This window comes from Mustela nivalis (genome assembly GCF_964662115.1).
Source record: "Mustela nivalis genome assembly, chromosome: 12".
Classification (NCBI taxonomy): Eukaryota; Metazoa; Chordata; class Mammalia; order Carnivora; family Mustelidae; genus Mustela; species Mustela nivalis.
Genome location: NC_139031.1, coordinates 104,403,063 through 104,475,151, shown reverse-complemented (window position 1 = coordinate 104,475,151; position 72,089 = coordinate 104,403,063). Strand labels below are relative to the sequence as shown.

The 72,089-nt window shown below is 44.5% G+C and overlaps 1 protein-coding gene across 1 annotated transcript; it reads left to right on the top strand.

Moving 5' to 3' along the window:
* Positions 1-16,366: 16,366 nt before the first annotated feature.
* On the top strand, positions 16,367-48,098 carry LOC309845811 (uncharacterized protein; the record flags this gene model as incomplete). Its single annotated transcript, XM_082694142.1, has 3 exons — positions 16,367-16,388; positions 24,517-24,873; positions 47,969-48,098. The coding sequence occupies 3 exons, from the start codon at positions 16,367-16,369 to the stop codon at positions 48,085-48,087; spliced, it is 498 nt and encodes a 165-aa protein (XP_082550268.1). The 3' UTR covers positions 48,088-48,098.
* Between the last annotated feature and the right edge of the window lie 23,991 nt (positions 48,099-72,089).

Here is a 72,089-nt window from a genome sequence, read left to right as displayed (position 1 = left end):
ATTTAGTGCTTCGTGTGTATGCATGTGTAAAATAAGCGGACAGTCATAAATCTTTAAGATTGTGCATAATAACCGTGAAATAAGAATTCTTGATACACAAGGTCTCGTCTGGGGAAAACAGCTGGAGAACAGTATGCAGTTTTCAAATGACGAAGGGGAAATACACATTCGGTTATGAGAAAGGGAAGGAGAACAAGACCAAATATTAATAAAAGGGAAAAAAGATTTTTCTGCCATCTTTCCGTGCCGCAGTAACAGTGTGAACAAATGTCCCACAGATGCCCTCAAGAACATTAACACTGCTGAAAGGGGGGGCGAAGGCCAGGTTTTTAGGAGGCCCTGCACCAAAGTCATCGTCCCGTTTCCTCACTGTGATGACGAAGCATGAGTACATTGGCAAATTTGAAATTATTGATGACCACAGAGCTGGGAAATCTGCTGTGAACCTCACGAGCAAGTTAAACAAGTGTGGCATGACCAGCCCTAGACTTGTATAATTGAAAGATCTAGAAAAGTGGCAGAATATTTCCATCCCCTCAGTTTGGTTTCACTGCATGGAAAAATTCTTCTGGCATCATGCACCATGAAGGAGGAAGAATCCAGGCAGGAGGGAAAATCCTGGGATTCCTTTTTCCTAGAAATATAATATACATGGCACGTGAAATGCCTCAATGGGAAAAAAAAAAAAGGAAAATAAATTACAGTCAACTAATGTTTGACAAGGGTGCCAAACAATTCAATGGGGGTAAGAACAGTATTTTACTCCCAAGCAGCCACATGCAAATAATGAAACAGGAGTCCTGCCTCACACCATACAGAGAAAATAACCCAAATGCATCAAAGACATAAGTGTAAGCATTAAAATGATAAAGTTCGGGATGCCTGGGTAGCTCAGTTGGTTGGACGGCTGCCTTCTGCTCAGGTCATGATCCCGGAGTTCCCGGATTGAGTTCTGCATCAGGCTCCAAGCTCCACAGAGCTTGCTTCTCCCTCTGACCTTCTCCTCGCTCATGCTCTCTCTCATTGTCTCTTTCTCAAATAAATAAAATCTTTTAAAAAATAAAAATAAAGTAAAATGATAAAGTTTTCAGAAGAAAACACAAAGGTAAATGTTAGTGGTCTTGAATCTAACAACGGCTCCTCAGCCAAACACCAAAGTACAAGCAACTTAAAAAAAATAATAAACAAATAAATGGGACTCAACCAAAATATCCCAGTTTTGTGCTTCCAAGGACCCCATTGACAACGTCAAAAGACAAGCCACTAAATGGGAGAAAATACTTGCAGGTCATATATAAGGAACATGCATTCAGACTGTGTGAAGAATTCTTACAACTCAAATAAAAAGACAACCAAGTTAATAAATGAGCAAAGAGGGGCGCCTGGGTGGCTCAGCGGGTTAAGCTGCTGCCTTCCGCTCAGGTCTTGAACTCGGAGTCCTGGGATCCAGCCCCGTGCTTTCTGCTCAGCAGGGAGCCTGCTTCTTCCTCTCTCTCTGCCTGCCTCTCTGCCTGCTTGTGATCTCTCTCAATAAATCTCTCTCAAATAAATAAATAAAATCTCTTAAAAAATGAGCAAAGAACTTGAATATACATTTCTCTAATATTCAAATGTATACATTAATATATAAATGTATATATAAATATATTTTACATGATCATATATTTATATAAACCTATTTATGTAAATGTATTTACATTCTTAAATATGTATTTAAATATAAATATATGAACTATATAATATATATTTAAAGATACATATAAGGTATATATAAAATATATGGGACAATAAGCACGTGAAAATATGCTCAACATCACTAATCATTCGGGAAATGCAAATCAAAACCATGGTGAGATACCACCTCCAACCCACGTGGATGGCTACTATCAAAAACCCCAAAAGCAGGTGTTGGAAGGATGTGAAGAGCTGGAACCTGTAAATTGCTGGTGGGCTTGGAAAATGGCGCAGCCACATTAGAAATGGTTTAGTAGCTCCTCAAAATGCAGAACACAGAGTTGCCATATGACACACCAATATCACTCCTGTGTATAGAGCCAAGAAAAAAAACTATGCCCACACAAAAACTTGTGCATGAAGGTTTAGGGTTTATTTGTAATAGCGAAAAGGTGAGAACAACCCTGATGTTCATCAGCTGATGAAGAGATAAATAAAATGTGATCCATCCAGCCTATGGAATATTATTCAGCCTTGAAAAGAAATAGAATTTTGATATGTGCCACGACACAGAGGAGCCTTGAAAACATTCTGCTGATTGAGAGAAGTCAGTCACAGAAGACCACGTATTGCATAATTTGATTTATATGGAATTTCCAGAATAGCTAAATCTACAGAGACCAAAAGTAGATTAGCGGTTGCCTAAGACTGGTGGTGATGGCTAAAGTTTTCTTTTGAGGATGATGAAAATGTGTAGGTAGTTCAGTATAGTATAGTTAAATATAGTGAAAGCCATTAAATTGTCCACATTAGATGGTGAGTGGTATGGCCTGTGAATTAAATCAAAATTAAGCTGTCATCGAAAAATGCAAAGAACTTCTCTATTTATCAAGTACAAAAAGAATGAACTTGATTAAAAACATCAAAAATGGGGAAAATAAAAACAAAATAAGATGGGAGGAATAAAATTATGACTGTTTATCATTAATTTAAATGTGTACAGACTGACTTTTTCTATTAAAGCGCCTATCAGGAGGTTACAGATCCACGCTGTTCAAGAAACATACTTAAAATGCAAAAGGGATTGAGAATGTATCAGGTGAGGAGATACCATGCAAAAGAGAAAGCCGGAATGGCAAAATTCATCGCAGACAAGTTGGGTCTAAAGTTATAGGTACTAAGATGAAGAGGGACATTTTTAAAGGCAGAGTTTGGAAAGAAGATGTAAAAGGTATAAGCAGGTATACATCTAACAACATAATACCTGAAGACTCTAAAAATGCAATAACAAGGTAAAATTTTAGCTTTTCAAATGGGAGTATCTACTAGAAGGAGGGAAAAACAAGGACACACAGAAAATAGACATCCTGGGGCGCCTGAGTGGCTCAGTGGGTTAAAGCCTCTACCTTCGGCTCAGGTCATGATCCCAGGGTCCTAGGATCGAGCCCCACATCGGTCTCTCTGCTCCGCGGGGAGCCTGCTTCCTCCTCTCTCTCACTCTCTGCCTGCCTCTCTGCCTACTTGTGATCTCTGTCTGTCAAATAAATAAATAAAATCTTTAAAAAAAAAAAAAAAGAAAATAGATATCCTTATTTCCCTCGGAAAACATTTCTTTCTTACACCTAAGGAAAGCCATATTTGTAAAGATTAATTGCATACTAGGCAACAAAGGAAACCTTTACAAGCCTTCCAAATTAAAGATTTAAAGAACAGTTCTTTGAACACAATCCGGTAGAATCAGAATTAGATAACCTGGTAACAAAAAATTGAAACTACATACAAGTTAAGAAATACAGTCTTCAGTCAAAGAAGAAATCATAAGACGACTGAAGAAAATCTTAAAAGCAATGGAAAGGAGACTATTTCATACCAAAACTTACAGAAGACACCAGAAGTTATACTCTAAGGAGACTTTAGTGTCAAATGTCTTCAATTTCAAACATTTTTTTAAATAAAAGAAAGTACTCATTTAAACCCATCAGAAAAGGGCAGCTCAATCCAAAGAAAGGAAGTAGTTATAATAAAGATAAATTTTTAAACTAATAAAAAATATCAGGGGCAAATAAACTCAAAGTTGTTTCTATGAAAGACTAATGAAATAATAATAATTAAAAAAAAACTTCACATGCCCTATTAAGGATAAGAGAGGGGGGAGATGGGGTGTGGGAGGAGGTGGGGAGAGGGAAGGGGAATGGGGAAAGGGGGTTTTCAGGGAGGAGGGGACAGAGAGAGGGAGAGAGTTGCAAAAGAGATAAGGATTGGGAACAGAGATATAAAAGCAAATGCATAATATAAAAGAATCACTAAACTGCAAGGCACTTTATACTAATCAATTTGATAACCTAGAAGAAACGATGATTTCCTAGGAAAACAAAATCATCCAAATGATTCAAGAATGGAAAATTAAGAAGATGAGTTCCAAGATCAGACAGGTTTGCAGCTGGATAACTGTCATTCTACTGTTAAATGGCAACAGGCAATTAAACAATAATAAGTCAATTCACTTGATGAAGCTGAGCAAAATTTTAATACCCAAACCTGAGAGGGAGGAACGGGGAAGCTATTAACAAATCTGGCTTAGGACAGATTAGTTAACAGAAACTGAACTAATGTTAGCAAATAACAGAAGTCAGGCATCTATCAAAGGACTATATCCTGAGACCAACTTGGATTCATTCCAGGAAAATAAAGGGAGCTCAAGACCAGAAAATCAATAAGATTTACCTCATCACTAAATTAACTGTGAAAAAACTCTTTAAGACCATAGCAATAAATGCATTTGATAAAAAAATAAAGGCACCTGATAAAAGGTGAGCAGCCATTCTTTATAAAAATGAAGATAAAAACAGAAGGACGTTATGCAGGAGGGATTATTAACTGGGAAGCACTAGATCAAGAGGTAGATAAAATGAGCCCATATTTGTTAAACAGTGACAGAGCCCCATGCGTGCGTGGATAGAGGCGAATGAGCTCATGGATGAGCACCAGGCTGTCAACAGGTATTATAGGGACAAAGGCAGCGGTGAGGAGAGAAGAGTCTTAACAACAGGGAAGAAGGTAAAAGGAGGATTGAAGTTAAAAATTGTGCATGATACAAACACATGCAAATAAGACCGGATATTTTCCGGTATATACTTTTTTAAAACCCTGCACACATTACTGGAACTACCAACTCTTGCTTTCAGCTCCGCAGCCCTCGCGTGCTTTCCCAGTACCAGGATGCAGGGGTAGATCCTCCGTTGGTGACATCCTATGTCATTGTACTCCTAAAGGGACAGGTGAAACAGCGCAGGGGCTTGAGGTCGGAACGTAGGCATCGCTGCGCCCACCCCAGCTCCCTGCTCGCCCAGCCCCCACTCTGAAGCGGCGGGCACTTGGAGCTGTTAAGAAGCAGGGATCTGAGCAGTTCTCTGGTTTCCCCTGGAGCCATCTGCATCCATCATATTTCCCACAGCTCTCCCCGAGTGTTGGTGCTGGCTCTCCCCGAGTGTTCCCTTAACTCCAGGCATACCCTTCTTATGACAGCACCTAGTACTCCCCGTCACAGTGCTCTGTCTGTCACATGCATCCATTGATCAACTTTGTGCTGGTTGAGGGCTGGAGCCCCCTCCTGTTAACTTCTCAAGTCCGTTTCTAATGCAGCAGCACCTGGCACTTAAGCACCCTGTCAGTACCTGCCAAATGAATGAAATGTACTCAAAACATAGTATGAAGTCTGCGTTCTGAAACTCCTTTTTGGAGCTGTTTGCTATCATTTTCCCAGGCAATTAAAAAAATTTCCAGCCTTGCTGCCAATAACCTGAAGGGGTAAAGGAATGCCGGCATGCCCCATGGGACATGTCACTCTGGATGGTCCTTCGGCAGCAGGGACTTAGATAGCGCTCTTCCAAACCCAGCAGGATGGTGGAATGGGTACGTGGCTGAGTGACTCCCGGGTCTGACCCTGTGTGACGCCACCCGGTGCCTGCAGCTGCCCGCTGGAAGGTGTTGCTTTTGCGGCAGAGCCGGAGGGCACCAAGCATGTGTCTGTTTCCAAAGTCCTGGGCACCACATCACAATGCCTTCCTGAGAAGCAGAATCAAGGACAGTTGCTGATCTTCATTCCTTCCCACCAAAGGTATCTCATACACCATCTTTGGAAGTTGGAGCCAGGGGGTGCCTGTGTGGCTCAGTCGGTTAAGTGTCTGCCTTCAGCTCAGGTCATGATCCCAGGGTCCTGGGATCGAGTCCCACACATTTGCCTCCCTGCTCAGCGGGGAGCCTGCTTCTCCTTCTCCCTCTGCCATCCCCCCCACTTGTGCTTTCTGGCTCTCTGTGTGTCAAATAAGTGAATAAAATTTTTTTTAAAAGTTTGGGCCATACTCTTTAGCCATTCTACTTTCCCTGGGGTAATTTGCCACCTCCCTGAATTTACCTGAATCTTTCCCAAAATCTACTTATCTTCCAGCCTTCTTGACCATAATGAGTCTATAAATTTTCAATAGACAGTGTGAACTTACACTTGCTAATATTTGCATAACATGCACCTCTTTCGATCTCAAAGAAAAGCTTCGCACCGCAATGGTCTCTAAACTCCAATTAGGTTCTGTTCCGGGATCCCACTGGAATTCTACGCGCCTGTCCCCTAAGATCCCAAAAATTGTGGTCCAGTTTCCCAGCCAGCCAAGGAAAGCACATGGGAAATCTTGCTGAAGTATGAGTAAGAGCCAACGAAAGGGAACATATTTATCTGCCTCGAATGCTGGGACCTGAGGAAAGCAAGTTTCATTACAGACAAATCAGGAAGGAGGTGCAGATTGCTTTTTATGTCACTCTGGAGTGGAGGTCTGCCATTGATCATTAAGGCCATTTCCTGCAATTCACTCACCAAAGTGATACTCACTTCGGAGTGGACAAAACTTAGGAAATGGCCAAGGGGAGCTCTGCTTACACTTTACACTCTCAGCATTTATTTGTATTATTTTCTTTATAGGGCAGTTTAGAGACTTGAGACCACATTGAAAAAGCAAAGCTTGTCATCCTGTGGCCTTGGGTCAAGAATAGAGATAGTGCTGCTCATGTCAGTTTCAACCCCCAGTGGCCAAGGGTTTGATCTGATGCTTTTTCAAGTTTTCACCATAGCCTTTCTCAAGCTCAATGGCCAATAATCCCACAGGAGGAGATTTTAGGGCCCTCTCAAACTTCTGTTTTGCTATCTCTCCCCAGCCTGCTTCCTCTGCAAAAGTCACCACTTTGCCTGTGCATCTACCACCTCTTAGAGCCTTTGGAATCAGCCACGAATTGCAGTGCTGATTCCTTCCATGACCACATATTGTTTACAGGAAAACTCTTCTTCGTTATGCCTTGCCAGTCAGAGTGACGGTTTCATCCGCAACCTGGACCAGGTTCGGGAATGTTCTACACATAAATGTGAGCAAATGTCTTCTGTATTGAGAGACATGTACAATCTGTAAATGGAATCTATTGAAAAACCAATACATAGGGTACACTTATGTCCTGACCCAGCTGGAAGGAGGCAATTCATTTCTATCTTTCAGAAAATTGGTGTAACACATTGATTTTCATAACAAAGAAAGCAGTTTTGTGTCCTCTACCAAAAGACTGTCATAGTAAGCAATAAATTGCCTCTTTGGGGTGAACAAATTAATAAGATATTTTCTAAATTTCAAAATAACAAAGACAGAACGATGTCTGTAATGCTAAGTGCATCCCCTTAGTTGCAGGGCACTGTGTCATGGACCACCTGAGCAATGGCCCATGGCGGCCGGTAGTCTGATTTGTACATCAATTCACCTGGCAACCTGTTAAAAGAAAGTTTTGCACATGACAAGCTTTCAATAAGACACTGACAAGATGGCCAGGAAGCCCCCTTAGCTGGCTTTTTCAGGTGTCCAGACATCTAGTCAACCTACCTCACCAACTCATCACCATGCTTACTGGAGTAAACCCAATCTCTTCCTTCCCCCCTGGAGATGGGAGAAGAGCCACTCACACGTTTGTATGGAATTCTCATTCCCCCTCGCTCTGTCCCCACATGGTGCTGTCCGTGTAATAAATAAACAAATCTTTATGTCACCCGGAAGTTCCTGGGTCAAATTACACAACTCGGACAATTTTGGGTCACTACAGCCTTTTGTTTTTCTCTCCACCTTAAGCCTTCTGGGTGACCAACAACTATCTAAAACTCATGTTGCTGCCATATGCTGTTGTTCTGCTTCATCTTCCCAGTAAAGTTCAGTATTTTTCCCTAAAGTTTGGTTTATCAGTATCTCCAGCGTCTATCTCCAGCTAGGGTCATGTTCCCAGGTCCTGGGATCAAGTCCCACTCTGGACTTCCTGCTCTGCGGGAAGCCTGCTTCTGCCTCTGCCTCCCATCTCTTATGAATAAATAAGGAAAATCTTTAAAAAATTTTAAAAAAACCATTTCTATCTTCCCACTTTTAAAGATTAATTCTAGGAATTATTGCTATAAATCCAGTGTCCTATCTCTTTCTTAAAAAGTCTTCTCCAGGGCACCTGGGTGTCTCAGTTGATTAAATGTCTGACTCAAAATTTTGGCTCAAGTCATGATCTCATGGTCATGGGATTGAGCCCTTAGTGAGGCCTCTGTGCTCAATGGGGAGTCTGCTTCTCTCCTTTTCCCTTTTCCCCACCCCCCTACTCACATGTGCACACACGTGTTGTCTCTCCCTCTCTCAATAAATAAATAAACAAATCTTTAAAAAGTCTTCTCCAAAGGGAGTTTGACAAATAGTCCAGTAAGAGGCTGGAAGAAAATATTATAAGTTTTATTCATATTTCATGTCATCCATTTAACTGTTTAGCTTTTGCATGCCTTTTATAATAATTTAGTAGAGTAGTAGAGTTTATAATTTATCAAAAATTTGCTTAAATTTGTGCTATGTCCGCAAATATTTTTTGTATGTATGTATGTATGTATGTATGTATGTATGTATGTATGTATTTATTTATTTTTGTGAAAGAGAGGTGCACAGTAATAAAAGGAGATCACTGCTCCAGGGACCCAGATATTTCCCCAAGTCCTGTTTCCTTCCATTCCCTCTGGGCTTCATTAGACCCCCTTAACACCAATCGTGTCCCTAAAACACGCCCTCTGCAGCACCAAGTTCAAATGCTTAACTCGGGCCATCACTGCAGGCTGTACCGGGATGACCTTAGGGAAAAGGGTGGTGGGTCTCACGGGTTAGCTGTGTCACCTCCATGAACAGTCCTTTGTTCTGAACAGCTAGTGCAGCCCACGTTTGCAATCACAGGCTCTGGCACCAGAGTGGGCGTAGATCCCAGCTGGCCCCTCAGTAGCAATATGGCTTTGGGAAAGTTGTGTCATTTCTGGCCCAGACTTAAGGCTCATCCATAACGTGGAGGAGAAGACAGTGTGACCCTCAGTGGGCTGTTGAAAGGATCACGAGATGGTTCGACTCAGGTGCTCCGAGGTACCCAGCACACAGTAGGCCCACAGTAGAACAAAAAGTTGTTCTATTGATCTTATAGTTACTATTACTCATACTAACAAAACTAACTGATCATTTGAGATGATTTTCAAGCGAAGTGTCTTTGCCTGGATTTCTAAGATTAACCTACTTCAAAATGAATTCTGCTCTACTGTGAAAAACGAGCTAACCAGCAGGTTTCTTCTGCATCTTTTCTGAACTTTTTAGGATCCTCTCTAGAGAAAGGTTCTAAAGGAAGGCAAAGTGCAGAAATACTCTTGCTTCAAAGGATGTGTAGGAAATGATTAATTTTGCCAAAAAACAGTGCCTTGAACATAAAAGATGTTTGACGAAGCTCACTGTAGACAGTGTATCCCTCCAGGATTCATAAGTTGAAAACTCAATGTCCAAAGGGACATAACTAGGAGATGGGGTCCTTGGGAGATGTTTAGGTCATGAGGGTGGAGTCCTCATGGGCGAGATTAGTGTCTCCATAAAAGAGACCCCACAGAGATCCCTCGCCTCCTCCACCTTGGAGGTTATAGGGAGAAGATGGTCATCTGTGACCCAGGAAGTGGGCACTTGAACAGACACGGAATCTTCCAGGGTCTTGATTGTAGACTTTCCAGCATCCAGAACTGAGAGAAATAAGTATGTCTTTAAAGCACCTAGTTTATGGTGCTCTTGTTACATCAGCCCAAACTAAGATAAAGCTTGTCTCTTGTACTGAAAAATAACACAAATGTTAACAACAATTTAAAAAAGGAACATTGTGGCCAATGACATGTAATGAACATCATCTCTCCTCTACAGAGCCAAGAGCTTAATTAGTTTCGGGCAACTCAGTAGAGTATGATTAAACCAAAGAGCAGCAAGATGTCTAAATGCTCAAGTCCTCTGCCTCCTACTTTTCTGCCAAAACAAAAGAAAAGCCCTAGGCTGGTTTTGGTTACCACCAAGCACAAAACAGCCAAATTCCAAATTAAAAAGCTCTGGGGTTTAATTGTGGATGTATGGAATTACATAGAAGCTCTCTTTGATCATTCCAAAGGATGTTTCCCTCAAAGGTTACAAATACATCTCAGCCTACCAACCATCTCAGGCCTACCACAAAAATTATATATATACACTTTTAGCATTTTAAAATGTGTCTAAATTTCAGTTTCGGATCCAGTTTTGACTATTGTTATGGGCTTAGTTGGATGCCCCCAGATTCCTACGTTGACGTCCTAACACCCAGCATCTCAGAATGTGGCAGTATTCAGAGACAGGATTTTTAAAGAGGTGATAAAGGGAAAACGAGCTCACTGGGGGTGGGCACCAAGCCAACAGGACTGGTGTGCTTACAGGAAGAAGAGATTAGGACACAGACAGTACAGACTGAAGGACAATCGTTTGAAGACAGAGTGGAGAACACAGCTATCTGCAAGCCAAGGAGAGACGTTTGAAGAATCGAACCCTACTGCCACCTTGATCTTGGACTTCCAGCGCCCAGAACCATGAGAAAATAAATTGTATGTTGCCTAAGCCACCCGGCTGTTATTTTGTTTACGACAGCCCATGACTCAGAAATTTGAGGACCTCCCCCCCAGACTTTATCCTGAAGTTCTGCTTCAGCTTCAGGGGCTTGTGTAATACTACTGTATCAAGGAGGGAGGCTCCTGCCATTCCCTGCACTGGGTCATTGAGAAACTGCACAGCTGTCCCCAGGGCTGGCTACATAATTTACAAGCCCCATGCAAAATGAAGATATAGGGCCCTTTGGGCAAAACCAGGGAGGAAGTGTTTGTTAAAGGTACTAAAATAGAAAGCTCATTTCCTCCATCATCTGTCTTCTGAAGGGGCATGGCTGCTCTTTTCTATTTGCATTTAATGTCATTCCAAGCAAATAAAAATTTTATAATGTGATTATGGGCATGATTTATGCCATTCATCTTCGCAGGGTGCAATGTCAGTGTTAAATAATTCACGCAGGGATTCCACAGCTGGGGCACACCCACGTGCCCTCTTCTTAACAGAACCGTAGAAATCCTGCACAAGACCAGCTCTGCCATCTTTACCTCACCTGGGGACTCACACCTGTTCCACCAACCCTGCTGCCCTCGGCTTCCTGATGAGTACGGAACTTGACAGGATCAGGAGCCAGGGGCTGCCTTTCTTTCCCTTCCCTCCTAAGTCACCACTTCCAAGGCTTGGCTAACACAGGGAGGTGACATGAGTGAGAAAGGACAAGACAGGGTTCTGGGCTGCTCACAAGAGGCCACCGCCTCCTGCCGGTACTCAGAGCAAGCTCTGGTCTGTAGGGAAGGCGAGCTCCGGTTGACTCGGTCATAGACATCACGTGGTCAGCGAGTCTCGTTGACCATCACTCACGAGGTGTCCATTTCCATGCTGCGCTCACCGGGCAGGGCGAGCAGTACATGCAAATGAGCAGTACAGGCAAGGAATGGTGGATACCCACAGTGGGCTGTTCCCTCCACTATGTACGTGCTCCACTATCCCACCTGTTATGCCCCAATAATGGGTCCATGATTAAAAGAGCGAGACTGATACAAAGCGAAGGTCAAACAAAGCTTTATTTTGCACCAAGCATCAAGAATCAAACTGACCAGCCAGGGCCGCTTTTCTTACAGAGAAGTCAACCCCTCTCTCCTTTACAGACTAGCTTTTAAGGACATAGGCCATGCGGTTGGGCCTGGTCATGCACAGGTGGCCAATGAAATTGTAACACACAGAGAAAGCTGCACAGTGATGCTAGGTGACCAATTGAATTACAACTTACCTTTTAGTAGATATTTGACCTAGCCTATCACCTTGGTTAGGATTTTCGCCCAAAAGACTCACAAAGGGCGGGACCCATACTCCTTGGTAGCTAGGGAGACAGTATGCAGCCCTCCACTGATCAGATGTCTTACCTGGCCTGACCCACCCTTGTATTTGGGCTTTGTTACCTGAGGTTGATTTCCGGGACTTGTTTTTAAGTAAGTCCCCTGGGAGAAGGGGAGCAGGGACAGCTTAAGGGTTAAACAACAAGGTTATTGTGTAACATCAATGGAAGCCTCTGGCTAAAATATAAAAATATAAAGTAGGTCCTTACACCACCCACTTCGCTCAAAAAACACAAAGTCAAAAATAAAACTGAGTAATTCCTAGACATTGAGAGAGAAGCACACTGACTTCACCTTAGAACCCTTCTGAGGACGGGGCTTGGCAGGGTAGGGGGGGTGTGAGGGGGTTGGGGGTGGATAATGGGACCTCTGAGGGTGTGGCCAAAGGTCAGGGCCCTTTGGGAAGGGGCTTTCTGGGGGAGGGGCCCTTCTGGGAGCAAAGCCCTGGGTGGGGGCATTCCCTCTGGGGGCAGGGCTGGGAGCAACCCCAGAAACCTGGCCCACAGAGAAGCTGGTCCTTTCTCTCCCTCTGCCCCCTTTCCCCAGGGACCCCTAGGCTTTGGAGACTAAAGTCAAAATTAAAGCCATATGTCTAAATGGTTCATACTGTGGTTGGGTAGTGTTTTTAGCATATTAATTGACTGGTTTTTCTCAGTATTTGTCAAACCTTTCCCAACTCAAGGCTTTCTCTTAAGCAGCAGCGCAAGGCAGGCCATTCAGTTGGGTCAAGCTGTTTGGTGATTCTTTGTAAAAACCCACCCTCTTGTGCTGCTCAGGAGGGCAGTGTTGCGTCCTAGGATAAATATAAATATATATCAAATGTGTTTACAAGTTATATTTATATGTATACATTCAATACTCTGTTTACATATATATGTATAAAATAAAAATAAAAATATTGTTTAAAAGGCTGTTTTCCGGGGTGCCTGGTGGCTCGGTGGGTTAAAGCCTCTGCCTTCAGCTCAGGTCATGATCCCAGGGTCCTGGGATGGAGCCCCTCATCGGGATCTCTGCTCAGCGGGGAGCCTGCTTCTCCCTCTCTCTCTGCCTGCTTCTCTGCCTACTTGTGATCTCTGTCGGTCAAATTAATAAATAAAATCTTTAAAAAAATGCTGTTTTGCAGGGAACCTGAGTGGCTCAGTCCTTAAAGTGTCGTTTTTCCGCTCAGATCATGATCTTAGGGTCTTGGGATGGAGGCCCACATTGGGCTCCCTGCTCAGCAGGAAGACTTCTTCTCCCTCTCCCACTCCCCTGCTTTTATTCCTGCTCTGTCTCTCTGTCAAATAAATAATTTTTTAAAAAGAAATACTTTATAAAAAAATATATGTAAAATGCTATTTTGCCCTCTATCCTGGTAAGATTGAACACATTCCTAACAAGAGATCTTTCTTGACTCCGTGATAAAAATTTAACATTGTCTTAATGAATCCTCACAACATCCGCCTCCCCAACCCTTCTCAGATGTTACAATTAAGGTTCAGTGAAGTCCAAACACTGGGCCTGAGGTAATATATCCAGTATGTGGCCTCTTGGCATAGTCTAGCAGCCCAAATTGGGGGTGTGGGTGTTTGAGTGTCGTTGGCCAGGATGAAAAAGCTGAAAGATGAAAAGAAGGGTAGTCTTGCTTTTTGGCCCAAAAAAAGAAGATTTAGAAAGAAAGAGACCTGTCGCCCAAAGGAGGAGGCTCCCCACTGATCCCGGCTGGGCAGGAGTCAGAGCAGAAGGAAAACTCCCATCACCAAGGAGAATGGGCTTCTCCTTCATACAAAAGCATAGGATCCCTCTCACCTGATATGTTTCTGTCCCATAGTCATCCCCCTGTGCCTGCCCCATAATAGCATTCACAGGAAATGGCTGAGAGATACATTCAACTTGCGGAATTATAGCAAATAAAGTAATCTTTGACCCATCCTGGGAGCTTCTGATTACTGGGAGGGGCCAAGCCATCCTAGGGCAAGTGCACTCATTTCAAGAACCAGTAAAATGACTCCAAGAGTATCATAAGGGCTAGTGATCATGACTGGTCCAGAAATATTTCTGGGAGTCCCTTTTAACATCCCTCCCATCATTTCTTCTCATCTCCAAGGGAATGGTACTTAGGTATTCTGAAAGAAATATGCATGACTAGTAAACTGTGTGTGACCCCTGCCGCCTAATTCATCCCTCACCAGCAATTAACACTGATGGTTTGAAGGATGGCTACTCCCCTGGCAGGGCAAGTGCTGAAGCAGAACGTATGGGGCGAGGCGGCTCTTCCCCCTGGATATAAATAATTAAACCCAGTAGCCACCCTTCCTGCCTGGCTACTGTCATTTAGGTATGGCTGATTATCCCTAAATGGGAATGAGATGGGGGCGGGGGTGGGGGAGGGAAGCAGGTGACGGTCAAAAAAACTACAGTAGCTGCCACTGAGGGTCCAACCTGGCATTAGACTGAGCTCAAGTCCTGATTCCATCATATACGAGCTGTATGAACTTGGAAAACTGAGTTCAACTCTCGAAGCATCTGCTTTGCCCCCCCTTGGAGTGAGAATAGTCAGTAGTATTGACTTCACAGGGCGTGTTAGGAGGATTAAATTAGATACTGTTCATTTAGCACAGTTCCTGGCCTATAGAAGGCACACATAAAAGTTGATTATCGTTTTTATGGACCTCCAACTTTAAGCCTTCTATAAAGAACCAAATGATATCTCTGAAAAATACCAACTGCCTACAAGGTTGTAGGGAAAGTGGTATCTATGTTGACCTGATTAGAAAAAAGTAGAAAATCTCTCTTGTTTAAGCCTTGTTGAAAATTTTCTAAACTCTGTCCACTCTTCTGCTTTAGTAATTAGAACAAACGTTGGAGACTCGTGATTTTCTGATAATTGAGTTGCTCGTTGTAACGCAGGGCAATTCGACATTAGTGTTTATTTAAAAAATTACCGCAAATGAAGATAAATGGTGAGACGTGCACTAAATTTGATGAAAATCCTGACGTGAGTGTTTCTTCTTGGGATTCTCTCTCTCTCTTTTTTCTCCTATGATCTGAGAGCGGATTACATTCTACTTGGGTGATGGCTCAGGTCAAATGTGTGGTTTTGCAGGTGCCTAGCCTTTCACAGACAATCTTGGAAGAACCATCATTGTCTCTGTAAGAAAACGGAGGGAAAGATGTGATTTTAACACTCAGCCTACAACAGTTCAACAATCTACCAATGTGAATTTAGAAACGCTGAGCAAGTCCCCCTTCTAGTAACGAATATCTCTCCCGTTTTCTTATAATACCTGAGTTTCTACAACTGAGCAATCTACTCTTTTGTGTAAAACAGCTTCCCAGGATTGTTTCTCCTTTAAACGCAAGTGAACTTTGGGGATGGCACTCAGATCCCTTTCTTTTACTGGACAACTGTGGAGCAGGGGTTGGGTGTGTTTCAAGAGGGAAAATATCCACAAGGGGACAGAAAAAGGACATAAATGTACAAAATCCCATTTTCCAAGAATGTAAAAAGCTAACTTCCAGGGGAGCCTGGGTAGCTCAATTGCTAAGCATCTGCCCTTCAGCTCAGGTCAGGATCCCAGGGGCCTGAGAATCCAGCCCCGCGTCGGGCTCCCTTCTCAGAGGAAAAACCTGCTTCTCCCTCTCCCACTCCCCCTGCTTGTATTCCCTATCTCATTGTGTCTCTGTCAAAGAAATAAATAAAATCTTAAAAAAATGCGAACTTCCAATATTTATTTTTTTTCCTTTGCTCTAAATATCTCAATGTTCACTTGTTGAAAGCAATTGATTGAAGCCCTGGGAAGAAGTGGTAGATTGAAGCACTCATCAGAGTTGTTTGTGCTGCTTTGCAGGGGTCTGGCTGCACTAAATTATTTCAAGAAGTATTAATTACCTAAGTCACTCAGAAGAAGCCATTTACATATTTCATTTTCTTTTTTTGAAGAGAATCTTTTTTTTTAAGATTTTATTTATTTGTCAGAGAGAGAGAGGGAGCGAGAGCGAGCACAGGCAGACAGAGTGGCAGGCAGAGACAGAGGGAGAAGCAGGCTCCCTGCCGAGCAAGGAGCCTGATGTGGGACTTGATCCCAGGACGATGGGATCATGGCCTGAGCCGAAGGCAGCTGCTTAACCAACTGAGCCACCCAGGTGTCCCCCTATTTCATTTTCTGTGGTTCTTGATCCTTCCCCAAAATTCTCACAGGCCTCCGCAGCTGGCACAGAGTCCACTCCCATAACTATAATCCCTGTCCCATACTCTCACCTCCATCATACATCATACATACCTGATAAAACCCCACCTTGGTAAAAACCCAAACCGCTGTCCACCCTCCGTCTGCCCCTGGCAGCTGAAGGTGGTTGATGAGAAAAGCAACGATGCTGGAAGCTTTCACATTAAGTTTTTTTTTTAAGATTTTATTTATTTATTTGACAGAGAGAGATCACAGTAGGAGAGAGGAAGGGAAGAGATCACAGAGAGAGGAAGGGAAGCAGGCCCACTGCTGTGCAGAGAGCCCGATGTGGGACTAGATTCAAGGACCCTGAGATCATGATCTGAGCCGAAGGTAGCGGCTTAACGCACTGAGCCACCCAGGCGCCCCTTTCACATTAAATTCTCAGCCACAAATCCAAGTATGTTTCTCTGACTGACAGAATCTCCACACTTCTCATGAAATATTTTGACTATTTCACATCTTTCCTCCAACCTTAAGCCAGGGCTTCTCAACACTGGCCACCCTTTTAAATCACCTGGAAGATTTTAAAACACAGGAGTGCCCACCTCCAGAGGATCTGATCTAATTGGTGTAGAACCAATTAGATTAATATCCAACTAGGTTCTGGATATAAATGTGCTTTTAAAATTCTCCCAGTGATTCTAATGTACAGCCATTTTGTTCAGAGTGAGAATTGAACACCTTCCATCAGATACAGCTGATGACCGAACATTCTGATGACTTCACTGAGAAAAGTAAATTGAGGGCACCTGGGTGGCTTCAGCTCAGATCCTGGTCTCAGGGTCTCGGGCTCTTGCATCAGGCTCTCTGCTCAGCAGGAAACCTGCTTCTCCCTCTCCCTCTGCCTGCCTCTCTGCCTTCTTGTGATCTCTCTCTCTCTTTTTCCGTGTCAAATAAATAAATGAATAAAATATTTTAAAAAAAGACAGAAAAACAAACTGGGTGGGTGTGTAGGTGGCTAAGTGTTTAAGCGTGTGAATCTTGGCTCATGTCATGAGCTCAGGGTTATAAAATTGAGCCCCACGTGAGGCTCCATTCTCAGCGGGGAATCTGATTGAGATTCTCTCCCTCTCCTTCTGTCTCTTCCCCCTGCATGTGTATGCTCCTGCTCTCTCTCTCTCTCTCTCTGTCAAATAAATCTTGAATAGAAAAATCGGTAAGGAAAGAAGACCCACAGAATCCCACTAAGTTTACCTGGGTGGAACCCTTACTCCAATCCCTTCTGAGTGAGGACAAGCCCCTCCACTTGGGGTTTCTTCTCATTTCCCTGATCTCTGAGTATGAATGTGCTCCAGGACCCAACCTCAAACTTCTCCTCTGTCTACACTGAGTCCTTGGTGACTGTCCCTCTTCTACCATCTATCTCCTGATGACTCCACATCTCCACCTCCAGTCCAGACCTGGATTTTGAGCTTTCTTCCACTGCCTGCTTTCCAGATCTACCTAGATGAGTTAAACCCAACATGTTCAAAACCAAGCTCTTATTCTTCTCGAGCTCTGCTGGTCTTGCAATAGCTCAAACAGGAAACTGTAGAGTCATTCTTGATTCATCTCTTTCTTTCACTGCCCACGTTTAATTCTTTGGTAGAAGCTGTGTATTCTATCTTCAAAATATATTCTAAATCTGACCAGTTCTCCATATTTCAGTTACTCCCACTGTGGTCCAAAACACCGTCTTCTATGAGTTATTGTAATAGTCTCCTATCTGGTCTTCTGGATTCCATCTTTGCTCTGTTCTAGTTTATTTTCCACTCAGCAGTTAAAGCAATCCGTTTAAGACAAAAGTCAGACCTTGTTATTTCTCTGCTCTAAGATCTCCAATGGCTCCCCACTTCACTCAATACAAAATTCAGTCTTACAAAATTTAACACTCAACTTCCTTCTCAATTTATCTCCTACCTCTTCACTCAGCTGTCTCTGCCTCCGCTCACCAGCCTCCTTAGTGTTTAACAGAGTACAGCAAGTTCGTGCCTTTCTTGGGGGGTTGCACTTGTTTCCTCTTCTTAAATGTACCCGTCTTGTTCTCTGAATCCACTCAAGGATCTGCCAATGTCTTCTTATCAGAGTAATCTCCCCTAACTGCACACACAGCCAGCACCAGCACCATCACAATCAACATAGTTTCTGTCCCTCTCTACTTTTGACTTCTTATCAACAGCTGACATATTATATATTTATTTATTTACTGTCTGTTCTCTCTCTTCTATTTGAATGCATGTGCTATAAAAATGGTATTTGTAGGGGTTTTTTTTCCTGATTTACTCTGTGTTCAGAAGAGGATTTGATACATAATACTCAGTACATAATTGTTGAACGAATGAATGAATGAATCAATGGAAATATCAGGTTATCTCAATCATAAGAGAGATTTCTCTCAAGCATTTTCTATAGTATTGCCCTATTTCATTCTCTGCATCTCTGGGTTGATTAGTAGATAAAATCATCATGTAAAATCAGTTTGAGCAAGGTTGGATCCTTAAGCTTCTATGTCACCTAGGACTCCAAATGTCACGGTGTACCATGCACATTTGCCTCCAGCCTTCTCCCCCATATTTTGGTCATGGTTCAGCAGCTGTGGCATCGTTCAGCTTTCTTTTCCCCTCCCCTGTCTCAGTTCCAGGAGGTCCTCCTTGGCTTTGGGCCCCCTCCTTGTGGGTGATGAAGGCAATGTAGGGAGAGGCAGCAGCTTCCCTGACTCACCCGTGCTTTCTCTATTCATACTGATCCAGTAATGCATAGCCTGTGCAGTACAGGGCTGGCCAGGTCAGTCTCTGCCACCTTAGGTTCTCATTTTTGTTCCCTGCGGCAGCTTGGCCATTTGCAAAATCAGAAATTGTAAAAGTACAAACAGGAGACAATATGCCATATTTTATGGATTTTTAAGATGCCCCTCCCCTCCCATTTTCTTTCACATCTCCAATGTCAGGAATTGTCTTATAGTTGGGGCTGAGCAGGTGGAAGTCCCTATAAAGTTACCACAGCTTGACCCTGTGCCATGTGGTTACTGCTCCTAGGGCACAACTGATCATCTACATCCCTTGGCATGCCAAGCCACAGGCCTTTTGAGGACCATTTAAAGAAAGAAAATAAACTGGTTATTATATGAAAATCTCAGATAAGCAAAAGAAAAAAGAAAAAGAGAAATCCTACCAGCATCAAACCAAGCAGAATGGAGGGGTGGCAATTTGGATGACCTCAGAATACTTTTATAAGAAGTGTAGCATGCAAAACAATCTTGAGAAAGGAGAACAAAGCTGGAGGTATCAGTTTCTTGGATTTCAAGATATACTACAAAGTTATAGTAATCAAAACATTAGGGTACTGGGAGAAAATATACGCATAAATCAATGGAAACAGGATAGAGAGCCCAGAAATAAATCCACAATTATATGGTCAATTAATCTTTGAAAAAGGAGGCAAGTATATGTAACAGAAGAAAGTCTCCTCAAAAACAGTGTTGGGAAAACTGGAGAGCCATTTGCAAAAGAATGAAACTAGACCACATTCTTTTACCATACATGTAAAGAAACTCAAAATGGATCAAAGATCTAAATGTGAAGTGTGAGGTGTGCCTGTCTTGCTCAGCCTTTACAGCATGTGACTCTTATTCTTGAGGCTGTGAGTTTAGGTCCCACATTCAGTGTAAAGCTTACTTAAAAAAAAAAAAATTAAATGAATAAATGAGAGCCCTGAAACCATAAAACTCCTAAAAGACAATAAGCAGTAATCACTTGGAGATTGGTTTTAGCAACATTATTTGTGGGTATGTCTGCTTAGGCAAGGGAAACAAGAACAAAAATAAATTATTAAGACTACAACAAAATAAAAAGCTTTTGCACAGTAAGGGAAACCCGCAACAAAACCAAAAGGGAACCTACAGAATGGGAGAAGACAGTGGTGAATGATAAATAAAATAAAGAATTAATAACCAAAATATGTAAAGAACACACACACACACACACACCAAACCCCCAAAAAACCCAAACCCCAACATATAATCCAATTGAAAAATGGGCAGAGGACTTAATAGACATTTTTCCAAAAAATACATACAGACACCCAATAGACATGTGAAAAGATGCTCAATATCACTCATCATCAGGAAAATAAAATCAAAACCACAGGGAGATCTATCACCTTATACTTGTCAGAATGGCTAGTATTAAAAAGACAAGAAAGAACAAGTGTTGGCCAGGATGTGGAGAAAAAGGAACCTCTACATTTTTAGTGGGAATGTAAATTGGTGCAACAACTGTGGAAAACAGTATGGAGGTTCCTCAAAAAATTAAAAATAGATTTACCATATGCTTTAGTAATTCTAGTACTTGATATTTACCCAAAGGAAATAAAAACACTTGATTCAAAAAGATATATGCCCTCCTAGGTTTTCTGCAGCACTATTTATAATAGTCAGTATATGGAAGCAGTTCAGGTGTTTATCAGTAGATGAATGGGTAAAGATATGGTGTATATAGATATATAATGGAATATTATCCAGCTATAAAAAAGAATGAGATCTTGCTATTTGTGACAATATGGCTGGATCTAGAAGGTATTAGGTTAAGAGAAATAAGTCAGACCGAGAAAGGCAAATACCATATGATTTCACTTCATTTTTTTTTTCTTTTTAAGATTTTATTTATTTATTTGAAAGAGAGAGAGATCACAAGTAGGCAGAGAGACAGGCAGAGAGGCAGGTGAAGCAGGGTCCCCACCGAGCAGAGAGCCCGACTCGGGGCTCGATTCCAGGAACATGGTATCATGACCTGAGCCAAAGGCAGAGGCTTTAACCCACTAAGCCACCCAGGGGCCCCTCTAATTTCACGTCTATATGGAATATAAAAAAAGAAACAAGTGAACAGACAAAAAAAAAAAAAACCAGAAATAGACTCTTAAATACAAAGAACAAACTGGTGGTTATGGGAGGGAAGGTGGATGGGGGATGGGTGAAATAGGTGAAGGGGATTAAGAGGTATAAATTTCCTGTTATAAAATAAATAAAATAATTTCTTGTTCTCATCTGGAGATGAAAAGTACAGCATTGGGAATACAGCCAATGATATTATAATAAGTTTATATGGTGACGTGATGATATACTTACTGTGGTGATCACTGAGTAATGTATAGAATTGTCAAATTACTATGTTGTACAACTGAAACTAATTTAACATTGAATGTCAGGTATATGTCTAATAATAATTTTTTAAGTGCAGCATGACAAAAGCTCTGGGTGGCTCAGAGGAACATATTGTGAGAAAAATCTGGGCACTGAAATCTCTCAGTTAGAAAGTAAATAAAAGTAGTGAGATTCTTAATGTGAGGTTTGGAAAAACGTTAACCAAAATTTTAACTTTTATTTTATGTATGCATTAAGGCCATATGTAATAAAAATCTGTCTAAATACTTACCAAAGAGCTTTTTGAATACATTTAAATTAAAATATTAATGAAAAGAAAACATTGTATCATAGTTTGAATGGTAGCATTTTTTGTTTCTTATTAAACTATACCAGGAAAGGAGGCCAAGACTCAATGAAATATACCTATTATCCCCAGTTTCACAAGAGCATGAACCTCTCTGGCTTAACAAAGCCTAAGGAATCTACTACAGAAATGGGTTGTTCTTACTACCCTGGAGCCTTTTGTGCAGACTATGAACCAAAAGCTCAATATTAATTATAATTAATCTTAAAATTAATTATATTACAAAGTTGTATTATTTGGAAGATGTGTTTAAATGACTCAAAGTTAAAAGATCTCAGTATAATGCTGGTTCTATAATTATCCTCCCAGAAAACATTACTTGTAAAACTTAATGATGTAGAACCATAATCATAGCATCGAGTAGGAGGTTGCCAAGCAGATGGAAAAGTTTTTTGGTTTTTGTTTTCCAGTTGTTTTCTTCCCTTTCCTCCCCTCCTTTCACAAGGAGAATCAGCCACCTGTTTTTAAAGGCTGAAGTATTTTTACTGTTCTTGGTCGGAAACATTTGTTTAAACAAAGTAGCACTTGGTTGCTAAACCCTTGATTCTAAATGGACATAGCCATCTCATTTTTGTTGGGCCAGGGTTTGGATAACAATTTGATTTCCCAGTCTGTTTCTTTTGTGACCATATAATCCTCTCCCAGTGTTGCATGCTCTGTGAGCTACAAGCACTTGAGAGCTCATAAGCACAAAGACTCTAAGGTTTCTTTGGGATTAGCACCATACAAATGCAGATTTGGCACAATGGAAGACTGATTCCATCCTTGTAACTGTTACTACTCTACTTCCTGCTTCCTCTGGGTAGCAAAGCAAGCCACTGTTTTTAAAATACTTACTTTAGCTGCTGACTTTTCATTGGCTGCCTGGAGAAGAGAAGGAGTTCTTGCCTATGTATTTCAGTGTTTTGATCCCTTTCAATTATTTTTTAAAATATATGTCATTAAATTTTACAGGAGTATTAGAGAATTCCTAATTGCAGAATTTGAACTTGAGCTACGCAATCTTACTTTTCGTCTTTAATCTATGTGTCAATGACCTTTTTAAGTCTGATTACCTGTATGAACTCTCTTCAGAATCTTGCGCTGGTTAACACAGTATAGAGAAGTGCTGGAAACCAGTTCTTTTCTGTGACACAATTCTTCCAACGGAGTTGAAATGCTTTGCAAAGAATTGCACGTATATCACCCAATTCATATACAAAGCAATGTCATGTGAATCCTTTCCTTTTTATATATCATCTTTCAGTGATGATCAGGAATTCATGCTGGTACAGAGACTCTGGTTTGGGAGGAGGAAACAGGGGCTTGCGAGGGGAGGGCGAGAGCAGAAGCTGCTCACCTGCTGTTAGAACAACCTTAGCTGGTGGTACCAACATCTTCACCCTTTATGCATCTGCATCCTTTATGCATGAAATAGCAATATGCCTTTCCCTTTCGTGTAATCCTTATTTAGTTAATACCCAGTAGGATTTGCAAGCCCTTCACATCTCTGTGGATTTATTTTATTTCAGAGTGCAAGTGACTTTATGGCCCAATTACCATCATTGTGACTTATTGCATTATTGTTGGGAGGGAGAGAGGAGCAAGAAACGCCTGATCACGTGTATCATCATCAATGGAATGAGTGCCATGCACTCCTGGCCAAGGCAGAGGGATGGATGAAACCTTTCTGATCTATTGTTTATCAGAACACTGAAGCCTGGGTGATTGTGCCGTACTTTAACAGACAAGTGTGTCAAATGTATGGGTGAAGATGTTGCAGTGGTGGTGTTAGAGTAATTAATATTTGGAAGGTAATGAATATTTTGAGTTTAAAGATGTCAAAGGTCAAAGACGGAAGGAATGACTAAGATCGGATGTTGACCCCCTGAAATTACAGGGGTATTGAAGCGAGACTGAGTCACCACCTGACCCCAGGAATGAACCAGCGAGGAGGGCTCCTTATTAGAGCAAGGCTCACGGGAGCCAGATAGCCCTTGTGCTTGCAAGAGCTCAAGGTACAGCCGGCTGTGGAGCACCGAAGCAGCAGCAGCCACAGCAGCCACGGGAATCGTGACCCTCAGGCCCAGCGTCTACCTTGAATTTCCGCAGCGCCTGTTTCAGAACCACCGGGGCGGACAGCTCCCGGCCGCCGCCGGCGCCGACTGCGGAAGGGGACCGAGAGCGCGGGCTTCACGCTCCGTGAGCCGGCTGGGGCGGCGGGAAGACCGGCTGCGTCCCCCCCCCAACCCCCGACACCCACTGGGTTCCTCCCTTCCCCCTGCGGGGCCGCGCGGGGCCTGCGGGTGGCCGACCCGGGCCACACGTCCCGCAGGCGAGGAAGCAACCGGCCGCCCTCCCCCCTGCCGCCACCGCCGCCGCAGCTGCTCTCCTCGCCCCGCTCCGCCGAGGGGTGTGGGGCGTGCCCCGCGCGGGCCCCGCCCCGGACTGCTCCCCATTGGCCGCCGGGCGGGCCTCAGGTGCGAGGAGGCGGGTCCGTCTCTGGCGGCTCGCGCCCGGGAAGGTCGGCCAGGGAGCGCGGGGTGCGGCGGGAGGGCGCGCGGGGACGCAGCGGGCGCCTAGGAGACGCAGCGGCGGCGGTAGCGGCGGCACCTGGGCCCGGCCGCAGCTCCTGCCTCCCGCCCTCGCGCCCTGCGTCCCTCCGCGGCCTGCAGCCTGCGCCGCCCGAGCTCCGAGGGCGCTTCCTCAGGCGCTGGGCCCGAGGCGGCCAAGATGGCGGGCCGGCCGGGCGTGGGGCGGCAGGCGCTGTGCTGCGGGCTGCGCTGGCGGGGGGGCGGCGGGCCCGGTGCCCGGCGCGTGCGGCTGGGAGGCGCTCTGGGGGGCGGGCACGCGGGCGGCGGCCGGGGCCATGGTCCAGGTCGGCGGGAGCGCGCGGACGAGGGCGCCGGCGCTGCTCGAGGCGGCCCTCGCGCGCCACGAGAGCCTGCACATCTGGGACGAAGTGTTCGGCGAGTCCGGCCGGACAGCGGCGGGAGCGCCTTCTACAGCACGTCCGCCGCCTCGCGCTCCTCCTCCGCCGCCTCCTCGGACGCCGAACACGAGCGCCCCGGCCCCCCGCTGCCTCCCGACGTCCCCGAAGGGCAGGAGTCCGACGAGGACGAGGCCAGCGCGGGTTGGAGTGCCACGCTGCGGGACCGCCCGCCCCCGCGCTTCGTGGACACTGGCGGTAAGGCGCGGCCCGCGGGTGCGGGGGCTGCCTGGGGAGGCGTGAGCGCGGGGCTGGGAGAACTCCAGACGCTCCGCGGGCCGGCTGCTTGAGGGCGGCTTTTCGGTCAGCACACAGATGGGGCCCTGGCAGCGGGGATTTGAAGTGCGAGAATCAATCTGGTTGCGTGGTGGTGGTTGGTGGGGGCCGCTCCGACTTCCCCTCGGATGGAGAGGATGAGGCGGAGGCCCAGGTGGCACCCTGCCGCTGGCAAGGACCCAAGGGGGGGGGCCTTCCCTCCCTTGCTGGGAGTGTCCAACCCAGTCACAGCTGTGGGGTTGTTGTTAGGGGTGCATTTGAGTTAGGTTCCTAAAGCCCGATGCAGCTTGTGTGTGTGTGTGTCTGTGTCTGTGTGTGTTTGTTGCGGGTGGGGGGTACGTAAATCGTTTTGTGTGGATGGCCCCAGAGCAGGGTTACCCAGGTGCCAGGGGTGGGGCAGCCAGCCTTTGGAGGGAGGCCTAGTGCGAGCCGGGACGTCTTCACTGGCTCGTGTTTTCTCCAGTGAATCTGACCAACTTTGTCCATCCCTTTCAGGATCACTTGCTGAGAGCAGAGAAGAGTGAGAGGACCAGTTATCAGCGTTAAGCTGTCTTCTCTCGCTCCAGAAGGCACTTGTGTGTTCTGCTTACCGACACGGTCATGGTCAAGCCCCTGATATCTGGAGGTCGCAGGCCTGCTGGTGGTTGTGGCTGCTTGAAATCCTCCTTTACTGCCTACTTTTTGGGAAGGTAATTCTGACACGTCTCTGCTTAGCCTGCAGAAGCTCTGCGGCCTCTGCCCTCTGGGAGAGGTGGAGACCAGCCAGCAGTCCCACCTGTCCCCTGATGCTTTCTGTTCCTTGCTCGACAGCCTACTGTGGTAGGCCCTTGTTTCTGCACACCATTTTCCTGTGTTGAAGAGTGTGCAACCAGTGTTGTGGAGGACCAGGGAGTGGCCATACTGGACCCAATGCCGCTCTCCCTGTGGCTCTCCATGATTGTTGTTCAACCATAAGAGGGCAGGCCAAAGGGAACCCTGGCTGGTGCCTGGGCTAGGATCTGGACCTTGTGCCACAGCCTGCTGGTAGGCTGATTGGGTTGGCTGGACTCTCTCAGCAGGGAGTGGTCTGCAGACCTCCCACAGACAGGCTGCAGTGTGGACACCCTGAGCTACAGCTGGACTCTAGGGTCCGAGTCAACTGTGCTGTGTTTTGGAATGGGTGAATTTAACATATTCTCATTTAGGCTTCAGTTCAGAGTTTGGGAATTTTGAAAGTCACATCACCCTGCATAATCCTTTTAAAGCCCATACATTTCCCAGAATGTCATAAGGGTTTCCAGCCCCAGATGGCTGTTTTCCATTCAATTAGCTCTTTAAGAATTGTACATACCCAGAGCTCTGGTTTGGCAGACTTGATGCTGTGAGTGCTGTGATCCAGTTTTTGATCTTGGAACATGAGAGACATGTCCTCTTGTTTCCCTCCCTCTCTGGGGAAAATAGGGGAATCGTGTTAGCTTAAGCCTGGTTATGACTAAGAGCCCATGAGTGTTGGTCTGAGAAGGATGAGCGCACCTAAATACATTTTCAAGCAATATTATGTTTCTCAGTAACCTATACTTGGGAGAAATTCTGCATCAGAGCAATTTAGTCTAGCCACTGTGGCACTTAAATGGTCATGAAGTTCAGGATCATTTGTCATTTAGCATCAGGTTCAAATTCTGCTTCCTTTGGATGTGCACTGAGCTCACATCTGGACCTGAGAATCACAGGCAGGCAGGTGCTTTAACCAAAGACATTAAGTGGTTATTGGATGGTATTTATACCCAATTTTGTTTTCTGGTTTTTTGTGGAAGCTTGCTTTTAAAATCCAGCCCTAATGAAGAATTTCCTTTTCTTCTTGAAACAGTCTTTCCCTGTGGGAAATTCAGGGTGGTGGCGGAAGGGTGAGGTGGATGGTTTATTAAGCATGAGTTCAGATGGCCTGGAACAATGGGATATGATTTATGGGGCCTGGAAATAGATGCCGGGCAGAGAAAACCCTTGTGCCCTGCGGTGGGGGGAGTAGAGATGGACGGGTTTGGTAAGAGTGAGAGCTGCACCCTGGCCAGTCTGAGAGCAGAGAGGCTCAGGCTCTGAGGTTTATTAAAGTGTCAAATATAACCCCACTTTAGGAAGGCAGCTTGGGCCTGTCTTCCATCTTTGTTCCCTGGTTCACTGACAGACGTCAGCGGGCCGGTGGGGTAGGAAAGGGTGGCAAACAGGATGGTGGCATTTGGATCTGTGATCAACCCTCGAATAGGAAAATCCGTAGCAGAAATGGCTGTTGCTGCTAGAAGCAGATGAGGAAAGCAAAGGACTTAGGGAACAGGTTTCATGCCTGCCTTCTGCTGCAAAAGCGTGTGTGTGTGTGTGTGTGTGTAGATAAGTGAATGTGTATGTGTGCATAGGTGTCTTACACATAAATATGTATTGCTTGTGCTGGATTGGGCTGGTTGCGGATTTTGGTTTTGGTTTTAAATTAGAGATCACAGGTGCTGTCTAGGAGTCCCGCTGATGCCCTAGAGTCCCTGCGCCAGAGAGAGGCATCGGCACTGGGCACCCCTGAGCTTGGATCTGCATCTGGAGTGCAGTAGGGAGGCACCTGGTGCCCAGCCGAGGGGAGGAGGGCAGGGAGGCAGAGGTGTTTCTGTGGTTCAGGTTGAGACTAGTCCACGAACAGCTCTTCTAGTCTTCCAGTCTTCCCAGATTCTTCCTTCTGTTCTGTCCACACATTTAGCTTCCTGGATCAGGCGCTCCAGAAGTGCAGCCAGCAGATAGGAGTGGAGGTACCCTCTCTCCCCCTTCCCTCTCCTCCCTGGCTTCTGGTTGTGCCTGGAGATATGGGCCCCCTTGAGGTGATTTAAATACAAAGATCATGCTTGCCCTGCTGCCTCTTAAACCCTGTCTGAAGGGAGGGTCAGCTTGGAAGCTGGAGATGCGTGCTGGGACCCCAGGGTCCAGAACCTTCTCCTGATCAGACTTACAGCTCTCCCTCTAAAATAACCCCTTCAAGCTGTCAGCCTCACCTGCCCACTGTGTAAATAACTGACACAGCAGCACAACAGGCGGGCTCACTCCTTGGAAGCAGCACGAAATTCAGGATGGCTGGTTTCCGGGCTTCTGCCCTTCTCATTTCCCATTCTGAGCAGTCTTGTGACTCGTTTCCTCTGAGGAGGCAAAGGAACAGGCAGATTCCCAGATGCCCAGGGGCCCCTCTGTGTTTGGCTTTGTCAGTGGTTCCTTTGCCGTGGCTGGCTGCATTCTGAGCTGTTTGCTTTTTCTCTTAGAGGCTGGACATCCTAAGAGTTTTTTTTTTTTCTGTGTACCGTGTCAGCAACCCTCGGTAATCATTCAGCAGGGAGGTGTGACCTTGAGAAGCTGAAGACGACCGTAGGCCTTAGGAAATTAACACGGTTAAATGTTTTATCTTAGGGTTTGTTGTTGGTTTACTCGGCTTAAAGTCTTTTTTGACTGAGAAGTAAGAGGAGAAACATCTTAAAGCTAGAGTTAAATGTATATGCTTGTAATGGGTTTGTGAGCTGAGGTACCTTGGCCCTCATCATTGGTGTCCACGGTGAGCCACTGCTCCCAGCTTTAGCTCTGTATGGCATTCGGTGGCTCCGGGAGGAGCTGGGCGTCTGGGCAAGTGACAGGGTACGCCTTATGCAGTGCTCCCTAATAGTCAGCCACGTGCCCCTACCACACAGAATTCAGAGAAGGGAGCTTCCTGGAGGGAGGTGGTGTTCAGGCTGTGGGCATGACGGTGACCACAACCAGCGGGCCCCGGTCATAGTGTTCCGTTTCATAATCACGCCAAACCTTTGCGAGTACTCCGAGAGAGCCGCGATCACCTCCACTTCACAGAGAAACATGGTTTCGTCTGAGGCGATGAGATTACCTGGGGAAGTGGTAGCCTCTCTCAAGGGACACTTGATTAATCAGGGAAGGTCGTGCCTTTTTAGTTTTTTTTTTTTCTTTACAGCATCTGAAAACTTTTGCTGTCAGAAATACTTTTGTATTTTTACAGGGAATTGCTTTACAGGGTCTTTTTCTCAGGGCGTACGCAGTTCAGTGAGATCTAATGCATGTATGGATTTGGATTTGTGTAACCAATCTGCACAGTCGGATAAGAAACAGGAAATCTGCAATGTTATCTCTTTATTTAATCTGTCTCAGCCACTGTGATGAGCCTCGATAGAGCGCTTATGCAGGCAGCAGGGCTCTGAATCCATGGGGAATCTGTGAGTTGTGTGGGGTCTGGTACTCAGTTTTATTTTATTTATTTAAAGATTTTATTTATTTATTTTATTTGACAGATAGAGATCACAAGTAGGCAGAGAGGCAGGCAGAGAGAGGGACGAGGAAGCAGACTCCCTGCTGAGCAGAGAGCTCGATGCGGGGCTCGATCCCAGGACCCTGAGATCATGACCTGAGCCGAAGGCAGAGGCTTTAACCCACTGAACCACCCAGGCGCCCCTGGTACTCAGTTTTAGAGTTGAAAACTCACCTTTATTTTTAAGAAGTGTGATTGTGTATTTTTTCTTATTAATAAGTAATATATGTACATTTTAGGGAAAAATGATAAAATTTTAAGAAATCCCATAACCCCTCATGACCTTAGCTAATCATAGTTAATCATATTGAGTATATTCTTCATATATCTTAGGTGTCAGCTTGTTGGGTGACCTGCTCTTTAATTGTAATTAATATATTGTAGTCGTTTTCCATTTACATTTTTAAATGTCGATTTTAATGAGTCCGCGGTATCACACAGTTTCCTCTGGGTCCGTGTTGTTGCTGCCTCCCTCTTGTATTTGTTCTGCTGTGATAAATATTCTTGAAACCTAAGTCTGTGTGCACATCTGTAGCACAATCCTTAGCAGAAAATGACCGAAGCAGAATTGAATCAAGGACCCACTGTAAGGTTTTTGGTGTCTGTGGTGAAATAGGTCTCCATAAACATATCTACAATGCTCCTGCCGGCTGTGCACCGAAATCCTTAGAAAGTCATGCTCGGAGGACCTGCTCCAGTGTGTGATTCCTGCCCGCCAGGGCTCTTAGAGGACCGTTGCCTTTGGTAAAGCTTGCTGAGGTGTAATACACACACACAGCACATGAGTCCTAGCATGCGGCACGCTGTGTGTAACTACTACCCAGATGAGGATCAGGAACATTCTGAGCACACCAGAGGTTCGCTCCTGCTTCTTACCAGTCAGTCACTCCCTGCCCCCTGCTTCTCTTCCATCACCAGCGATCAAGTTTGCCTGTTACCTTGCTCTGGTGGTTCGGTTCCTCAGGACATCTGTGGATTCCTTCTTGTTGTCGCGTATGTGGCATCTTAAATTTCATTATCATCTGTTGTCTTCCATCACGTAGGTACTGTAGTCGGTTATCCGTTCTCCTGTTAATGGTCTTTTACATGGCATCCAGTTTGGGGCTTCCGAGGATAAGCTGCTTTAGACATTCTTGTGGTTTTGATGGACAGATACATTTCCCTTGATCATGTAAACCTAGGAAAAGGTTTTCCAGGTCCTAGATTAGATGCGGGTCTCCCCTGTCGACCTCGTGGACTGGGTGATGTTTTGCTGAGGCCTGTCTTGTGCATGGCCAGATGTTGGCCACCTCCATTTGGCCTCTCCCCACCAAATGCCCAGTGGCGCCCTTTCCTCCAATTACATCAACCAAACGTTTCTCCAGGCATTGCCATATGTCCCCTGGGGAGCCAAATCACCTGCAGCTGAGAACAACTGCTTAATTTTTTAAAAATTTATTTAAAATTTATTTTTTGAAAAGATTTTATGTATTTATTTGAGAGGGAGGGGAGAAGCAGAGGGAGAGGGAGAAGCCAACTCCCTGTTGAGTAGGGATCCCGGTGCAGGCCTGGATCCCAGGACCTTAGGATCATGACCTGAGCCGAAGGCAGATGCTTCACCGACTGAATCCCCTGGTGCTCTGAGAACCCCTGCTTCAGTACATGCTGCCACACTGTGTTCCAGTTCATCCAGCTGCCAGCGATGTGCGGGACATGCCATGTGTTAATTCAGCAACAAACTGAACCCTGCTGGGATAAAATGATGAGTGAGACCTGTCTCCTGGGGTCCAGCAGGAGAGACAAAGTAAAAACAAGGAGAAAGAGCCTCTGGGAAGCAGTGGGATCAACGTTAACAGGGATTTATATGGAATTCTGGGGAGGGTCACCTGGTCCAGCGGGGTTGGGGAGGAGGTGGCCCCTCGGATGGAGGTGGCCCCCTGAGCTGCTTCTGGAAGCAGAGATAATGATTACTCAGGTGAAGAGGAAGGAACAGGGCATCTCCAACTCGGGCAAAGGCCAGGAGGAGAGAGAAGGTATGCCACTCTGCCCAGGGGCGAACCCACCCTTTTCCTACCCTGAGCATCCCGACCCGAGGCCTTATATACGAAAATGTCCTGAAACGCGACATGATGTCCTTGTTACCACAGCACAAGTAACTGTAGCTGGAATCCAAGGTCCCATGTTCAGGTGCAGATACAGATGTTTCCGGCGTTTCCTGGCGCCCACAGGGAGGGGAATGTGGTCGGCTCGGTGAGGTCTATGAACTTAAGATGGAATCTCTGGAGAAGCCCTGAGCTCTGCCCTCGAAAGAAGGAAGAGGGAAAGGGAAAAACTCAACTTCTGTTGGCAGAAAGAGGCACGGTGTTGTCTCTGGGTGGGAGGGATGTCGTACTAAAAGGATAACAGGCTCTGAAAACACCCTGTAATGTGACGATGATGTTCCGCCCCGACTGGCACGTGGTGCAGAGAGCCCCTCTCCCCTTTTTGAGTTTCAGAAAAAACTTATTACAAAAGTAGGAACCCTGGGCAATAGTTAGCTGTGTGTTTAATAAGCCACTTTACTAAAAAGTTTAGAACTGCAAATCTTGACACTCTCACTGCGACAGACTCACTCCTTGGCCAGGATATTGGAAACTTCATCTGCTTCCATTTCCAGCTTCTAGGCTCGTGGACACCCCCACCCCATCCCCATTTCTTCTGTGGAAGAGGAGCGATCTTTTACAAATATAGGCTAATCTGATGATTCCCCGCTTAAACCTTCATGTAGCTTCTGGCTGAAACCAAAGGGAATTCCAGAGTCCTTCGCAAGGCCTCCAATGCCGACAGCTGCTCCGCAGCCTTCCTTTCCAGTGTCCCCTTAGTCCCCTGTCCTGCTGTCTGCACATAATCTATTCATTTCCGCCTTCATGCCTATGGGGCCCATACCTGGAATGTTTTTCATGGCAGGCTCTGCTTGTTAGTTTGGTCTTGATTCAGATGTCACTGCCTTACCCCATCCCTCTTTGCTGCCACATTTGCTAATATGTTTCCTTTGTGGGATGAGATGCTGGATGTCTTGGTCACAGTTAGGACATGGTGAGTCCTCTATGTTTGTTGAATAAAGGAACTAACAGAAGACCAGATGAACACACAGCTAGATTGTTAAAAGTGAGGATGGAATCAGCACCAATGGAGAAATGTCTAAACGTTTTCTACATCCCAAATAGTGGAAGAGAGGTTGGACCACTCTTGAGGGAACGGATTCCCTACTAGGAAGGCAGCGAAGCAAGTCTGGGATGTGTTTTACAGGTTTTCTGTCCTGCATAGAAAACTGAACTTGGCCTCGGAGGAACTCTACAATCTTGGGCTTCTGCGGCCTGCCCACTTCCTAAGAGCAAGAGACCCCCAGACAGGAGCCTATTAGAAATCTGAAGGGAAGCCAGCCTCTTGTACCCTTTTATCTGTTTAACAAGTGCTTGTGTGTCCTGTACTATGTGCATATAGTGTTCTAAGAACTTCGTTTTTTTTAAAGATTTTATTTATATATTTGAGAGAGAGAGAGAGAGGGCAGGAAGTGAAGAGGGAGGGAGAGGGACATGCAGACTCCTCACTGAGCAAGGAGCCTGACACGGCCCTCTCCCAGGACCATGAGATCATGACCTAAGCTGAAGTCAGATGCTTACCCACTGAGCCACCCAGGTGCCTCTAAACACTTTGTAACGTGTGTGCTCCTCAAAACAATCTTGTGATGTATTGTTATCCTCATTTTTAGTATAAGGAAACTGAGTCACCGATTGGTCAAGTGATCTCAGGTGAAAGAGTTCCTTTGATTAGGGCTCGAGGAAACCCCATCCTTACGGCGTGAATGTGGAACACAGTATATCTGTTCAGATCTGCTACTTAATGGTATTTCCCTTGTGAGGGGCCCTTGAAGGCCAGTGTCATTCTCCAGATCTGTCTGACCTGCTGCCTCTCTTCCTGGTGGCGGCACCTCGTTACTCAGCACCCTTTGTAGTGAGACGGGGCCGCTGCCTGGATTCAGCACGGTGGAAAATGAGCCCAAAGGTGGGCTCCACTCTCAGGCCTGGCCGCGGGGAGGCCCCTGGGAGCCACATGTCAGGGATGTTGGGGGCCGGCAGGCAAAACGACCTCGTATCGAAATCACCATTTGGAGAAAAGCTGCTCCTGCATCAGCCACAGCTCTCAGGGATTAAAGGCTTGTCGGCCAGAAATGAACTTCTTCCCCCGTTGGCTCTTGGTACGTTTGGTGGGGGGTGTTAGAGGAGCCGGGTTTGCAGACACAGACGCTGAAGAAAAGCGGATTCCTCTGGGGAAGTTGATTCAGAGCAGTAGGGCCCACGCAGCATTGCTGCGTGGGGACTCCTGAGGGGCTACGAGGGAAGACAACCCAGAGGATAAAAATCGATTCCCTGTCTCCTTGCTGCGACATTCCCACGGTGATTTTGGGAGTGGCCAGGGAAGGGTGCGGGGAAGCCACGAGCATCCTGCGCTCTGGAGATGGGTGCTGAACCGCACGTCAGTGGTTTGAGGCTGTAGACGGTTTGGAAGGGGCTAGGGGGTCAGTTTATGGCTGGAGAGGACCTGGGGCAGGAGGCCTGGGCTGTGCGTGGGCTCCCCCTGTGACTTTGCACCAAGGGGCTCCTTCCCAGGGTTCTGAAGGTCAGGAAAGATGTGCGGGGAAGCCCAGAGCTGCTGTCTCATTCTGGGGAGCTTTATCTTTCTTCCTTTACACTCCCTCTGTCCCGTGTGGCCAAAATGCACATGATGGCTTTTGTGCTACTTAGGAGATTTTCAGACCTTTGCAGCAACCAGGAACCTTAAAGAGGGCAAACCCAGGGTACCTATATGAGGCAGGGGAAAGCAGGCGCTGTCTGTGAAGTTGGGAGTGGGAGGGCCCCAGAGCCCCCCCACCCCACCCCAGGGTGCTTCCACACCCCATCCCGCTCAGTTCCTCATACTCTAATGTGAAGGACCTTTGGCTGGGACCTGGGTCAGGAGGGGAGAGAGGCCTCTTAGAGGCACCCAGTGCTTTTCTGAGATGGTGAAGAGGACACTGATAAGTCAATGAGATTCTGGTGTTTCAAAGCCACCCAAAAGTGTCTATGGCAAAGTGATGAAAAATTGAATTATTTTGGGGCTTCCTGGGTGCCTCAGTTGGTTAAGCATCTGCCTTCAGTTCAGGTCATGGTCTCAGGGTCCTGGGATCGAGCCCCAAATCGGGCTTCCTGCTCAGTGGGAGAGTCTGCTTGTCCCTCTGCATATGTGCTCTGCCTCAACAAATCACAATTTTTTTTAAATTTAAAGATGTTTATTTTATTATTTTGGATGGAACTGGAATGGGAGGACACCTGTTTCCTTCTTTAGGAAACTGTTACAAAAAGAAGATCATGGATTGGGAGAGAGGATAATTTTCTAGGAAGAAAAAAGGTAAATAAGTGTAATTGCCTAAAATTGGTGACAGTCTTGCTTGTAGATGTTCCTCCTGCATTTTGGGAAGTTGGAGAATCCGTAATACTTTCAATTAAAGTTTTCCTGAGAATCCCCAGCTGACTTTGGGGGTGGGGGGCATTGTCCTTTGTGAAGATTTTGAGCTTCTGTGAGTGAGCAGACCTCCACTCCAGAGTGACATAAAAAGCAATCTGCACCTCCTTCCTGATTTGTCTGTAATGAAACTTGCTTTCCTCAGGTCCCAGCATTCGAGGCAGATAAATATGTTCTCTTTCATTGGCTCTTACTCATACTTCAGCAAGATTTCCCATGTGCTTTCCTTGGCTGGCTGGGAAACTGGACCACAATTTATGGGATCTTAGGGGACAGGCACATAGAATTCCAGTAGGATCCCAGAACAGAAACTAATTGGAGATTAGAGACCATTGTGGTGTGAAGCTTTTCTTTGAGATCGAAAGAGGTGCATGTTATGCAAATATTAGCAAGTGTAAGTTCACACTGTCTATTGAAAATTTATAGACTCATTATGGTCACGAAGGCAGGAAGATAAGTAGATTTTGGGAAAGATGCAGGTAAATTCAGGGAGGTGGCAAATTAGCCCAGGGAAAGTAGAATGGCTAAAGAGTATGGCCCACACTTTTTTTTTTTAAAGATTTTATTTATTTGCCAGAGATAGAGAGAGAGAGTACACACAAGCAGGCAGAGAGGCAGGCAGAGGCAGCGAGAGAAGCAGGCTTTCCGCCGAGCAAGGAGCCCGATGTGGAACTCGATCCCAGGACCTTGGAATCATGACCTGAGCCAAAGGCAGCGGCTTAACCAACTGAGCCACCCAGGCATCCCTGGCCCAAACTTTTTTTTTTTTTTTTAAAGATTTTATTTATTTATTTGACAGAGAAAAATCACAAGTAGATGGAGAGGCATTCAGAGAGAGAGAGAGAGGGAAGCAGGCTCCCTGCCAAGCAGAGAGCCCGATGCGGGACTCGATCCCAGGACCCTGAGATCATGACCTGAGCCGAAGGCAGTGGCTTAACCCACTGAGCCACCCAGGTGCCCCCTGGCCCAAACTTTTTAAAAAGATTTTATTCACTTATTTGACACACAGAGAGCCAGAAAGCACAAGTTGGGGGAATGGCAGAGGGAGAAGGAGAAGCAGGCTCAGGGGAGCTGAGCAGGGAGGCAAATGTGTGGGACTCCATCCCAGGAGCCTGAGATCATGACCTGAGCTGAAGAAAGACACTTAACCAACTGAGCCACCCAGGCGCCCCCTGGCTCCAACTTCCAAAGATGGTGTATGAGATACCTTTGGTAGGAAGGAATGAAGATCAGCAACTGTCCTTGATTCTGCTTCTCAGGAAGGCATTGTGATGTGGTGCCCATGACTTTGGAGACAGACACACGCTTGGTGCCCTCCGGCTCTGCCACTAAAGCAACACCTTCCAGAGGGCAGCTGCAGGCACCGGGTGGCGTCACACAGGGTCAGACCCGGGAGGCACTCAGCCATGTACCCCTTCCACCATCCTGCTGGGGTTAAAAAAAATTACGTATATATATAAAAAAAAAAGAACCAGAATAGTGGGAATGAATGAAAGATAAAAGTTTCCTATGTAGTAGTGGTAGTTCTCTTGTAGTACTTTTTTTCTCTCTCTCTCTCTTTTTTTTTTTTTCTTTCTTGGTTTGTTTTCTGGGGAAGGGGCCTGCCATGTGGGTTTTCAGTCAATGATGTTCCCTGACTTAAGTCCTACCGCCCCCCTCAAGGGGGTGGGCTCTGAGGAAACTTTTTTTTTTTTTTCAGGTTTTTGTTCTCTGGCGGTTTTTTGTTTGTTCACTTTTTTTTCTCACTTTGACCGCTTTTGATGGTTTTTGTAGTTTTAGAGGAAAACAAACAGCACCCTGATCTCCCTCTCAGAGAGAAGCCTCAGTCTGGCTGCAGAGCCCAAATAAGTTCCCCCTTGGCCGCTGGCAGAGCAGGTTCCAAGTCGCTGTCCCTGGGGATGGAGGATCTTTTGCTTGTACCCAAAAGCACGGCAGCAGCAGCTTTGGGCACCTCTAGACCGCTAGAGAGGTTCCAAGCAGCAATCGCACACTGAGATTTTCCCGCTGGCCCGGGCTGGGAGTGCCCGGTCTTTCTGGGTCTAAGAGCGCCCACCTTACATGCACCAATTTCAGGGAAGGCAGAGGTTCGCGCGCGGGTCTCAGGCTCTGAGAATGGGGCACAGGTCCGAGAGCACCAGGCTGGGCCTTCGCGCACCTCTCTGGGGCGAGAGTTTGGTGCAGGCTCTGAAACAAGGGCGTGTATCAAAGGGCACCGGCTGGGCCTTTATACCTCTCTCAGGGGAGTATCTCAGGCTCTATAGCAGGACTCTTGCATTCTGCCGCCTGGTGTGGCTCCCATCCCCTCACAGGAAACGGACCCCATGCATTCTCCTTGCGCTGGCAGCTTAGGGACCAAGAGCTGGTTTCTCTGCCGCACTCTCTCTGACTCAGTGCCAAGGGAGGCTGTCCTGGGACCAGGGACTTAAGCCCCTGTCCCTAGCCGCCCCGATTCCCACAATTTCCCCAGAGATGCTTTGCTCTTTTGGAGTGCTTTCAACCAGTCTCCGAGTTAATGCTGGTCCCCAGACGCAGGGCACTCTCGCTTGTATTGGGGTATTACTTTCCAACTGGTTGCCTCTGGTAGCTCCCTCCCCCTTTTGTTTATCTTCTGATATCAGTTCACAGTTCCCACTCCGCTTTACCTGCCCACTGGCTTCTTCTCCCCCTGTAGAGATCCACACGTGTATAATTCTGATCTCAGGCTGATTTCATGGGTGATTGGAGTTCATGGGTGATTGGTAGGTAATCAGCTCATTTTGGGGTACAAGTTGAAAAGACGCCTCCTACTTCCGCGCCATTTTGTCCCCCCTCTTAACTTTTTTTTTTTTTTAATTTTATTTGACAGCACAAGTAGAGGGAGAGGATGAAAGAGAAGCAGGATCTGCACTGAGCAGGGAGCCAGATGCAGGGCTGGATCCCAGGACTCTGGACAGATGCTGCACTGAGGGAGCCACCCAGACACCCTTTTAGACCTAGGATGCAGGTAGGAGAAGCAAGTCAGGGGTTCCTTGGCCCAACACTAATGACCATGGCTCAGACAAATCCATCTTCCACTTCAGGCTTCCAGATACTCTGCGAAGGAGACATTCTCCTTCCTGTCCCTGAATGCTCTGCCAGTTCAAGGCAGATCCATGTTTCTGAGGGTTCCTCTTTGGTCATTCTGTCAGGGACAGCCAAGAGGGCTCCAAGCCTGTGTGGACCCCAGGCCTGGGCATCCCAGCCCTGAACTCTTTCCTCTGCCCTTGATGACCCCAGAATAGATCAATTCAGCAACTGTCAATCCATGCCAGGCAGGGAACAAACACAACAGTACACAAGATCAACTCGCCTTGGTCCCAGGAGCCTGGATTCCCCAAGGAGGGCTTCACCTGGTCTCTGAAGGGGATTCCAGGGGTTCCAAGATGGCCATGGGTGGAGCCCACCAGGTAGAGAGGCCCCTGGAGAGTGTCCACTGGCACTGAGCAGACGGAAGATCCCCTCAGGCCTTCCCTCGCGGCTCCACTGTGCCCTGGGGAGAGAAAAGGGCCAGCCACACCGCACCTGGGCTGCAGCTCGGCCGCCCAGGAGCAGCAGCGGGCCTAGCCTGGAGCTCAAGCAGAGGTAGGGAGGCCGGGACTGGGCGGGGGACTGGGGTCCTGGAGTAAGCAGAAGAGCAGCGGGAACCAGCAGGGGGCGCAGCCAGCCCCCTCACCGGACAGGAGGGGACAGGAGGTTGGGTAGGGCGCGCGGGCCTGCAGAGAGGCCTGCACCGCTGTTTGCCGCCCCGCCCACTGCCTTCTGTGGGCCCAGCAAACTCACTGCGCAAGTAGCGCCTCCCGGGAAGGCAGGGGTTCTGGGCTGGCGGGGCAAGGCGCAGGGGAGGGCATCGGTACCCCGCTGACTCAGGTACTGAGGGGCTGGGGAGGGGTAAGGGCGCTAGGCAGAGAGGGAGACTGGGGCCCTGCTGCCCGCTGCCACCTGCTGCTTCGTCCTAGGGAGCGGGAGGGGAGCCTGGCGGACAGGTTCCTGGTGGCCTGGTGCTCCTACGCCCCATAGCCCTTGCCCCACAGCCCTCGCTCCACTTCTCGGTATCCAGGGAACCCGTGGGGCCCTACTGACATCAAGGGGCCCAGCACCACTGGGCTCGTCTGGACCCCGGAGAGATGCCTGTGCTGACAGGCTTCTTTTCCAGAACTTGATGGAAAATTTTGTCCCTCAGAATCGCCGGGCTCCCCAGCCTGAGAGGCGCTGGCTCTGCCTGCGCAGCCTGGGCCCCACTGGGCCCCCTCCACCTCAAGTGCCTTTTACCCAGGAGCCCCAGGATACCATTTTTTTCTGGCCCATGGACCCCTTTCCCCCACCCCCACCCCCACACCTCTACTTTGGGCCTGCAACCACCCTGGGATCACTTCCATCTCTGGCCCCCTACGTCACAGGTCCTTGTCCACCTCCAGGCCTGACCCCTGGCCCCTCTCACCTCTGGAGTTACTGAAACCCTTCCACTTGGGGGCCACTGGCATCTGTGATCCCAGACTCCCAGGACTCCCCTCCACCTTGGAGCTCCCTACCCTGTTTCCTCTAGGAACTGCTGTGCCTAGAGCACCGAAACCCCACATTCTCAAGCCAGCTGTCTTTGGGCCAAGGACTCAGGTATCCTCAGGGACCCTCCTTTCTGGGGCACATACTCCTCTCTGTGCAGGAGAGACCAGAGAGAGAAGGCTTGGGGATCCTTCACTCCAGCTGGATGGAGGGGCAGAAGCTGGGGTGTGTGTGAGGGGGTGCTCACAGGTGGCCTCCCTGGGTAAGGAGCTTCCAGGAGGAAACTTCAGAGTGAGGCTATGATGTGGAAGCCTCAGGAAGCACTGGCTGCACAGACTCCAGGCTCCTGGCTTGGGCAGTGGGCATTTAGTGGCCAGAGCCCTACAGGACCAACCCCGTCCAAACCCACCCCACCATGGCCGGCTTTTTTGTCTTGAATTTGCACAGCAACCTTTTCTCCAGTATGAAATTGAAAGCTTTGCTTTGGAAAGTTTTGTGTCCAGGAGGCTCCTGGGCATCCACTTACTTTATTTCCGGAGGCTAGTTGAGGAGGGTGGAGTCTTTGGGACCTTAACAGCAGGTCTCCTGATCCTTCCTGACTTCCTTTTTTTTTTTTTTTTGATTTATTTATTTGAGAAAGAGAGAGAGAGATAAAGAGCACACCACAGAACACATGCAGGCACAGGTGAATGGGCCAGGTGAATGGACCTGTGCCAAAACAAAGAGTCAGATGCTCAACCAGCTGCAACCACCACCCCCCGTCCACCTTTTACAGATGGGTTACATCTACACACTGTTAGGCACTTTGCCTGGACCCGGCTAGTCTTACAGCAGTCCTAGGACACTGTCTCTTGCCCAGTGTCTCTGGTCAGTACCAACCCATGCCTCAAGTGTGGGAATGACTTCTTCCTGACTCCTTTTTTTTTAAGATTTTTTATTTTATTTTATTTATTTGACAGAGAGAGATCACAAGTAGGCAGAGAGGCAGGCGGAGAGAGAGAGAGGAGGAAGCAGGCTCACTGCTGAGCAGAGAGCCTGATGCGGGACTCGATCCCAGGACCCTGAGATCATGACCTGAGCCGAAGGCAGCGGCTTAACCCACTGAGCCACCCAGGCGCCCTTCCTGACTCCTTCTTAACTCCCTGTCCAGCCTGGGTTGCCCACCCCCCTCCAGGCTGTCCTAGTTGTATATATTGGATCTCTGTAGATAGTGGGCACCATCATATCCTCACCTGTCATGGCCGGCGCAACAAATCAACCAGGAACATGAGGGTAAGAGGATGAAGAAAAGAACTCGAGAAGCAAAGAGATGGGGGGAAGGAGGAGCATTGAGGAGGATGTCCAATAGTGCTAAGTTTATTCAAAGCCTTAAGGCCATATATATAGTGACATTACATCTGTGTTTAGTTAAGCAACTATGGTTCCTCATGACGCCAAATGGCTGATGCCAGTACAAATACAGCAAACCTGAAAGTAAATTATGGGTTGTACTAAGGCAGCAAGGACCAGCAACGAACTTTTTAGCCCAACCGAATTGTTCTCATTTGTTTAGGAAGCGTGTGGGAAGTCACGTAGGCGAGCGCACAACACATAGCACAGACTCTTGCCCAGTGCTACTGAACTTTTCCCGTCCTAAACCTTTTGTTAGGTTATTTGGACTTTAAAGGAGGCACAAGTCAGGGTCTGGTTTGGTTCTCGTCTCAAGCCTTATTGCGGCCTCCCACACTCACCGAAATGAGAACATGGCTCAGAGTTATGGAGTGAATATACCCTTTAGGAAACATTAAAGGACATAGCATAACTGGTCCGGGGTCACCCAGCCTGTGAGAGGCATGGGTGAGATTCAGACTGCACTGGGTGCCACAGCCATTTTCAGCTCACCTTAGTGTCCAACCTGGTCCCAGAAGGTTCCTGCTCAGGACTTTGCTTTGTGCTGAGCTGGGCTTGCTTCCTGCCTTTGAAGCCATTTTCACAGTGTATCCCCAGCCCACCCTCTCACATTGAGCATCAGTGCTGCCTTGGCTGGCCTCTGTTGATTGTGCCATTCCTCTCAATCCCTCTGTCACCTCTCCGGCCCACTGTCCTACTGCCCTCTGTCCGGTGGGCCAAGTTCTGAGTTTCTTGCCTGCACTTCCTCTTAACTGTGCTCTGTTGAAATCCTCTCTAACAGGGAAGACCTGCTTATCAGAGCAGCTTGATTTGGAATCCATCTCCCCTGGAGGTCAGAGCTTCTGACCATCATGTCCCCAGCCTCAGCACTGGGGATGCCTGCCCAGCCTATTCTGGGTGCTCGTGGAGCTCTGGGATCTTGGAGAAGATTTGCCATGAAAATAAGCATTTATACATAACACGGAAGAGAAGATTTGAGGAAATTGAGTGGGTGTCATCTGGTAATGTTTGTGTTAGGATGGTTCTGAAATTTCTGGGCCCTGAGTTACCAAGAACCCTAGGTTGCCCAGCTGGAAGGACCTCAGATAGATCAGCTGGGCTCCTCACCTCATTTGACAGATGGGAAGTTGAGGCCCAGAGCTTAGTGCCACAGAGCAGGAGTGAGGAGAGATGTTAGTGACAGGAAGAAACCATAGGGTAAGCACAAAGTGGCTGAGCCTGGGCTTTGTTTATGCAAATGAGTTGCTAAAACAGTGGGCCTGAGGCTGCTGACTCTATCTAGTGGCCAGCAAGAAGTAACACCAGCCCACACCTTCTGAGGTTTAACTCATGCCAGGAATGATTCTCAATGTTTTATTTGTGGGCACCTGGGTGGCTCAGTTGTTCAGCTGAGGTTATGCTCCCAGGGTGCAGGGATCTAATCCTCACCAGGCTTCCTGCTCAGTGGGAAGCCTGCTTCTCCCTTTCACACTCCCCCTGTGTGTGTTCCCTCTCACCCTGTCTCTCTCTCTGTCAAATAAATAATAAAATCTTAAAACAAGAACAACAACACCAAAATGCTTTATTTGCCTTAGGAGATAGGGTCTGTTATGGCTACCATTTTAATGCATGGAAATATGGGCACAGGGGAGCTAAAGGAGTCCAAGGTCACACAGCTTGCAAGTGGAGGAGCCAAGATTTGAACCCTGGGCAGCCTGCCTCCAGAAACTGTATTATTTTTTCCCCTTGTGTATGTCATTTTTAAAAACGTTTCCCTGAATTCTAACAGAGATGTGTAAACATTGTTAAGCATGTAGTTTATTGATCATCACAAAGCTTAGGTTCTGAAGCATTGCAGCAAGCTGGGGTGGGCTTTGATGTCAGAACTGGTTGGAAACCAGTTCCTGGTGCTGCATGATCTTAGGTGACTTACTCAGCCTCAGTTTCTGCACTGAGTTTGGCAGCCTTGTGATGAGTAGAGCGTGTGACAGTGCCTAGCGGGTTTGGTGCCTGGCGAGTGTTTAATAAATGGTTTTCTCTTCTTAATAATGAAAATTCTAAGTTGTGTTGGTTTTGTTAAGCAGTCCGAATACCTTCCTCATGGGTCAGTTGCCTGTCAGTCGCCTTGTAGGTACTTGTGATGAGTCACTTTGGTAAGTCACTATATATAGCTGAAACATTTGGGGGTAGTTGGGGGACACCCCCCCCTACCCCCACTGCCCCTGCATTGAAAGTCTGTAATTTAAAATGTTCCACCTGGGGACGCCTGGGTGGCTCATTTGGTTAAGCAGCTGCCTTCGGCTCAGGTCATGATCCCAGCGTTCTGGGATCGAGTCCCACATTGGGCTCCTTGCTCAGCGGGGAGCCTGCTTTTCCCTCTGCCTCTGCCTGCCACTGTCTGCCTATGCTTGCTCTCTCCCCCCCCCTCTGATAAATAAATAAAATCTTTAAAAAAATTTTTTTAAATAAAAAAAAAATAAAAAATAAAATGTTCCACCTGTGCCTTTTTTTTTTTTTTTTAAACATAACCACTTTGGGACAGTGAAAGTTATATGTCTTCTCCTTAGGGTTTTGACAGAGCCTTTGGGGACCTGCAACAGCTTACTTCCAGTTTCTGTCTGGCATATTGATGGGCCAGAACTTATTTTAACAACATTCCATCACATTCCAGGCACCTGGAAGGAGGAATATGTTGAACTTCTCGGAAATTATTTTTTGGAACTGTTTTTATTCTGAGGAATAACCCATTTAAAAATTGAATGACCTTTATGGTTGACTTTTCCACTCTACATAATGCAAACTGAAAAACTCGTTTTCAGCTGCTTCTGCAGCAGTGGGAAGAGCAAGCCTGTGGGAGTCCTCCCCAGGTTGGCCCCAGCACAGAGCTGCATCATTCTACACACCCCTCATGCCTTGTCTCCTTGTCTGTGAGGTGGTAATGATGGTGCAGGGAGCCCAGGGGTTGTCGTGAAGGTTACAGAGATGGGGGGTGTAAACTTTGAACAGTGTGCCCCACATAAAATGCAGATCTGGTGAGCAGAGGCAGCTGCTCACATTAATTGTTGATGCCAAGGCACTGGAGTTCCACAACAGCCTATGCCTTTCTTTCCTGGGTCCTTTTTGTCTCAGCCACCACCTTAGAGAAAGTGACTCAGCAAGGCTGGTGCTTGTGGAGCCCTCTACAAAGCCAGCTAATTCACACGGGTGATGCCCTGGAGATAAGGGGGGTATTCCTGGGTGGTAGGACCCCATTTCAGAGGCTTAACTAGCCGGTTTCTCCTAACTGGTCCTGTCCTCCAGGGTCAAGATGAAGGCCTGCCAGGAGACTGGTGGTCTCACCAGAGTTTTCCACTGGAAGCATGAAGGACCCCATGGGGCCTCGTGCAGAATGACATGGGTGTTGGGGGGAGAACAGGGGGGACATCGCCTGTACCATCATGGGCAGGTCACTATATCTGGATCACGCCGGCTTTCTTCCCATCTGGGAAATGGCAGAAGACCATGCTTTTTCACAGGAGGGATGAGGGTTTAGGGAGGTATTTGATGACTGTGTTGGGGCTGCATGAGTAACAGAGTTGACGGAGGGGCCTTGGAGTCACAGACTTGGGTTCAGGCCCCTGCTGCTGCCACATAAAAGTAGATCGCTTGGGTAAGCCATGGACCTCAGTGTCCTCCTCTGTGCACTGTGGATAATACCTAGCATGTAGGTCTGTGAGGGGTACAAAATAGAAGGCCATATTAGGAGCTTAGAGCAGAGCCTGGTACTCACTAGATTGTAGTTTTATGGAGATACTCTGGCATCACTGGTGTTGCAGACCTGGTCCTACTCTCTGGAAACTTTGGCTGTGTGACAGATGGCTTTGAGGCCGTGGCTGACAGAAAGAAGCGGTGTCTGTCTTTTCTTAAGATTAAGGGTACAGAGGGGTGCCTGGTGGCTCAGTCGTTGAAGCATCCAACTCTTGGTTTCAGCTAAGGTCATGATCTCAGGGTGGTGGGATTGAGCCCTGAGGTGTGCTCTGCTCTCAGTGTAGAATCTGCTGGAGGTTCTATCTCTCTGTATTTGTGTGTGTGTGCTCTCTCTGTATCTCTCTCTCTGTCTATCTCTCCCTAAAATAAATGAAGCTGTAAAAATAAATAAATACATACATGCATAAGTTAATTAATTATGGGTACAGAAATCAGTGATGGAGCTGGGCTGATGGGACGCTTGGCAGCAAAGACAGGTGCACCCTGCTTGAAGGCTCGGGGGTAGCTGCAGTGGCTCCAGTGGTGATGGTGGTGTGAGGAAGTTGCCTCGTGCAGCATCCAGAGAGGAACTTAGATGGGGGGGGGGGGTTTCCAGGGAGTAAATGCCCATGGGTAGGAAGCATCTTCAGATGAATGTCAGAGGGTGTCCTCATGGATGGGGAGGCACCCTTTCTCCCTGAAGCTGCCCACGAGTGGAGGTGTGCCTGCTGAGGACATAACTAAATCATTGGGGTTTAGCCTCCTAAGCTGTTAATTTATGAAGATGTGGCCAAGACCTTGTCTCACTGCTTTTTAAAGAGAAGTAAATTAAACTGTTGTTTGGGATGGTGTTGTCTTCCAAAGGCTTATTCAGAGTCAGTGGCAGAGCTGCTGTGGGCTTTCCAACTTGTCTTGAAAGCCTGGTCCAGGCAAGGGTGAGGGATATTCCCATCTCTTGGGGTCTCTTGCCCTCTCTGTTTATGGCAGAACGTGGTTTTGTGACTGGTAAATAAACAGGCATCCTGTGCAGATCCTTCAGCTCTTCGTGTGGCTGCAGTAGAGGAAATTCCCATTCACTGGGCACAGACTGTGGCTGGACGGGCAGTGTGGCGGGGCTCTCACTGAGCATTCTCCTTTCACGTAATCCCCGACCAGATATGAATTTTGTGGTGTTGCCACTTTCCTGCTGGCCAGGAGGGAAGTTGAGGCCCAGGAAAGTTACACTTTCTCGCTGTGGTAAGCGGCAGAGCCATGTCAGCCAGTCCAGGCCCTGGCTTTCAGGTCAGTTTGCTGTGAGCATTTCCATTTGTGTTTCCAGCTTTTGGCCTGTTTGACCTATCAAACTACTGATGGTGTATTGATAATTCTAATACTCTCGACATTGTGAAAGATTAGCTCTTCACTTTGTGCTAGAAATGTTTCTTGTTGTATTTTTCTTTTAATTAAAAAAAAAAAGTCAAAGTCCCACGTTTCTGCCCATTTGAATCTCCCTGAGTCTCCCTGTTGTGAAGTGGTTGGGTTTGGGGATTTCTAGGGCAGGGGCCTAGTTGGTGGTGGCTTTGCCTGGAGGAGCCCATGGCTCAGGACTTAGAGTGGGGACTGGAGCAGTGTGAACTGTGGCCTGAAAATATGTTCATGTGTGCTGAGGTGGTGCCCAGATTCTTTTGGAGGATGAACTGAGGTTTTGATCAGTAGGTTAGAGAAACACTTGATGGAATAACACTGATAATTTTGTTTTTGTATTCAATCCTAATTTTGTGTTTTCGTTTTCGTGTAGTGCAGTGTGCTCTATGTTCTAAGAAAAAATTGGCAATCAATTCATACAGTATCATGATTTAATAATCCTTCCTCACTCACTGGGTCATATTTCAGGTTTTTATATGTAGTTTTTATATCTGTAGTTCTGTTTCTGAATTCTGCATTTTGATTCATTCCTTCATTTTTAAATTTCTTATTTTAAAGATTTTATTTATTTGAGAGAGAGAGAGAATGAGCTAGGAGCAGGGGCAGAGGGAGAAGGAAAGGAAGACTCCTCACTGAGCATGGAGCCTGATGTGGGTCTCAGATCCCAGGTCTCTGAGATCAGGACCTGACCCAAAGGCAGATGCTTAACAGACTGAGCTACCCAGGTGCAGCCACATTCCTTCATATTTTTATTTTTACTCCAGTGCTGCACTGTTTGGCTGGTTGCTTCAGTTTCTGGGAGGGAGGGAGATGACCCCCTCCCCTGTTCTTCTAACAAGTTTGCTTTTGCTGCGTTGACTGGAGAAGGGCCAGGCTTCCTGAAGATGAGTAGGATGATTCAGTGACATCCAAAAGGCAGTGGCTATCATTGTTCCCACTGTGCTTCAACAACTTCATCCACTGACTCTTTGATGATGGCAGCCACCAGCAAATCTTCTGCAGAGGACTGCTGCCTTGGGATGCTTTTCTTGTGGTGCTGGACTTCATTCACCCTGGCAGCCAGTACAGCTAGGATTAGAACCTAGGAAAAGTCCCATTAGAACCCAAGAAAGTGGGGTGCCTGGGTGGCTTAATCGATTTTCTGCCTTTGGCTCAGTTCATGGTCTTAGGGTCCTGAGATCAAACCCTGCACTAGTGTCTGTGCTGGCTGTGGAACCTACTTAAAATCAAACAAACAGAAATCAGCCCAAGAAAGTACCATCCTTTGTGTTGTTCTATACTGTGGATCAGATTTTATTTTTCTTTTCTTTTTTTTCTTTTTTCTTTTTAAAGATTATTTATTTGTCAGTGAGAGAGCACAAGCAGGGGGAGCAACAGGCAGAGGGAGAGGCAGGCTTCTGGTTGGGTAAGGGGTCTGATGTCGGACTTGATCCCAGGACCCTGTGATCATGACCTGAGTCATGTTAGGCTGCTGCCTAACAGACTGAGCCAACCAGGCATCCCCCAGGATCAGACTTCAATAACCCTACCAGATTTCTTTAGCTTTGACATTTTAAAGGACAATGAAAGCTAGCTAAACCTACACCAGGATTCTGCATCTGCTGGGGCTGTGCTGTCCGGGCCTATGTGCCTCCTGTTCTTCTAACCCCACCAATCCACCCATGTTTTAGCCAGAGAACTGTAGGCAGGTGTGGGTGTGTCACTGAAAGCTTTGACTCATCATTCATATCTTTATTGTAAGCTTATAATCTTTATTTTTTTCTTTTTTTGGGGTAAGATTTTATTGATTTGTTTGTTTATGAAAATGAATGGGGAGCAGAGGCAGAGGGAGAAGCAGACTCCCTGCTGAGCAGGAAGTCTTACATAGGGCAAGATCCCAGGATTATTTATGACCTGAGCCCAATGCAGATGCTTAACCGACTGAGCCACCCAGGCGCCACTTTATTTTTCCTTTATTATCTGCCTTTCTGAGACAGCATTCTACCTGGGTTTTCATAACTCCACACTAAGGTATTCTTCCACTAGTGTGGCCTGTTTTGAGGTAATTTCTATACATTCTGGCTATGCTGCTAAATGATGCTATGATATTGGACTCTTTTTTTTTTTTTTTAACCTCTCTGAGCCTTGGTTTCCTCTGTGCTAATGTGGATAATATACCCTCTCTTGCAGATGTGTGGAGGGCCATGGCTGACTTGGATGCAGTTGGAGTCATCTCACGGCACATGGAATACACAATTTATCTTGCTTCCTGTCTTGATAACGACATCTTGGTTTTCATGCTGTCTTAGAACAAGTAGAACTTGACTTACATGTAAGTTGTGAATTCACGTACTTTTGACAGAGGTGTTATTTTAGTTTAGTTTAGTTTAGTTTAGTTTAGTTTAAAGCAGGCTCCACACCCAGTGCAGAGCCCAGTGTGGAACTCAAACTCACCACCATGAGATCAAGATCCGAGCTGAGATCAAGAATTGGCCGCTCAACCAGCCTAGTCACCCAGGCATCCCTTCTGTTTATCATTTTTCAAAAAATGTGACAAGTAACACTTTCTCTGCTTGGACCTGTCCTCACACCTGTTATGCTGGTCTGGGGGTCAGACGTGTAGCTGGTGTGGTGCTGGTGATGTTGAGCAAGACAGTTGTTAACTCTTTTTACCCTAATTGCTGTTGTCCTATTTTTTCCTTTTTTTTTTAAAGATTTTATTTTATATCGTGGTGATATATGCTAAAACTGTTGCTTCTGGTCCTGCCTTAAAACTTGAATATATAGGGCATTTTTTAAGGATTCATCCCTGGAGATACAGTATTTGTTTTTCTCTGTCTGACTTATTTTGCTTAGCACAATAGCCTCTAGGTACATCCATACTGTTGTAAATATCAGGATCTCATCCTTTTTGATGGCTGAGTAATATACCATTGTGTGTATGTACCACTTTGTCTTCTGTTGCTGGACACTTGGGCTGCTTCCATATCTCGGCTATGGAAAAAAAAATGCTGCAGTAGGCTTAGGGGTGCCTCTGTGCTTTCAGAATGTTGAGCCTGATGTGTCAACTGCCACAACAGTCGTGGCAACTCAGGAAGGGAGCCAGGTGCAGGAGGTAAGAGGAGGAGTGCAGCTTTAGGCAATCTGAGTTGAGGTGTCTGTTGGACGTGCAGGTGTAGGTTCTGGTTGGACAGTCAAAATGTAGGAATGGGTGCTTGGGGGAAGAGAGATGCAATCATGCTGTTGCCAAGGGATATATTCCTTGTAGAGAGAGTGACAGTTAAGGATTTAGGGTAATTCCTTCTTTTCTTGGGCAGATAAAGGGGAAGAATAAAGGAGTAGTGGATGGAAGGGGAGGGACGTGGCTTTGATGCCAGGAAGGCATTTTTGCACAGATGTCTAGAGAAGAGAGATTTCAAGGAATGAAATGTCAGCAATATTCGATGATGTGAAAAGTTGCAAAGCAGCTTGATTAGGGGGTGGGGGTAGATCGAGGAGGTTGTCACTGAGTACTGAAAGAAAATGGGAGGTGAGTAGTGGAGTCCTAAGCCAGACATAGAGATAGAGTGCCTGGGCGTGATACCATGGAGGTCACACACAAGAATAGCCTTTTAGAAAGTTTGATGGTAAAGACACAGACGATCATAACTCCAGACATAGCTTGGACAAGGGTGGGTTTTACAGGCTGTGTTTACCTATTTGCAGGTTGACTGAAGGGAGATGACAGATGGTGCATGCTGCTGGATGTTGTGGGTTGAGATGGGATCAGGTATACAGAAAAGCACACAGAGAGGAGTGTATGGATGCCCTGACTGCTTCTGTAGAACACGAGGCCAACATTAGGCATGGAGGGAATGGAACGTGGCTCAAGGAGATGTGCAGTCTCAGATACAGACCACATGGCTCAGAGTCTCACAGGGCTCTCCTTGCCTCCACGTGGCCCTTCTCACAGGGTTTAAGTTTTGAAGAGTCCTTTTGTTTCTCTGGGTTTGGGGTGTGACTTGAGAGACATAGCAGAGAGCAAGGGCTGAGGAAAGACCAAGAGGGCAGGAACTCACAGAGGGGAGTCTACTACCCTCTCTGCCTTTTCTGGTATGGGCTCTCTCCTGATCTGGATGGACGGATGACCTGCCATTACTTCTTTTAAAAATGCATTTGGCTTTACCCTGCCAGAAAGCAACACATGTTTATTGAAGAATAGTGGGAAACCCCAGAGAAACTGAAGGAAGAAAATAAGCACTCAGCTGAAGACAACCATTCAAAAGTTCTGGCACCTTTTCCTCCCAACTTTCACTGAAGTTGAACAGATAAATGTATATATATGAAGTGATTTCTGGGAAAGACCAAAAAAAAAAAAAAAAGATACCAACAACAAGAAAACAAAAAAGAGAACAAAGCAGAAGAAAACAGTGTTCATTTTCTTCCTGAGGCTGCCCTTCCTCGATACTGCTACTTGGTTTTACTACCTGCTTTTCTCCCTGGGCTTTCTTGACAAAACATGGTTCCACTACTTTTACCTTCTTCAAAGTGTTTGACAGAGTCGTTTGCTTTCAACATGGAGTTTGAGCAAAATGGACTATTGTTTTAAAATATTCTATCATGTGTGCTGTAATATCTCATCCTGGACATGATACAAATGCTATGATAAAAAGAAGAGATGCTTTTAAAGTGATCACCAGAGTTGTGAAATTCATTGGCATGATCCTTCTTTTTTTTTTAAAAAAGATTTTATTTATTTATTTGACAGACAGAGATCACAAGTAGGCAGAGAAGCAGGCAGAGAGAGGAGAAAGCAGGCTCCCTGCAGAGCAGAAAGCCCGATGTGGGGCTCGATCCCAGGACCCTGGGATCATGACCTGAGCTGAGGGCAGAGGCCTAACCCACTGAGCCACCCAGGCGCCCCGACATAATCCTTCTTTTGAGGGTCATAATTCGTTTAATTTTTTTCTGCTCCAGCTTAACCTTCGCAGTCTTCAGTTGTTATGTGCATTAGACACAGTATTAGCAGTAGTGGCAGTAAAAATACTCCTGTCACCCTTTACAGGTACCATTTTACTAGCATCTCCTTACCACTGTAGCAGCTTTAAACCCTGTTTCCACCCTGTTCATTCCTTTAAATGCCTTTTCCTTAAAACCTTTTCTTAGTTTTTGGTGTTCTATAGCTTTACCACAAAATGTTTAATTGAAGATTTCTCATCTTGCTTGGTATCTGTGCATTTCCTGTATTTCTGGATTTATCATTTCTGTAATATCCTCAGCTGTTTTCTTCTGAAATTTTGACTCTGTCCTTCTGCTGTACTTCCCAGGATTCTTATTTAAACCTCCCGTCTGTTGTTCGTGTCTCTCAAGCTGGCGTTCATCCTCTTCTCCTGCCTCCTTGTGTTGCATTCTGGGGAATGTCTTCACTTCTTGGTGCAGTGTTGTGAAGTCCTTCATTCGGGGCTCATCTACTGCCCCACCATTCTGGTGTGTTTTCTGTTGTGTTTTACGTCTCAGTGATTTTTGGTCCCTGTTTAACTTCCTTCAGTTCCATGTTCACACTTGGCCTGTTGCTTTTGATAGGCTCTTGATCCTTCTTCATTTTTAAACCTCTTTTGTGTTCTTAAACAATTAACATGTAATATTTTCTATTCTGTATCTGATCATTCCAGTGTCTAAAGTCTTCATTTTCCCTCAGTCTTCTGTCTCTCACAGTGGCCTCATTTCTTGCATGCTCTGTGAAGGGATTTTGAGACCAGATTTATTGGAACATAGATGTAATCTCTTTTAATTCTGTTTTTTGGTGTTTTTTTGTTTGTTTGTTTGTTTGTTTGTCTGTCTGTTTTTTCCTGGAGGGTTTGTCTTTCCTTTGCCAGGAGGCTGGGAGTGTTCTTGGTTGGGATCACTTTGGTTCCATTTGAGGGTCCTGGTTTATTAAGGAAATCTCAGGTTCAGTTCCCCCCACTTACCGTGTGGTGGGAACGGGGTCTGGAGGGCACAGGCCTGTAGAGATCCTGCAGTGAAAATGGCATTTGTTCTCTGGCACCCTGATTTGTTTCTCTTGAACTTGTTGCTTACAGATCAGGTTTTGGCTCACTTGTTTCTGCCACCTCCCTCTTCCTGCTTCCTTTCCTACCATTTTCTAAGTCCTTTGCTGGTATTCCGATGGCTTCTAAAGCCCAGAAATGTTTTGTGAATTCCATTTGCCATCACTAATTGCAAGTCTCCTCCTGCAGCAGGAAGGCCAGAGCCAGACACTGTAATGCTCTGCCTCCCACAGAGGAGATTTTAATACCCTCTCCTCGTGTTCAGAAATTCTAGATTGGAGATGGAGTTATGGATACATTACCATCTACAGAGGATTAGTTGCCTATATAATAGAACAAGTATGCATTATTCTAATCTTCCTAATACTTCCATTTTGCATAATAAATATGAATGAATAAGGAACCCGCATTACTTTAGTTTATGCAGATGTTCTCTTTCTGTCTCTGGCTTTAGATGGTAGGTTGTCATTTGTATGGTTCATTCTGAAAATTGGGTAACTTCATTCTTATTTTCTACATGTTGGTGCCATATAAAGTGATGATTTATGGAGATTCAGAGGTAAATATTTATCAACATCTAAATAATTGGGGAAGGCTTCCTTTACAAAAGGTAGAATTATTAAGACCTGTTTAATCACAGAAGGGATATCCTGTAAAGCTAGCCCATAAATAAAAAGTGGATCAGAAGAAAGCAGAGAGAGGAGAGAATTTGGAAGGAGCACGTGGAGGGACACCTACTGCCTATCCCTGTAAGTCAGGGGCAATCCAGAAGGGAAACCTTGTTAAAGGAGGCAGTAGTGTTTAGATGTAATGAGCTACTGGAAACCTCACAGTGTTCTGGTGAAGCAAGTGGTGTGGAATCAAGTCCGCAGCCCAGTTGAAGTTGTGGCTTCAGGCAGCAAGCGAGCAGGCCTTTCTGTCTGCCTTTATCTCCAGTGGGAGTGACTTGTCCTCCTTGAAGTCAGCCTCCAGACATCTTTTCCTGTCGCTACACATCTGTGCATCACTGAGAATTTCTGCGGTTGCTGCTTCATGGAGATGTTTGTCAGTTTTGGGTTTTGTTTGTTTTGTTTTGTTTTTTACCGAGGTTCACTTGCTAACTTTTCTCTTTAAAAAAATATATATTTAATCTAGGGGTGCCTGGGTGGCTCAGTGGGTTAAAGCCTCTGCCTTCGGCTTGGCTTGAAGGCATGATCCCAGGGTCCTGGGATTGAGCCCCACATCAGGCTCTCTGTTCAGCAGGGAGCCTGCTTCCCTTCCTCTCTCTCTGCCTGCCTCTCTGCCTATTTGTGATCTCTGTCTGCCAAATAAATAAATAAAATCTTTAAAAATTATATGTGTTTAATCTAGGGGCACCTGGGTGGCTAAGTGGGTGGGTTAAGCCTGTCTCTGCAGCTCAGGTTATGATCTCAGGGTCCTGGGATTGAGTCCTGCATCAGCAGGGAGCCCTCCTCCTCCTCCTCTCTCTCTCGGCCTCTCTGCCTACTTGTGATCTCTCTCTGCCAAATAAATAAGTAAGTAAATAAATCTTTTAAAAATATATATATAATCTCTTCCAGGAAGAGATTATGCTGAGTGAAAAAAGTCAAGCAGAGAGAGTCAATTATCATATGGTTTCACTTATTTGTGGAGCATTACAAATAGCATGGTGGACAAGGGGAGATGGAGAGAAGGGAGTTGAGGGAAACTGGAAGGGGAGGTGAACCATGACAGACTATGGACTCTGAAAAATAATCTGAGGGTTTTGAAGGGGTAGGGGGTGGGAGGTTGGGGGAACCAGGTGGTGGGTATTAGAGAGGGCATGGATTGCATGGAGCACTGGGTGTGGTGCAAAAACAACGAATACTGTTACACTGAAAAAAAAAAAATATATATATATATATATATATATATTTCATCTCTTATTACCATGTATTTCAAATGGTAGTGAGGGATGATGGTGTGGGACCCCATGAAGTGAATTTACACTGCCATCTTGACCACAATATAAGTGTCGTACACAGCCGTCCTGTGTCCCCTTTCGTTCTGAAATGGATTCTCTCTTCCCAGCTGTTATAAATAGAAGACAGGGGTCTTTGTTCTTGTAGGTGACTTGTCCAAGATTGCACAACTTTCGAGGTTTAACCTTTGGTCTGATTGTAGGACCCATTTTCTTTAACTCAGTGCCATGCAACCTACCATGTAGGACTCTCAATACTCTCCTGCTTTTGAAGCTGTACTCCACAGGCCACGTCTACCAGTGCATATCTATTTTTGTCTAGTTCACTCATTTATTGCACACATTTACTGGATGCCAGCTATGTGTTTCAGGCACCATTCTAGGTGCTGGAGATATGGCAGTGGGCAAGTCAAACACAACCCCCTGCCCTCATTGAGCATGTTCCATTTCCTACTACTGGAAGCATCCACCAGGAACAATGGACTTATGCCAGAAGTCCAGCAATGATATGAGTTCCAGAAATTTCTGAATGGTTCTTTGTGGAAGTGATGATTTGGCGGCAGGTAGCTACCTGCACAGGCAACAAAAAAAAAAAAAAAAGGAGGGCTGGTGTAGAAATGCCTGATGAATGGGCTTCAAGGTCAAATAACTGAGCCAGGTCTTTAAGGTCTTATTTAGCTCTGAGATTTTTCAAGAACTTTCCATGATACATAAGCATATTATAGAAAAAACCCTATTCAAAGCACACTGTAAATTTGGAGGACGATTGTCTTTGCATTATTTTTGTGATTAAATGACAGTTGATGATACAGGCACTGTTGTAAGTCACTTATGCCTGTGCAAACACTTTGTGGTAAATTCTTTTATCATCCTTATTTTTCAGAGGTAGAGACTGATGCAAAGGGAGAAATTTGGTGGTTCTCCACTGGCCACAGCTAAGCAAGCAAAAAGCAAAAAGCAGAGCCTGCATTGGAACCAGGCACTGTGGCTCCAGAGCCCAACTCTTCACCCTTGGGCTTCTTGCAGCACGCCTGATTTCTTGTCACTAAGAACTTGGTGCAGGAGTTTAACGGTACCTTTAACTTCTAGTTTTTCTTTCTCAGAACTGAATCTGCATTGCAGTGCATCTCTGCATAAACATGTGTTTAATTTTGTCACCTTTAATTTTGTTTTTAGGTAAGATCTGAAGGAGTCAATCTGTTTCTTCTGTGGCTTCAAGCACTTCAGACAAACTTTGCAGAAGAGCAGGTGCTGATTTTTGCTTGCCTCGTGCCTGGTTTCCCAGCGATCACGTCATCCTTAGGGACCTGCATGGTGGAGACACTCATCAGTCCTAGCCCAGGTGTGGCGGATGGTGAGGAACATTTTAGCCAGCCTTACAGGTTGAAATGACTCTGGAAGTTCTCTTGAGGGATTCCTCAGCTTGTCATGATCCTGAATAGAACCCTTTATTTCGTAGATGGGTTTAGAGGAGGAATTATCCCCTGCTTTTGTTCACAGTAATCTCTTACAGACATTAGAATAGAAAGAATCAGAGCCTTTTTTATATGCAATGAGGATGGGAGACATTTACTGAAGTGGTGGAAACAGGAATGGAAGGGAGGACTCAGATGTTGGAAACAACAGGAAGTGGAGACACATCATGTATCTGGAGTGTTTTCTTGGCTGTGAATGAAATTTAAATCTGCCATCCAAAACTACTGTTTATTGTCCTCAGCATGATTGTTTCACGAGTGGACATTCATCTGCTCACCCAGCCCTGTATTTTCATGCCGCATTCATGGAAAGACAGTAGCTGCTTCCTGGGTAAGTCATGGCAACCATCTGTGTCCCATGAGTTTTTAAGGAACTTGCCAGTTAGGGCCAATGATTGATTAATGCACATCACTTTATTGCCCAAAGACAGGTATTTGATCCTTAGGCTAACCGAAGCAGAATTTGGCAGAGAGAAGAATAGTTTAGAGGGAGAGGTGGCTTCATGGGAGTTTGTACCGTATTTCCAACCCCTTGATGCTCGCTGGCCTGGAGTGTAGCGTGAGCAGGTTCCAAAGGAGGGGCAGATGTATTTTAATGAAGGCCATTTTTTAAAAACCCTTTGAACGTTGGTGAAAGAACTCCTTTTTTTCCCCACTCTGGAGCAAAGATATATCCACAAGAATCACTCCACTCTTGCCGGCCATATCAGGGGAAAGGATCGCTGAGGTCCAAACATGCTTTTTCCTTCAAGTCCTATTGAACTGTATGGTTATTCAGGTAAAAACAAAATCTTGGATAATTCAGGAATGGTCTTTCTCTTGATAGGAAAGAGGAAACATTGCTTATTTTCTCCCAGCTTATCCATATTTTGTATGTTTGCTTGTTTGTTTGTTTGTTTGTTTTTTGAGTTGACTCTTTATGATATTTCACTAGAACTTGAATATGTGCTATATCACATCAGCAAAGACCTGGCATACATAATATTTTGTGTGAGAGTGTATGTCAAGCAAACATTTCAGTTCTCCCATCGGCTTTTATATTACCATATTCACACAGAACACTTCACTTCTAACACTGTGGCTGAGGCTGTGGATTTTTCCCTCACCAGGCAACTCTGCAACACCAGCTGGGTGTCCTGTAGTTTTACTCAGCTTTGACACTGTCTGCCTTGATATGGCATCTGATCCCACAGGTTAAGGGCTCAGTCCCGTGAGACTGTTCCATCACATTCAGGTGCCAGTCATAAGTAGGAGGAGCCCAGGTTACCCACAACTTCTCTACAACTTGGCTACAAATCAGAGGTTCCTTCAACTCCTCCTCCGGTTCAACTGAGTGGCTCGCAGAACTCTGGGAAACATTTGTTTTCATTTGCAATTTATGAAAGATATGATAAAGAATACAGATGAACAGTCAGATGCAGAGACACAAAGGGCACAGTCTGGGAGGGTCCCAAGCACAGGAATGTCTATTCCTGTGGAGCTGGGTTTTATCCCCCTCCTGGTACCTGGATATGTTTACTTACCTGGAAGTTTCCTGAAACCCCTGCTAGGAGGATTTTTTTTTAAAGATTTTATTTATTTATCAAAGAGAGAGAGGGGGAGAGAGCGAGCACAGGCAGACAGAATGGCAGGCAGAGGCAGAGGGAGAAGCAGGCTCCCTGCTGAGCAAGGAGCCCGATGTGGGACTCGATCCCAGGATGCTGGGATCATGACCTGAGCCGAAGGCAGCTGCTTAACCAACTGAGCCACCCAGGCGTCCCTGCTATGAGGATTTTTATGGAGGCTTCCTTACATAGATGTGCTCTGCTTTTAGCCCCCTCCCCTCTCTGGGGGAATTTAGGGGTTGGGGTGGGGGTGCCGAAGATTCTAAATTCTAATCATGGTGTGGTCTTCCTGGTGATGTGTCCCCACTGAGGAGCCATCTCGGAGCCCACCCAGAGTTGTGTTATTAGAACAAAATATTAAACTCAAAATGGATGGAAGACCTCAATGTAAGATAGGAATTCTTGCCAGTTTTCTTAAGGTGATTCTTTCTCTCTGCTATCCCTCAAGATTCTGTCCTTGCCTCCCTTCCTGACTGCACTGTCCTATTGGGCAATCTTGCCTATTGGGCAGGTGGAATGGACCAGTAGGGTCAAAATGCACAGCTTCTAGAAGGCAAAGGGATACTCCAGTCTGCTCTCAGGACTTTGGAGTCTTTGTGTTTTTGGTGCTGGTGAAAGGAAATGAGAGAGGAGAGCAGACAAGAAAGAATGCTGTCATTAGAGAGAACTGGTAGGATAAAATACAGGCATGATGAGTAGAATGAGTTTAAAAACATGATACCATTGGGTGAATTTTTTAATACTCAGTAAGAATATTTTTAAAAAAGTGAACCATTTAGTGTTGAAATATTCATTCTTAGCATAATTTGAGTTTTAAGATAGGATTACATTACATGATTGTCAACATTATTTGTCACCATGACTTTTTTTTAATTTCGGATAGGAATTTTAATAAGATAGCATTTTATTTCAGTAGACATTTAAGTTAAAATTTAAATGTATATATGTTCTTTCCCACATATTATCCAAAGGCTACAAATTAGAGTGGAAGAATAAGGAGAATCAAGATACTTGTTTTAAAGTTCCTTTTACACTGTTTTGAAAATATTGTCTTCCTCATTTATTTCCATCATTTACCATGTTAGCAAAATCTACAAACTTGTACTTGGTAAGTACTGATTGGGCTGGTTATAGAGGATGTCCACAGGGAAGCTGCCATTCTCTTTCAAAGTGACCTTTGTTTATTTTTAAGCAAAATAGTCACTTTATTCTTATATTTAATGGTAACTTTATTGTAAGAGGTTTGAAGTTTCCTAATAAATGATTTTACCTATTTGTACAAACTATTTATTTGTACCTCTGGAAGACTGTGGCTCCTAAAATAATTCAACATGTGTCATGATTCTTCTTGGTATAATTATATTTAAAATTAAGTTTTAAAATTTTAATTTTTAATTGAAACTGTTTATTGAAGGCAGTGTTTATTTTCTCATGCAAAGATGTTGAAATAAACATTCTCGTTGAAGTCTTCTCTTAACGGTGTTGAGGTATGGTGACCCCAGACCCCAGACCTTGCCCAGTGGTGAGGTAGACCATCCCAGGCCATGCAACTGCCCAGAGTAGCCCTTCCTTATATCCTGGATCTTTCATCCACTACGTGCTACTTACAGCTTCTTATGGAGGGGCCAATATTTGGGCAACTGTGCAACCTAAGGGCAGTAAGCTCCAGAAAGGAAGGAAACATGAGGGAATTTTTAGTTTCACTGCTCAGGGTTTTTGGGTTTTTGTTTGTTTGTTTGTTTTCCCCTATGAAAAATGAAGGCTCACAGGACATAAGTATCCCTTTGATTGGTGCTGGGGTGGGGAAGCAAATTTTCTTCTCCCTATTATTGGAAAGCAGGCAAAATTAGTTAAAGTGAATAATCAGAAACAATTTGGGAGGGAAAGAGATCACAACAGGCATTAATCCATGTGGTGAATGTGAACTACTAATTCAGTTGTCTTTGGGTGTTTACTTACATACCCACAAATGTGCATGCTTCGATCAGGGGAAAGCAGCAAAAACTTGATGCCTTTTGAAATATGTAGAAGTACTAACCTTTAGAGGTACCGGGCTGTGTATTTGTTAGCTATCTGTATATGGGTATTTTTTTCAGAACTTGATTCTGATTTGATAAATAGTCTATATTCACTGTGGAAAACATAGTATACTTTAATATATTGAAATTAAAGCTCTTTATTGAGAACTTGTCTGCCTCATGCAAGTGCCTCCAGGTATATAAAAGGTGGGAGGTCAGGGAACCAGGTGGTGGGTAATATAGAGGGCATGGATTGCATGGAGCACTGGGTGTGGTACAAAAACAATGAATACTGTTATGCTGAAAATAAAAAAAAAAGAAAGTAAGAGAGCTGGACATACAGCAAGTAGTAGCTCAAGTCCAATACCATGTAACTTTTTGTATTGATTATGAAATTTAAAGGAGAAAGGGACTTTTTTTTATTATTCTATTTCTTTTCAGTGTTCCAGAATTCATTGTTTATGCACCACACCCAGTGCTTCATGCAATATGTGCCCTCCATAATACCCATCACCAGGCTCACCCAACCCCCTACCTGCCTCCCTTCTAAAGCCCTCAGTTTGCTTCTCAGAGTCCACAGTCTCTCATGGTTTGTCTCCCCCACCAATTTCCCTCAACTCACTTCTCCCCTCCACCTCCCAATGTCGTCTGTGTTATTCCTTATGCTCCAGAAGTAAGAAACCATATGATAATTGACTCTGCTTGACTTAATTCACTCAGCATAATCTCTTCCAGACCAGTTCATGTTGATACAAAAGTTGGGTATTCATTCTTTCTGATGGAGGCATAATAATCCATATTGTATATGGACCACATCTTTATCCATTCATCCATTGAAGGGCATCTTGGTTATTTCCACACTTTAGTGACTTTGGCCATTGCTGCTATGAACATTGGTGTACAGATGGCCCTTCTTTTCACTACATCTGTATCTTCTTGGTATATACCGAGTGCAGTTGCAGGGTCATAGGGCAGCTCCATTTTAATTTTTTTGAGGAATTTCCACACTGTTTCCCAATGTGGCTGCACCAAGAAAGGGAGTTGTTATTAATTCTGTGGAGCTGGTCAAGTCAAAATTCAAAGATGAATTTTTTCAGACATAAAGTAGTTTATACTGATTCTATTCTTCAGATTCATCTACAAGGAAAAGGCTATAAAACTAAAGTCTCATGGATTTGATTAGGGTAGTATTGGATGTTAAAGTACCTGAAATGATGAAGAATGTCTGTACATTCTTCTAGATTTGTTTCAGTCCTAAAATATTAAATTAGTTATAATGTATGTGAAAATATCCTTACTATTAGAATTGCTTATCCTTTCTCAAATTTTCTAGTGGCTTAGTACTTAGTACTTCCACCGCTGTATGCCATAGCTATAATAAGCAAGCAGTAACAGGAGTCACCATCCCACCTTTGTCAGGTCACAAGGCAGAATCAGAAACAAGTCTACCAAAAAATGTCATCCCTAATAATTTCTGGTACTTTAATTTTAAAGTTTTAGTTGATATTCATCCAATCAAATATATAGCTGAGGCATATGTTTGTGAGAAATTGAACTGTTTAGGGTGGTGGCTTACACTCACTCCCCTAATCATGTATTCTGTTTCCTTCCAGACACCACCCATTTGAGACCAGCGCCAGTGTATGTACATTACTACAACTCAAGACAATGAAAACATTTATAGTATAAAAATTCCATACATGGCAATTCACATTGTTTTTATTAAATGGATTATAAATTTCTTTTTGGAAAAAAGTATCTAGCTATAATCCAAAACACTCAAAATCGAGTTGCTGTACTGCCCCAAATCATACAGGTATGTCATTCTTCTTTTTCTTATATTTTACATAGGTAAAAATACACTAACACATACCAAAGTAATTGACTCATAGGGGTTTTGGTTCCTAAAGGATGCTGGTTCTAGGGATTATGTTTATGGGTGGGCTCTCTCTCTGTTGCTGAGGTGTCAGAGGGACTTCTGAGATAGCACTTGCCATGCCCTGCTGACATTGCCATGACAAGGTGATCTTGGGGGCCAGGGAGATGTTCTGAAAACATGATGTTGTGTGCAGTCTCCTGGACCCTCTCATTTTCCTTCCTTTGCTCAAGAGCCAGTGACATCAGAGCATAAGACCAGGGGCCTGTGTTGCCTTCACCCATCCCCAGCACCAGGCAGGCCCTCAATAATCATGTAGGTGGGCTGTGGGAAGAACCTATTTGACTGCCAAGTGCCTCTTGGCATCTCAGAGGGAGCAGTAGAAGAGATCTCAGGATTTTGAGGTGCCATGATGGAATGCCTGGAAGAAAAGGCAGACTCTCTTTAGAAGGCTTTCAGTGAAGACCTCTTTCTGTGTGGGGCCCATGGTATACCTTCCCTCTTTTGTGGTCCTTGGTCATAGAGAAATGGGCTTTCCCAGCAGGTTGAGTTTCTTAGAGACTTTGTGCTGTGTAAGGAAGGACAACTTGGGGAGGTTTGAGAGTGGCTACTTCATGGCAGGGGCCTGCTTTTATGCACAAAGCATGGTCCCCTTAGAGAAGCTTCGCTGATGCCCCAGAGTTGCCAAAAGTGTGACTAGGCCTGAGCTACAAGAGTTCACACACCTGAGTGGCAGGTAGCATCTTGGTGGAGGAGCACCAAACTGAGGTCCAGAGCACGTGTCCTCATTGATTAAGAACTGACTACAGAGCTAGACAAACTTATTGTCAAGAAGACTGAGGGGGATACAGTTACAGTAAAGAGCAGCAAAATACTTACTGAAGATTTTGAAAGGGAGCTTTGGGGTGCATGGATGGCTCAGTTGGTTAAATGTCTGCCAGAGATCAAACCCTGTGGTGGGGGGTGGGGAGACCCTGCTAAGTGAGGAGTCTGCTTCTCCCTCTCCCTTTCCCTCTGCCACTCTCCCTGTCTGTGCTCACTTTCTCTCTGTCTCTCTGTGTCAAATAAATTTTATAAATCTTTTAAAACATAAATATACAAGAACGATTTGAAACTTAAATTCACTAGTTGTAACATGTAATAGGAACCCTGTAAACAGTAATGATCACTGCTGAGAACAAAATTGATTTTTTTAAAGATTTTATTTATTTGGCAGAGAGAGATCCCAAGTAGGCAGAAAGGCAAGCAGAGAGAGAGGAGGAAGCAGGCTCCCCACCGAGCAGTGAGCCCAATGCAGGACTCGATCCCAGGACGCTGAAATCATGACCTGAGCTGAAGGCAGTGGCTTAACCCACTGAGCCACCCAGGTGCTTTGGAAAAATTGATTTTCCAAAGGAATATCCCAGAACACTGAGGAAATTTCAAAGAGATGGAAATGAGAAATGAATAAGTAAGATCTGAGGTCATGTCCAAATCTACCTTGCAAGTATCCTGAGGACAAAAGGAGAAAATAACAGAAGTTATAACTGAACTAATGCAGCATTTACTTGAGCTGAAAAACAGTCATGCCTTCAGTTCATAAAGTCTTCAAGTCCCAGGCAGAATTAGCTGAACAGACTCAAACCAAAACAGACGTAAACCTATTTGACTTTCAGGGACTAAGAAAAAATTGTCAGAGTTCCAAACAGAAACCACCAGTTCCTTCTAGAAAATGAGACAGAGTATCATTGAATATTGACTTTAAGCTCTATCCCTCAGAGCTGAAAGAACTCTCTTTCTTAGAACTCTTGCTTCCTATCACATATGTAAGCAGATGTCAGATTGATTAACCTTGTAAATTGGTTTAAGTTCTAACTCTACAAACAAAATGATAAAGAATTTGGAGACAATCTAGGGGCATGTAAAAATTTGGGAAGTGGTAGACTACCTTAGGTAGAGATAAGACCCACAGACCATAGAAGAAATGACATGCCACTTTATTTTAAAAATTTGAAAAAGATTTGTATATCAAAAAAGAGTAAAGCTGCATGTGGGCAACAGGCTGTGAAAAGCATCTGTAACATCAGCTGTTCAAGGAGTTCAGGTCTCTGACGTGCCTACAAATTGAGAAGAAGACAAACAGTCCGATTGAAAAACAGACCAAATGAGAGGAAGGAGAAGTTCATGGAAAAGGAAACAGAAATGACCCTGGATTTCATAGTGTGCCAGGGAACACCATTAGTTCTGGGCCATGTTGAGACACCTTTATTCACTCACCCTGTAGACAAAAACTAAAAATCATCAGGTAGACAAAAATTTGCATGAAATCATATATAAGAAACTCAGCCCCACTCTTTGATAAATTTTACAGTCTATTTTGTGTGATTGTTAAGTCAATTCAAAACAATCTGTTTAGAGACTCTGACTGTTCCCTACTTGGTTACAAATTTTCAGGGAACCATCACTGTATTTATTGAGAATAATTTCCTCATTCTTGAAAAATACATTTGAGTGATGAAAAATAGCAAGAATAATGGAATAGCCACAAATTCAAGGTTCTAGTTTTCCCCCCGCCCTTAGTGGGAAAGGAAACTTTTCACACATGTGAGTCATCTACTTTTATTATCTGGATTTCTTAGTTTCCGTAAAGTCTGACCTCCTGAATCAGTTTGGATGGTTGTCTCATCCTAACTCAAACTGTCTTAAAGATTAAAAAAAAAAAAAAAAAAAAACCCTTCAATCTCATGAAGAAGCAGCTCATGGCAGTGCTTGCAGAGAATGTGTTTTATTCACACTGTCTCCATGATTTTCTCCATTTTTCCCTACTGTGCCCTTTCCCTCTGGCCAGTTTGTCTTCCACCCCCTGCTGACTGTGTGATGGCTGCCCGCAGTGGGGGCACTGCTTTTCTTGTTCACATTCAGAGACAACCCAGATATTTCTGTAAAGCCCTTCCCGTTTGTGTGTGTGGGACAACCTAGGTTACTGTCTCTCATAGAACAGTAACAAGGCACTGACTGTCGTGCAGCTGGCTGTGTGAATGGCCCAGGAGGAACATGACTGGCTTCCATGACAGACTCCTTCCCTGTAGTGTGGATGGGGCCAGCTTCCTGTGAGTCACCTGGGCTGCAGTGGAGGAGGCACACAGTGCACTGGGGTTCAGGGAGGGGGAGGGAGGAAGGATGCTGGCAGTCAACTCTCCAGATCCAGTACTACCACACCCTGAAGATAGTCCTACCTAGAAATGGTCCCTGCCATTGTATAGACTCAATATGTCTCAGTGAGTTCTTCTAGTAGTTTTTAGTGCCACTGTAGCAAATGACAAATTCTCAGTGGCTTGAAACAACACAAATTGATTATCTTGCAGTTCTGGAGGTCAGAAGTTCAAAAATCAGTCTCAGTGTGGTAAAATCGGGGTGTTAGCAGCCTGTGTTCCTTCTGGAGGCTCTAGAGGAGAATCCACTTTCTTGCCTTGTCCTGCTTCTAAAGCTGCCTGCATTCCCTGACTTGTGGCCCTTCATTGCACCACCTTTTATCCCTCTGTTTCCAACTTCACATTGCCTTCTGATTCTGATCCTCCTGTCTCCTTATGGATCCTCATGATTACATTGGGACCACCGAGGTAATCCAGGATAATCTCTCCCCCCTCACACCTTAATTTAATCATGCTTGCTAAATCCCATTTGCCAGGTAAGGTAAAGTACTCAGAGCTTCTTGGGCTCAGGATATGGTCATCTTTGGGGCAGTCGCTATTCAGCTGGTCAGTTGCCTCCTGTGCTCCCTTTTATGCCTCACACCTCATCTCACATGTGTCTGCTGTGTTCCTCTCTTCATCTGCATTGCAAATGAGAAATGCAGCAATTTAAACCATTGAATATTAGATTTTGGAGATAGTTGCAGGAATAAAAGCACATATAATTTTATTTGTGTCCTAAAAGTTTTTGTTTGGAATTTTAAATTTTATCTAATTGTCCCTAGGTAAATTAAATATGATTCAATCAGTTGATCTGAAAAATCTTTTCAAAGAGTATACCGCTGTTGTAAAGGCCCTTCAAAACAGTATTTTGAGTGCTGTTTCCAAATGAAGTTTACACTTTCACCCTTATCACTGTATTAAAGGTCATGTTGGAGGGTTTTGTGTGTGTGTGCTTTTTTCCAAAGTGAACTTGCTTCTCTATCTAAAACTAATACCTCTAACAGTATTTTTCACCAGGGAGGAGAGGAATTAGTATATCTTCTAGACTAAGTTTTCTTTCCACGTGAAGAATCTGTTAGGACTAATATTCATGGGAGAAGGAAAAGACAGTAGCTCTTACACCCCATATACTATGTTGACAACAACAGTATAAGCCTGACCAAAGCTGTACATCTTGGTGCATCATTTCAGCTGAAACGTGTTCAGTGAAGTATAATTTATTCCTTAGTAATTCATTTTTGTGTGAGATAAAAGTACATCAACAGAAATTAGGGAAAGCAGAGTGGTAATTTTAAAATTTCATCATTGACTGTTTTTTTTTTACCAGTTCTATAAGCACATTAATTGATATTAAAACCCATAAAAGCTCATTTGGGAATGAAAAAGAAAGTTTGAGGTGGTATTGATTTTTTAATGATATTTGTATTTATTTGTATGATTACGCTTAGTTACACTTTGATTGAGTCCGAATGTGCCCTTCAACAATAATCCATGGGCTCTGGGTTTCCTGAAGTTGTATGTCATGGGGTGAACAGTTAGAAAAAGTGAATCCCACCAATTGACAACCCTATGGGGGTTTATATATTACACAAACACATTTGTTTGTTGACTGCCACTCCAGTACTTTCTGTGTCCTCGAGCTCCACCCACGTGGTGCAGGCTGCCCCCATCTGTGCTGGAGAATCATGACGGGGCATTCAGTGGCCTTAGGCATCCCCAGAGAGCTGCAGTTGCATCCTCTCATTTCCCACCTAGTTTGTGGGCATCCCCCTTTAGCTTGACCCTGACAGTGGACAGGTCTCAGTATGAGCTGTCTGTGGGAAGAAACAAGATGTTGAGGGGGCAGCGGTAGTTGTTGATGGGAAGTTTTAAGTGTCAGGTTGTATCTTGCAATTTTCTGAACCCTGGCAGTGCAGGCCTGGGCCAACCTGGTATGTCTGTTTCACCAACCAAATCTTCCTCATGTGCCCAAGAAGTGAAACCATATTTGCATTTGCCACCAGAATCAACTAATACTAAATAATAGTTGAGAATTCCAGCTTGATTATAGTGAGTGGAAAATGGACCTCTCTCTGGTTAATTCTTACATATGATTTTACTGTTCATCTTCATAAAAGGGATAAGAAATGAGGAAACGTGGATTATCAGTTTGTTTTCACTCTCATCACTCACTGCAGTTATAATTTTCAAAATACCAAGATGTTTTTCAAAAGTAGTTGTTTTTTTGTTTTTTGTTTGTTTTGTTTTGTTTTGTTTTGTTTTTGTGGAGGGAGTAGGGACTAAGACTAAGGAAAGCATTGTTCTATCAAGAGAAGTCGTTTTCAATTTATGGTATGATGGGAAATCCATCTCGTATGTCCTATTTGGATAACAGAGCTCACTCTTAATTTTTTTAAACTTCCTTTGATTTTTTAATTGAATTATAGCTGACCCACAATGTTGCATTCGTTTCAGATATAAAACAACAAGATTTGACAAGTCTGTATGTTATGCTGTGCTCGCCGTACTGTACCACCAACCATATTCCCTATGCTGTGCCTTTCGTCCTGCAACTTATTAATTTTGTAACTGGAAGCCTGTTATCTCCCACTGTATTTCACGCATTTTGCCTGTCCACCCGCTGCCTCCTCTTTGGAAACGATCAATTTGTTCTCTGTAGTTATGGGTCTCTTTCTGTTTTTCTGTGTGTTCAGAGAACTTTTTAAGATAACTTGGTGCCTTTAAACATATTCCTTGATTTCCATTAGTTTGGATACGTATTTGCCATGTGACCCAATTAGTTATGTAATGACTTCAAAATTTGGGGGCTTAAAACAACCCTTTTGTCATATTACATATGTTTTGGGGGTCAGAAATTAGGGCAGGATCTCATGGGGCAATTTTTATGCTTAATACGGCATTAACTGAGGTCAGTGGGTGGTGGCCTTCAGCAGGCGGCTGCTTGGTCTAGAGGATTCAGGATGACTTTATGCACATGCCTGTCACTTTGATGGGTACAGTTGGGAGATGAGGCTCAGATGGCCCTCCACTTGCGTGCAGTCTTTGTAACAAGGTTGTTGGACTTATTTCCTGTCCACTCAGAGCTCCAATAGCAAATGTTCCAAGAGAGGGGTTCCTTTTGGACTTGGGCCTGAAACTGACACGTTTATTTCACTGTTTAACACAGTCACATAGCCCATGTGAATCAAAGGGAATGGGGAGTCATAGGATTTGTGATCATTTTTTAACGTGCTACATATGTTCATATGTGCATTTTTTCCCATTTCTCTGACCTGTGGGAAAATGGAAGTTATTGATCAAAGAGTCACAGGTTATCAAGCCTTATGAGAGACTTCAGACTTAATCCAACCTCCATACTTTATAGATTATAGAATATATACGTAGGTGCACATGTACATCTCCATATCAGTTATTATATATACACTTGTATATCACTAAAAATGGTATCTGTGGATTAGCCAATTCTTCTATCTTCATAGGAATGAAAAGGACTCGTCATTCCCCGGCAAATCTGAAGAAAGAAGCCAGAGCAAGAGTAAGGGAGAAAGAGAGTGAGAGGAGCATCTGATGGGATAGGATTTCTTACAAAAGGACTCCTGAAGTGACCAGAGAAAACAGACCAACAGAAAAGGGCAGACTTTGACCAAGCGGTGCTCAACGACGTGAATATCCACATGGAACAGAAGAGGTTTTAACGCTATTCCCTACTGATGTAGCCTACATACTAAAGAGGACATCAGAAGTTTTCTGGAATATACCATAGAAAACCATTTTGAGGACCTGGGGGCGGTGGCAGAGATGAGTGGAACAGAACACCAAAAACAGGAAGCCCAAGAAAGCTTGGGTGCCTCTTCCAGATGGCGACGAGAGAAGAATTAGGCACAAACAAGTCAGCTGGAAAAGACTGGGAGCAGGGGACAACAGTCCAAAAGGACGTCTGCCAAGAGCAACTCGACAGTCTCACTTTTATTGGATAGAAAACAATAGCCAATAGAAGGATTGAGGAAGGTCAAATGTTAATCCCATCTTGCTGACAAGCAAGAAGGAGGATAAAGTTTATAGTTAAACAAGCACATTGAAAGAAGTCTTCTAACTAACAACAGGCACTTCTGGGAAGAGAAAGGCTCTATGGCGGATAAGGGAGGCAGGCAGTTTTCATTCCACCCTGAGCTAACCTGTCGTTCCCGGGTGCTCCGCTTTCCTGAAGCAGGCGGCATTCCGCCCTGGGCCGGCCGGGCTTCCAGCCAGCGCAGCTTCTGTGAGGGGGCTGCATTCCGCCATGAGCAAGCGAGGTATCCCCCGCTGCCCAGCTTCTGTGAAGGGGCGGTGTTCCGCCCTGAGCAAGCTGGGCATCCCCAACTATAAGTGCTACCATTTTACTTAAAACTGTGAAATTGGGTCAGATTTAAATTTCAATTTATGTTAAAACATTCTGTAAACTGTGTTAAACTTTGACATTTGTTCCCTCTGTTCAGTGAATAACACTATATCATATTCTGAAAAATACGCTAATTTTCATTTTGAAAAATATCCCTTTTTCCTCTTATGGTAATTATTAATATGAATTAATAGTAGAATTTGATATGGTTCCATATGCCCATAAATACTTTATTGTATATTATCAAATTTAATAATGAATATAATGTACTTCTTTGGACAATTTTTAAAGACCAGTCTACTCTTAAAACGAAAAAATGGAGACGCACTTCTTTAGTTCACACAAATTTCATTTTATTATATATAACCTCAGATAAATTTCAACAAATCATAATTTATTAAAATTATGTCTACTTAAAAATCTCATAGAAGAGTAAAACCATCAAAAATAATAATAAACACACACAACACACACACATCACCCATGTATTGGCAAATTACAATTGCTGTAACAATACATTAGGCATTCTACTGTTAAGGGCTATCAAAATTTCCATCAGTGACAAAAAGATTTGTATCCAAATGGACTGATTTTCCAGAATCCAAGAAAAAGTCTCCTAGGGTTTATTTAAAGATAAATATTTGAACAAATACTTCTTAAATTTAGGAAATTCAGCACATACGATTAAAGAATATTTGCAGTGCAGACTATATTCAATCCTTCCTTCAAAATGTGCCTTTGAGTACATAATTCTGTTTTCTCTATCTAAATTGAGCTGTCCTCCAAGGAAGTTTTCTAAAATGTGTGTCTCTGTGTGATAAATGTTCTAAGACCTAACATGCTTCATTGTATTTCTACTGTGCCCTCAAATTTAATCAATAATTTGGCTTGATGTATAATATCTAGTTTCAAATATCTTTTCCATCTATACAAACCCCCAGCTGTCTCCTTTATATGCTATTACTATTGAGAATTCTGCTGTCAGTATTATTCTTGTACATTTTAGGTGATCTGTTCTTCTCTTGGGCATCATTTATGCTCTTCTATGTTTTTGATATTTTTAAAACTCACCATAATGTATATGAGTGGTTTTGTGTGTGTGTGGATTTTGTTTTGTTTTGTTTCTGATTTCTCATGTTTGGCATAATTTTAAGTCTGGTAATTTTTATCTTTCTTTAATTCTCCAAAATTTATCTCAGTACTTATTTAAATATTTTCTTTTTTTTTTCTTTTCTGCTGCATTTGGGCAGAAGTCATTAATTTGTTTGTTTGTTTGTTTGTTTTTCCCAACTCATTTATTCATTTTACAGCTATATTCATCTTAGTCTCCATTTATTGTATTCTTTATTTCAACAATTTTCACTTAATTTATATTCACAGTATAGTATCTTTTCTTTGTATATGTATATCATTATTTTATCATATACTTTTAAGCTATTTTTAAAAATATTTTACTTATTTATTTTACAGTGAGAGATCACAAGTAGGCAGAGAGGCGAGCAGAGAGAGAGGAAGGGAAGCAGGCTACCTGCTGAGCAGAAAGCTCGATGTGGGGCTTGATCCCAGGACCCTGAGATCATGACCTGAACCGAAGGCAGCGGCTAAACCCACTGAGCCACCCAGGCGCCCCTTTTAAGCTATTTTTTAAAAGTACAGTCATTCCTTTTTTTTTTTTTTAAGATTTTATTTATTTATTTATTTGACAGAGAGAGAGATCACAAGTAGATGGAGGGCAGGCAGAGAGAGAGAGAGAGGGAAGCTGACTCCCTGCTGAGCAGAGAGCCTGATGCAGGACTTGATCCCAGGACTCTGAGATCATGACTTGAGCTGAAGGCAGTGGCTTAATCCACTGCGCCACCTAGGTGCCCCTAAGCTATTTTTTTAATTCCTGTTCCAATAACACTTGGATTGCCATATAAAGTTAACCACATCATCTTTTTTAGGTAAGTAATTGTACTTTTTATATGCATAGTTATTTTGGTCCATGAGTTCAGCTCCTCTTAGGATCATCAAATCTCTGTAAAGTCTGGGTATGCTAGGATTTTCTAAGCAACAATAAAATACATTGAAACCTGGTAGCTTAATTATAATAATGTTTTCTTTCTCAATCATTCACAATAGTATTACATTCTGAGTAGCTTCCTTCTATTTTGCAGCTATAGTGTTTGGAAAAACTTGAATTGTGATATCACTGTGATAATGTGAATTAGTCAGGGTTTTTCAGAGAATCGGGAAGAGAAAAAAAGGAAGATATTCTCCAGGGCCAACTCTAGAAGTGACTATTAAAACATCTGTCCAAATTCAATTGAACAAAACTCAGAAATGCCATCTCCAGTGAAATACAAAGAAGATTATATATAGTTCTGGGCACACACATCTCATTTGACCCAATGATGTACATCAATGAAAGACTGAAGGCCAATCACCACTCCATGGGAGAATTTAAAAATAAATTTACTAATGAGGCCAAGAATTCAGAATCACAAATAATTCAGAACTAATAATAACTGCCTTCACTTGATGTTATTCTATAAGGTAAATCCTACGATCAAGTTTCAATTTTAAATTCTTACAATTTTAAATTCTTAAATCCTTATGAAGAAGCATCATTTGGAGGGAGAAGTTTTCATAATTTATCATCCATCAGCCTTTTTTTTTTAAAGATTTTATTTATTTATTGGACACAGAGAGAGATAAAGAGAGAGAGAGAGAGAGATCACAAGTAAGCAGAGAGGCAGGCAAGCAGGGAGGGAAGCAGGCTTCCTTTTGAGCAGAGCCTGATGTGGGGCTGGATCCCAGGACCCAGAGACCATGACTTGAGATGAAGGCAGAGGCTTAACCCACCACCCACGTGATGAGAGAGCCACTCTGGTGCCCCTCATCCATCAGTCTTAATTGATTGGAGGAAAATGTGTGGAGGAATAATGCCTTAGGGAGCTAATCTCTCTAAAGAATTTTCAAGTCTTTACCCCTTCAAGGTTTTTGTACAGTTCTGATAGCCTCTAAACATCCAGCTGATTTCTACAGTGACAGGCCTGTTAAAACCTGTCTTCAAACCAGGAATAGAGCTTGAAACATACCAGTCAAGAGCAACTTTGAGTCTTTTAAGGAATTTATCATCATTTCTTTGTTTTTGGTTAATATCTGAAATAGTTCCATATTACACTTGCATAATTTCTCCAGAGCTGACTTTGAAGGAGGCATTCAGTTCCAGCTAGTTCCATATTTTGGCAAGAACTATAATTCTATATATATATAAACATATTTTAGGGCGCCTGGGTGGCTCAGTGGGTTAAAATCTCTGCCTTCGGCTCAGGTCATGATTCCAGGTTCCTGGGATTGAGTCCAACAGTGGGCTCTCTTCTCAGCAGGGAGCCTGCTTCCATTCCTCTCTCTCTGGCTGCCTCTCTGCCTTCCTGTGATCTCTGTCAAGTAAATAAATAAAATTTTTTAAAAAACATATTTTATACCAGTTATTCATATTTATTAACTAAGATATCACAATACAAATAATACAAACAGTTGCTCTTTATTAATACCTTCAACCAAGATCAAAAAATATGTCATATTTTCTCCAAAAATTTTATATCATCTGATAGGTCAGATATATATAAAATTACATTTAAAGTTTTAAAAATATCATCAAATATTTTCATTTAAATGCAAATTTGAAAAAAATTCTACTTTTCCAAACACGACTTTTTATCCTATTTTTTTTTTAATTTTGTCGACAACTGATAAAATGTTTAGCGAGACTATAAATGTTAGATCGAAAAAAATGATTAATACATGTAGGTTCAAATTATTATGTTCCATTAAAAA